A 72,089-nucleotide genomic window follows, 5' to 3' on the forward strand; every position below is an offset into this window, starting at 1 on the left:
TCCATTTGTTCATTGTTTGAGTAGTGTCACTGGGGACACTCATGCAAACATATGTCAAATGATAATCACCATATTGTTGAATGAAGAACCTTCTTTGAAACCAAGGTGAAGACTAGGATCAATTTGCATGGGGGCCTCCAATGATACTACTTGAACAATGAGCAAATAGTAAACAGATGCAAAAAATTTGTCAATCAAATCAAAGATATAGTAGTTAATAATCCACATAGCTCCCTTAAACAAAGAATAGATGAAAGATAGAGACAAAAAATCTATCATTCAAGGATGTAAATGACACACTATACAAGTGACCCTAATGACACTACTCAACCATGCAAGAATAAATTCTTGATTGAGAATATAGGTGTCAAATGTCCAAAACAAGAACAACTATGGAATGAAATAAAAATTCACACAAAGAGGCATGACATATACACAAAAATAGTACATCATTATAGAGAAAAAGAAGGTATGGTACATGTGAAGAGAGCATGACCTTGACATTTCTCTGATGTAGAATTGAGTCCAACCTCTAATGCATTGACTTTTCGATGCAAGCCTCTACTCGTGGGCCTAAGAAGAATCGGTGGCTTCTATTTGAAATAATCATATGATATACAAAAAGAAAAGGTCAAAAACTTCATTCTTTCAAACTTTGATTTGTTGTACATGAAAAATAAAATGTTTCTCTTCCAACTCTCTAAGCTATGATACCATATAATATTTTAGCATAGATCTATCTAGAAATTGAAATCATACTAAAAAATTAGAGTATTGAAATTGCCTGCAATGTCCATGATTTATATAGAATCAATAAATGAATGTTAAAAGATGAAAACCATTTCTTTAATAGTAAATCATGGTGAAAAAATAATCAAACTCAGGCATGAAATGCTTGATCAACCTTGATCTGTGCAATAGCTGCATAAGTCACAGTAAATGATGGGCCAAATAGAAAGTTATGGCATATTTAGGATTAATAGCTCTAATGCTTTAAACCCCCATACATGGACAATGAAAGAAATATTAACATTGGTCCAACAAGTTTTTATAAATATAAATCAAATATCCTACTTTGAGTAGTCCTCTCAACATGATCATGAAGAAAGGATCATCTATATCGAACACAATCTTTGATCTCTCTTTCAATACCTTGCCTCAAAAAATGGTTATTGTTTGCAGGCCTACTCAAATTTTCTTCTATTCTTATTGGCCCTCTCCTCAAATCTGCCTTAACCTTCACACCTTCAAATATGAGAATGAAAAACTTGCATTCCTTATCACTTAGTCTGTGAACAACCTGTGCATAAATGGATTGTTCTTTACATCCCATCACATTCACTTGTCATCATTCCTCATAAATGTGATTTCATTATTCAAAAACCATACTTATAAAAAAGAAACTCCACAAAATACTGCCAACTTGGATCATGCATCAACATTACATGTCATTCTATCAAGGTGTCATGTTAATAGCCAACTAAGATAAAGAACTAGCAAGAGAACAACCTTCTCTCTAAACGTAAGAGATTTTGAAATTCGAAAAGTTCATTCTATTTTTCCTCATAATCATGATGATCTTGTCAATTTTACATACATCTCCTTTTTAAATGGAGTTGTTCCATGTTGATTTATTTTCGCATCTTGATTGTCACTAGGACATGTTGGGCCTTCGCCTTAGTATTAGTATGAAATTACTATCCAACCAACACAAGGACTGTTTACTGTAATTTATCAATCATTCAAAAACTATTAAATAGTTATATTGCAATTTTAATTTAACATTAAATAATAACTATTAGATTTCCACAATCTATAATAATGTTGTATAACTTCTGGATTTGATTCTGTAAGACTTTTTTTACCATCGATGTTTGAGGTGAGATCACACTCTATGATCCGTCGTCAGGATGCAAGAGAGTAGCAGAAGAGAAAGATGATGGATCAATAGTGTGATCTTTCTCTTTTTCTACTCTCTTGCATCGTGATGATGGATCACACAATGTGATCTGAAACCTAGGTGGTAAAAAAATCTTAATAGAAACCAGAAATTATACAATATTAAGTAATAATTAAATGTCTAATCATAACCATTTTGTCCACTAGATAAACGCTTCTTTCTATATGCTATCTACAAGCTTCTTTCATCATACTAATAAAATGTTACATACTATATCTCTAACTACACAACTAACCCCAAATGGTCTTGGATTATCTCTCAAGACTTCATCAAAGTTTATCTAAATCTAGTTTAATCCATTTCATTTCATCCCTCTTGTCATGCCCAAAATATAAGGGCAAAACAAAGACACAATTTTTATTTATTTTTAATAAGAATTAATTAAGATAAAACGATCGACAAGGGTTTAGATGATTAATTATAATGGAACTAATTGATCAAGAAGTTTGAAATTCAAATAACCGAAGGTACTAGAAGATAGAAGCAAGTTCACATTGTTATAGAGAGGTGACAACTCAATTTGAAACACAACATAAAATAGATGTTTTGGATGAACTTAAGGTTTCTTAGTAAATCAATTTATTTAATTTAAATGACAATTCATTTAACTTTTAAGAGACTCTGAAAAACTCTAGGAGGTCAATTAAATTTAACTATTCAACGATGCTAACTACGTTTTAAAAACTTTAATCCAACATCTAGACTAACCTTAGATATACACATACAATAGAGACAACTTTTTTATCGGTTATACTATCTATATTTTAATAGATAATTTCCTCCAACATAATTCTAACAATCTTATTTATCAATTTATCATTTGCAATTAAAATCGAAGGCTAGAATAATTTCGATTAAACCTATAGGTAAATCTAAACTTTATTTAAAACTATTATAAAATTTAGGTCCACATTAATATCGCCAATATAAAAATCAATCTAATAATCTCACAATTATATGAAACTAATTAATAACATAAAATGAAATTCATCTATACAAAAAAAATAACTAAAATAAAACTAACTAATTTATAACTATCTTAAAATAACACTAACCACTTTCTAAAACTATTTCTAACATCTTACTAACACAAAAACATTATGTTTCTTCCTAATATTATCAAACAACTACTAATCTAATTATAGATTCAATGCCACTCTTAATTTAAAACAATAACGAATCTAAAACTAACTAAACAACTAACACATACATTGAGTTACTAACAATTTATTGAAAATGCATATTACTTACTAAATTTACTTAAAACCAACTAAATATGAAATGACAACTCCTAACATCAAATTAACTAAACTAACTTACAAAACTAATTTAACTACAACTAAACTCTAAACAACAAATCTACTAATTTTAAAATATTAATTACATTAACTAAAATTGAGCAAGATTAAACTACTAACAATAAACACTAGAATCACTATAGTAAACTCTAACATTTACTTACTAATTCCTAAACTAACTCCTAACTAAACAATCCCCTAACTAACCTAGACTACCTACTAACCATTACTAACAAACTACACTACACAAGATATAATACTAACCATAGAAGCTAATTAATATCTAACTAAAACCAAACCTTAATATAACTTAGCTATTAAAAGGAAACCCACTAACATACTAACTAAAAACTTAAACTAACTTAATTACTAACCTACACTAACCTCCCACTATCTCCATCCTAATCCTACCTTACCCTATCCTCACATGCTCTCAAACAATCCTACACTATCCCCTAGCCAAGTGGCCTAGCCACCACTTGGCTTCCCCCATCTACTGCTCACACTACCCCATGGCCCCTACGCATTGACCAAGGTGCACAGACCTATCCCCTTTGCCCCCTTGTGTGAGTGGTGCTTAGGCATTGGATCCAGCGCATGGAGAAGGATGGAAAAATATCGGGGTAAGTTTGATTTGATTCTTTTTTTAAAACATTTAAGTTGGTTATTGAAAGGACTCTCTCTCTGCTCCCCAAAATGACATGACGTGCCATAAGTGGCATGATGATAGCAATACTCTTACCCACACCTAGCCCTTAAGGATTAAAAGAAAATGGTATGAGGATTTTTTGGGGGGGGGGGGGGGGGGGAGGGGGGGTGGTTATTGGGTAGCTTAGATTTTTTTTGAGTAGTAATGTAAATAGGTATGATGACCTAGGCTACATGGACTTTAATGCCAAAAGTTTTATTGTTGAGATGAGAGAATAAATAAAACATTAACATATGAGTTTAGGTATATATTTTTTGAATTTATTTGCTTTATAATATTTAAAGGGTCTAACAATGACTTGTTGAAATTCAAAGGGGAATAACTCAGACGATATTCTCTGTGACATGAGAGAATTAATTTTTTTTACTCCATACATTTTCCAGAGAGGTTTTTTGACCTGGAGATGCAAAAAAATTTTGAAGCCAATTTTGACCAACTATTGGCATGTTTTGTTTGCTATATATATATATATATATATATTTATACAAGGAGTGATTTTTATCCTAATGAAACATTGATTCCCCCTTTTAAGCATGCTAATACATGGATGTGAGAAAGGTTATAATTTCTTTTCTCTCCTATAATTTATGTTTTATAAATCATCACATAGCAAAGTATATGTTTCTTTATATTCAGAATTAAAGGTGGAGCCAAAATTCTTGATCAAATTTGATTTTGTCAGTTATGAAACTTAACAAGGAGAGAGATAACTTTGTGATCACAATGTAGGATTTCTATTTCCTCTTAATACTTAAACATCAAATTTGAAACTTCAACATATCAATTTGTTTTTTTTTTTTATTAACATAATTGAAAACTTGAAAATTCATAATTCAAGACATTATTCAATGAGCTATTTTCTCACATACATATGCAAAATCTAGAATCACATAAGAGAAATACAAGGAGATTTTCATAATCTTTTTTTTCCTTTCTCTATTATTCATCTTGGTTCAAGAGTCGATCAGGAAAGAACCAGTAAGTAAACCCAATGACTTTGCCAATACATCAAAATTCAAATACATTTTACATAATATTACAATTCAAAAGAAATCTCTTCAAAATCCTTCACAAGTACTCTCTTCCAATATCGTCAATTCTTCAAGGAAAACAAGGAGAAGACAAGAGCTGACCCGAGGTGAAACATCACAACATCAAGAACAAATCAAGCATGCACCCCAATCCGATTTTACACAATAGGTCCAAGCATAGAACTTGACTAGGGCGGAGGTGAATTTTCTCAATGGGAGACGTCAATCACCATATCATAACATAGCCCTTTTGAGACTAAAACTTCAAGAACTTCTGTTCTTCCACAATGCCCTTTCGAGGCTATTACCACAAAGATTTTCATTCTTTTTCATATCAAGAATTCACAATATCAAACAAGGTATGTGATGACAAGTAGGGGCCTATACACCCTACCCTCTTTCCCTCCTCTCTCCATGAGAGGAGACTCTACACTATTGAGGTCCAACTAAAGCCCTTCTCTCGTACATGGCCACTTCTTCCCTATCCAAGGGTGAGTAATGCCAAAACAATCTCCATGAAATTTCCTCAAAACAAAACATCAAGACAAGCATAAGAAAAACATCAAAAACAAGTTAAAATTCCTCCAAATCAATCCCAACACACAAGCAAACAAAACAAAGAACAACACAATGCCTTATGCATGACTCAAGCATGAACAAAAAGAAGAAACAAAATCAAAGAGTGAAGAACTCCTACCTTCACCAAAAGTTATGGTAAAATGGAAAGTTGAGAAGAGCTTTTTTTTTTTCCTTCAATATTCAAGCTTTTTCCAAAATTAGAGATTGGGCAACCCCCCCAAAACTACTCCAAAAAGCCTCTAAGTATGATCTCTAACTCAACTAGACTTCAAGTAACTCAAGATGGAGTTTGAGTCACCTACTCATGTAAGATACAATCAATTTTTGCAATCAACCAAAAATAAGGTTTTTGAGTGACCCTAAAAGTCAAACAAAGAGGCTAAGGGGGTGGAAAGTACTCCCCACCCATACTCTTATCCCTAGGGCACTTAAATTTAATATTTTTAAGTCTTAAAGACTTAATTGAACCAAACAAAAGCTAGAAATTTTTTAAGACCAATTAACAACCTTCAAAGAAGACAATGCAAAGATAATACAAATTAACAAGGGGTTTTAGTTCCGTCTTTCCATTAGGTTTCCTAGCTACATATCCTGCACACTCATTGCACACATTAGTAGATTCAAGAAATCATATGCATTAGGTAATTTACGTATAAGAAAAAATCATATAAATTAAAACATCCATTTTTTTAATAATCAATTATTTATCTAATTCTACTCATATTTTCGACTGTTAAAATTGCATAATCAAAATGTTAGTTTTGCATTCATTTACTTCATCATCGCACATGTTCATAAAACATTAAATGGTGAAATCGAATATCTGAAAGTAAATCATCACACATCATAAATAACATAATAATGTTCAGTGCATGAAATAATGTTCTGACATATTGAGTCATGAGTATCTAAATCATAATGTATCATTGATGCTAAGATGGGTCAGGGCGAGGCCTCACACCTCTTATCTCTAGAATCAACCTTAGGAGTCCCATTAACAAACATGTGAATGTTGACTTTTTAAACAAATTTTAATAAAAGATAGGTGATTTGTAGGAGAAAAATGTCAAAATATTTTTGAAATATCACATTGCTCACAAGTCAAACTATACAAACAGGAACAAGACTCCCAAATATGATATGAAAAATATCATATTGCTCACAAGTAAAACTATCCATAGTGTTATTAAGTCAAGAAAAATGTATCATGGAAGTCACCAAACAGATACAAGACTCTGAGACCAAGCTCATCTTATGGTATATCCATACTGAAAAGATTTTAAATAGAGGATAAAGTCCAGTTAGCAATGAATTAAAAATCAAAATGCCTAATATGTGTACAGCTAAATGGGATTACCTCAGGATTCTTCTACTCAGAGATAGATAAGCATTTCCAAATGCTTAAATGAAAAGGAAAATGCAATAAACCTCACTGCAAATGGACCTCATATTTCAATCAAATGTTCTTAATAAGCAGCTGCTACAAATGGGATTTCTCATGCCTTCTTTAATTTCCATGTTCTCCAGATGAAGCTTCTTGTTATCCTGCCTGAGGAGTGTTTTCGTGACGCTCGTCCTGAGCCTGAAAAATCCCAAGATTTGCAAAGCCAAGTCATGATTAGATAAATTTTAGGAGCCAAAACATATGAAACCATAAGTTGTTCAATTAATGTTTTACAGCATGACTACAAAAATTCCGCTTATTTTCTTAATCCTAATCCCTCCACATGGTTTCATATGGGTTCTCCATTTCTAGAACCAGAATTTAATCTAATCTGGTGGGGCGCAAGAGCTAGGACCAAATGAGAGAGTTTTTAATGGCTATCTTCGATGGGCTGCCTGAATTAAACTATCTTATTGTTGGGTGATGCGACGCGCTCCCCTGCCCACAGGTGGTTAATTATGTGGTGTTCCATGTTCACTAACAGTCATGGCTTTTGGTGCAACAGTAAGGGTGTTGCACACATTGCATAATATTCTTATATTTTATTATTTTATTTTATTATGTAATGTTGTACCTAGATGGGCGTGCAACATGTAAAGATTCCCATGGAATATTTTTTGATGAGTTGTATTGTAACATTGTAAAATATTTCATGTAATTATTTAATATTGGGGAAAAGAATTAAATGTCCAATATTAAATGTGGGGTCAGTGGGTTAGGTAGCACATGGTTTTAGCACATGGTTTATGTAATACCACTTAGTGGTTTTGTGGGACTTGCTACTATATAAGCAGCCACAAGGGTAGTTGTTGTTGAGAGAGAGAGAGAGGAAAGAAAGAGTGACAAGAAGACAAAAGGCAAGAGTCGAGCGGGACAAGGCTTGACAGGTTAGCCAAGGGAGCATTTGTGAAGGTTGAAAGCATGGCATGGGATGTGTGGATTCATGCTTGTTCACATAGTTTTCTCGGTTGTGGCTATGGCCATGAAGGCTTCCATGGTTGTATGGCAATGGTATTTTTGCTGAATAATACATGATGATGGATGCTTTTGGAGGCTGGGTTTTTCCCTCAATGAGGGTTTCCCAGGGTATATCTTGTGTCACAATTTTGTGGGTATGTTTTCTATTCTCTTGCATGTGGATTTTAATTCCGTGTTTATTTTCAGATCTATTATGGGTTATGTGGAAACGGTTATATTCTTTGTTGCCAAGTTTCCTTTCAAGTGGTATCAGAGCTATGGTTTTATTATTGTAACCCTAGATTGAATCCATGGGAATGCATGAGAGGATAAAAGAAAATGGCAAGATATATGAATGTTTTATTGCAGATCTGAGGGTTTTGGATTTTCTGTTATGATGGGATGGTAAAAGATTTGGGCATGGAAAATTGTTGGACAAATTTATTTTTTCGGATGTTTCATTTAAATGAGGGTTTTGGGGGGTAGCATGTAGAAATGACCTCTTGGGTAAAAACAGACCTCACCATTGGATCCGGGTCGACATTTCTATAAATTTTGATATATAATATGCCCTAGTTTGGCCATGTTCAGAGGAAATGAAAGAGTTTTTTGGTTTCAGCCCATGATGGCCGTCAAATTTAATCCCGTCGGAATTTTCGTCACTGAAAAAATAAAAAATGAAAAAAATCGTACTGAAAATGGTAAAAAGACTGTCTTAGTAAAACGGCCATAACTTTCTCTCAAAATATCGGATTTCAGAGTTCTTACAGGCGTTGGAAAGCTAATTCAGAGCACTACAAGATGGTGTAGGTTTGGTTCTGTGATTTTGAAATTTTGTCAGGTTTTAAGAGCCCTAAAGTCAGATGTTGTTTATTTTGAGCACGGATTAGGGCATAACTTGGGCATACGGAGTCGGATTTTGAACTTCGAGTAGTCAATGGAAAGCTCTTGGAGAGCTCTACACAATGGTTCAGATTTGGTGCAGGTTTGGCATGATTTATTTATTGATATTTTTATCTGAACAGTTTATGGTATATTTTGACTATGGTAACATTGTGAGTTTATGGCATTGGAGATTTAAGTTTTGATGTCATTGTATACTCAAGGTTGGTCTCATGATGATATGATTATCAGTGTTTGGTTTGGATATGCATGATGACTTGTTGGGTCTACAAGTTGTGCAGTGTTGTAAGCGGTCTATACTTACAGGTTGCATTTATAGCTTGGTTATGGGTTGTCTTTGCCCATTGATCTTTCATTATTGATGCATATTCAGATTGGTGGCTTGGATTTGGGTTGTCTATGCCCTAAGTCACATGATTTACTATTTTCTTCATGTAGAAGGGATGAGATGTTGTTACCAGGTACAGTCATGGTGGAGGATTATGGTTGACTATGCTGACAGGTTGAACATATTGAGAGCCAGATGCTCAGTTCATGGATGTGATCATGGTGTCATGGATTTTGGCATGACATGATTGGTTATACAGGTACATCCTTGATGTTCATTAGCTTGGATTTCTGATATAGTTATGGTGGTATATCTTCTTGGTTGAGGATCATAGTTATTTAGTTTTTTTTTGAGGAGCTCATGATGTGCACTTTGAGTTCTTTGATGGTTTGATGCCTTGGTTGATTCTCATGGTTAGAGGATGGATTTGTTCATCATGATGTCATGGATAGCTTGGATACACGGTTTAGTGGGAGCTTGTGACAATGATGGGGTGACAGTGCAGGATTAGTTCCTGGTTTGGTTTATATCTTCTTGGTTTGGAGAGGATGGATTTTATGATGCCATAGGTGACTTGGTACCACGGTTGAGTGGGAGTTATTGGCATTGATATATTTATTGAGTATTTGCAGATGTTGGAGGTTTGTCTTAGATCCTGTTGCTGCAGAAGCGTCTTTGACATTTGCATGGTGCACTTGTTATCTTCATGGTGTATGAAGATGGTTAGATCTTGAGGACTCATGGAGTTCTTGGTTATCTTCATGGTGTGTGGAGATGGTTCTTCCTGGTGTGTGGAGATGGTTTTCTTCATGGTGTGTGGAGATGGTTGCATCTTGAGGACTCATAGGGTTCTTGGCAAAGGTGTGGTTTATGCTTTTATTTGGCATGTTATCCTTGGTATGAGGATGGTTTCATTATTATGTCATGGTATACTCTTGATACGCGTTTAGAGTTGTGACATGTTATGGTATGTTCAGATAGAGCATGTTATCTCTTTGGTTGAGATGGTTAGATCATGTTGTCATGTTTATGTTCCTGAGGCCATGGTTGGAACTTTGACATTGATCTTGGTTTAGTTTCTTGGTATTGAGTACACTGATCATAAGCTAGATACTTCATGATATTGCTATGTTGCATTTGGAGTTGGCATGGATTGATTGGTTACAGGTGCTCATGGATACTTAGAGACGGTGGTGATGCTGATTTCTCTTGGATTAGAGAAGTATTTGTTGGGACAGTTGATGGTTTCAGCAGGAAGTCCGAGGGGCAGTCACCTGATATGGACTTGAGAGGAGATTGTTCTTAGATGAATCTTGGTTGGAGACTTGGGTATCTTGATGAGCATTCTCATTCCCCACTCTTAGTCTACTCGGCGGTTTGGTACTTGAGAGGTATAGCCCATTGTTTCTCTCATTTGCATTATATTTATGCTTGTCTTTCATGGATATGGATCTTGAGCTATGGTACATGAGTTAGTTCTGGAGGGTTCATTTGAGAGATGGTTAAGCATTGGTTATTTCCATGTGCATATGTTGTTATGCTGGTTGAATTTGGGAGATGGTTTTATATTGGGCATATTCCTTGGATTAGGAATGGTTATTCCTTGGTTTAGGAATGGTTTATGAGTTTGATCTTCTTGTGAGAGGCTTACATCCATGATTAGTTATATGGTATGGTTTGGGTGTTGTTGAGGCTTCTTGTTGGGGTTTTATGGAGGAGATCATACTTGCACAGTTTACATCTAGAGGTGTGTGTAGAAGGACATGATACATGTTATGATTTGCATGGTTTCTCTGGTCTTGGTTATCTTCTTGGATGTTCAGTTTTGACTACATTGGATTTGAGATTGGTTGGAGATTGTGATCACTAGTTTGTGCTCATGTATGTCATGTGAGAGATGACATGGTTATTCCTTTATCTCTTTCCTCTGTTGGTTATGGTGAACTTGGGAGAGCATTGGAGAGTTGTTCTTGCAGGATATTGGTTTATGTATTGTGGATGTCCTTGATACTACATGGATTCACTTCTTTGAGATGTGTTGAGTGGATTGGTTATAGATTTGACATTATCTTTTGCAGTGGGAGCTTCTTGGTATATATGTGGTAGGTATTGCTCTTGAGGCTTGTGATTGCAGGTTATAGATTGGATATGTCGGTGATATAAGATTCACTTGTTATACCTTTGAGGTATGGATAGTTGGATGGGTTTGGCACTTTGCTGTGGGTGCTATTTCAGCTATGGATATTTTGACAACTACGGATACATGTGATTACCTTTGGATCAGGTTATTGTGCTTGGAATTTTAGTTGGTACAGGATTTTATGATCTTCTAATGCGACAGGTTGGGTGGTTTTCTCTTTGGATGGCTTCTATGTATGTCCAGTGGGAGTGACATAATAGGAGGTGAGATCATTCATGTTTGAGATGCTGGATACTTTGATTTTGTTGCGGGTACCAGGATGGAGCACTTGGTGCATTTTGATCCATGATGGTGGATGTGCTTGGAGGGATTGTTCCCTTGTTCATTTATGTGGCTACGGATTGACCCTATGCAATGTATACAACAAGTGGGAGATTGTTGAGATAATGGGTGTTGCACACATTATCTCAACACTTATATCCATCCACATGTTCAAATTTTTACATCCAGGGAGTGTAAATATGTACAGTTGTCAATGCACAAAAATCAAAATTGCCCAACTATTATTTTTTATGTTGAAGATAACTATTCTCCAGGAAATTGAAATGGAGTTTTTTTTTCAGGAGGTTGGATTTTTTGAGTTCCTTTCTACGAGGTTACCTAGAACTGTGCTTCTAACAAGACGCAGTCGCCAAATGCAGCCCCAATCATAAATGAACAGAGAAAATGAAGACATAACAACCTACACCTGACATGTCTAGAGCCATTAGATGTTTTTGTTATCTGAAATGAACATAAATATATTAAGTTGTGTGTTCTCTTCTGTGGGAAATTACAATAGATAACTGCATTTTGTGGAACTGTCAGAACGACCAATAAGAGCTTGCTAAATTTCTTTTCAGTTAACATTCAAGCATGTTTGAGTAGTCCTCTTTCAAAATAAAAATATATATGAATAAAATAAATAGAACTTCTTATTGGTTGTAAAAAATAGGTTTAATCACTAGTTAATAAAAAGACCTTGGTAACAGTTCTCTTTCATAGCAGGAACTAACAAATTAAGAGGGGACATAAAATTTCTATAACAAGCATTCAAAAGAACTCTTTCGAAATGGTTTTGTATATTTCATTTAAGATCTCAAATTTGTTGATAAAATTTATTTGTTGAGATTACTCATAGAATCATTGTGAAAATTCTTCAAAGAACTCCTATAAAGTGGAATCTTGGAAATATAAAGTTTACAAAGACTTCATAATGCATGATACCTCCAATTAATCTATCATTAGTGTAATCTTCTAGCACTTAGTCAATTCAAATTTCACTAAGATTACATACTTTTGAACATATCAAAAGTTCAAAATAGATCTAAAATTAATTTTACTTACATAGTAGTCAATCTAAATTGCACTAAGATTACATACTTAAAACATATCTAAGGTTCAAGATAGATCTGAAAGTATTTGTACTTATACATTATAATCCTAAATTACATCTAATTGAAAATTTTCTCTATTAGAAATATTCATCTCCATAATTATTGGGATAGATTGCATACTTAAAACATATTCAAAGTTCAAAACAGATTTGAAATCATTTTTACATATACGTTAGTCAATCTAAATTATACTATGATTAAATACTTTTAAACATATATCCAAAGCTCAAAAAATATTTGAAATCATTTGTACAATTTATACATTACACTCATAAAATACATCTAATTGAAATTATTCTCATCACAAAATATCCATGATCATCTCATTTTCTATTGAATATATTCATATCCATATTTATGGGCAACATTTGGAATCTTGTTTTTTGAGATTATATAAATTAGCCAACATGCAAAATCTTGTGAAATTTTATATTAATAATGTTTATAAAATAATGACATGTGTGTCATCCATAACTCACTTGGAAGTTTTGATGATGAACTTATCAATATCTACAAGTATCCCCCACCAACAATTCAATACACTAGCCAAGTCCACACACTATCTTCACCATCCTTAAAAAATCATGTTATTGACCAAAACCCATCTTAATCAATGACTCCTTATAATATTACTAGTGACAGGGTCATAGTATTACCTATGTTGTTTTAGAATTAGATTATTACCAGTTCACAAACCCCTAATTTTATAAATTGAACAACTTTTTCCTCCAAAACTTATTTGGTTGTTATCTACCTCATGTCATGATAACTTCCTTTTTTATTGGAAATGGCCCAATAATCAATTTTTTCGTGCTTTCCCACTTAAAGCCATCTACACAAAACGTCATTTGAAAATCTAAGGCTGATGCATAGGCTCAACTAGTATCCTGGAAAATTTTGCATGTTAAGCTCACCATTGGTGAACATCTTTCCTTCATATCTCCCTCTTTGGCTTGTCCTTTTTGTGCCAAAAAAGAGACAATAAAACATGTGTTTATGATGTCTCTACAATCATCTTTTCTCCAGCATATTATCTTAAAACAATTGTGAAAATTTTGTTACTTAGTTGTGTTTTCCTACACATTCTATTCCATCCAACTGGAGTGCTCGATGATTTGTGTGAATCTCTCCCCACATCTAACTGTCCTTCAGTCTCATACCCAAAACAAAGTAGAGCTCCAAACCTTCCTAAGAGAGCTACCAATTCAATTCAATGCATTTGACTAAACCATTATTGGCTCTGATTGTAGGATTGCACGATTGTAGGAAAGCATAAAATGACAAATAGATGATATCATTGATGGCTATAATTTGGTTTGAAGGTATTTGTGTATGAAGAAGATGAAGCATTCTAATGTTATACCAACATCCCTGATTGCTAAGAAGATGTAATTTTCTTTTCATATAGTCATTCTATAACAATAACAATTCTTGCTCAACTAATAGTTTTTCCAAAAAAATTGAGATTCAAATGTCTAAATAAGTGAGATTCAAACTGTTGTCCAAATCATTGTATGACTCCTTTTTGTTGTTGTAACTATTTTATGTAATCTCTATTTTCTTTTATCCAATAAAAAAATTAGAGAACAATGGACATTTTTGGACATGCATCTCCTTCTATATAGTCAAGTGCAATTGTGGAATACATGGAAGGGTATCTAACATGGCATTAGGCTTCACAAATGTTGGTAACTATCCCATAGAGACAAAAATTTCTTTGGAAAAGACAAAACTTCGACATAACTAACCTTGACATCTATGTGAGATGGTGCTGCTATAGATGCAAATTTTGAGAACAATATATTGTTACCAAAAGGTTAAAAATAAAAATTACAAAGACATTGTAGCTCATAAATAGGTCAACTATGTCATATCCCTATTTAGAAATTTTAAAGAGCATCCTCAACAGACTTTTTAATAAGGATCTTTGTACAAGGTAGAAAAGCATAATATTTGTGGTTCTAATTTATGTGTTCTTTTAAAAATTCGTGGAATTGAATAAAATAGAAATATTACTATGTATTCCTCTCATAAATGAATTCTCTTGTCAAGGGGTTTAGTGATTAATATATAAACAAATCATTCCATACAAAATTTTCATCCATTTTATGAGTATATTATTAAATATCAAAGTCCCAAATCAAAAAGGAATGATGACCGAAACAATGGTATAATTGATAATAAAACTATATTGATATAAGATGACTTAAAATACGTTCATGTACAAATCCACATATTAACATAGTTTAGTGTTCCATTGTGAATTTGTTACTAAAGATCAAAGTCCCAACTCAAAAGAAAATGGTGGTCAAGAAAATGGTATAAGTGATCATAGAACTAAATTTGTATAAGATTACTTAAAATAACTTAGTGTACAATCCACATATATAACATAGTGCAAACAATGAACTATTAAGTAATGTTTTCCATCTCAAAGAAACAATCCTAGCACAAACCAATATACAACATAAAACATTATTATCCACTCCTTAAAGGATACCCTATAATCTTTTTAAGCCCAAATGCATTCTTCGCAAAAAAATAATCATAAGTGCACAATCTTTCTTCTACTTTTGTTGAGCTAGTCTCCTTTGATTTTTCATTAATGGAAAATGGAAAACAACAAGACAAATTGGGACTAGGGGAGACAACTTAGTACTTGAGCACCCTATTTTCATGCTTATCAAAATCCTAAGTAGATTTTTTTTTAAATTCCAATTTTTAATAGTAGCTTACTTGGCAAGTCATCTTCTTATAACTAAGGTTTCAAGTCCACATCATCAATTATGATGCCACACCAACATGTTTTTTGCCAAGTTATCTAAAACAGTACAAATAAAAAAGTGAGACCAATGGTTGTGCAAAAAGGGTACCCGTACTTGCACAACAAATATGGCATCACATCATTGATTGCCTTTTACACCTAAGAGTACATTTCATTCAATTATGGGTATTCATTATTGCACTAACAACTTGAAGGTCACAATTATTGGTGCAAAATTATTATTAAAAATGGACATTAAAGATACTAAGTATGCATATTATTTATCATTAAGTGTGGGTATCAAATGAACAACTCTTATCATGACCATAAATGTGTTCAAGTATTGGATTCTTTCTTGATGAAGGGTGCTCCCCTTAATATCACAAACACATAACAAAAAAGAAATAGAGACAATTTGCGAGAAAAAAATATGGGCTTCTAATTATCACTACAAATTTACAAATTTTTTAAATATAATATGTAAACCCACATGGGTGCCTTCCTTACAATAATTTGCAACACAGAGCTACAAACTATCACCCAGAGTTTTCCTAGACAATGTACATACATTCCTTATATAGGCATTTTGAAATTGCAATTTCTAGATATCAAATCCTAACCCTTGAGACTAACTAACTCTAAAATTACAGATAGAGATAGCTCAATACACCTTTGACCCTTATTTTGAAAATTTTGGTCGGCCCAACTCGAAAGGTTATAACTTTCAAACTATTGCTCTGATTGGCTATTATAACCACTTTTTGGAATTCACAACATTTGATCTAGAGGGCTCAATTTGCTCAAGCTCAAGTCCACCCCATTTCAGAGCCCATTTGGCCACCTCTAAGGTCTTGAAAATTGAGTTTGAAGTTTTTATACCAAAATTGCACACCAAAAATTTGCAATAACTTCACGAATACTCATGATATGGTACCAAGCCTCAACTGGCAAGCTGATATATCCAAGATGAACATCCACCTCTAAAATTAGGACATTCTGAGCTTGTATGACTGACTTAATAAGTAGAAAGCCTCCAGGAACAAAAAGTTCACACTAAGATAACCCTTATTCAAGGAAAAAAACAAAAGAAATATTTTTGTGTGATGCAAGATTTCTCGTACACCCAAGATGCTTCTGCATCAAACACCTGGGGTAATTTGAGAAGTGACCTCGTCACGTCTCTTGTGTTCAAAGGAAAACCAAGATGGTCAACCTCCTCCCTTACTAGCCATGATTAATCCTCCACGGGTCTCCCTTTCTATTTGACTAGATACTCTTCATATGTTTAGTTCCTTGTGCTCTTGCCAACACAACTATCAAATATCTCCTCAATCTCCTTTGTAGATAAACTATATGTTGGAATACTCCACTATGCTTCTACAACTTCATCTCCATCACCTCCTTCATGATACTCTGTCACATCTAAAATATTAAATATGGGTGAAATATTCATCTCAACAGACAAGTTCACTTCATAGGCATTTTTAGAATTATGCTTTTTCACTATCTTGCACGATCCAAACTTCCTCATTTTCAGCTTATTATATGTACCCGCTGGAAAATGCTCATTTCTCATATGAACCACAACCTCATCTCCAATTTGAAATTCTGTATACCTCCTTTTCACATCTGTCTTGGCCTTGTACTACATATTCATCTTTGTAATGTGCTTCTTCACCTCCTTATGGGTGTTCTTCAAATGTTTAGCAAAACTTTTTGCTTGAGCACTACTAATTTCTCCTTTATCTAACTGCATTAATTCAGATGCATTTATGAGATTGCTCCCATATACAATCTGTAATAGTGATTTACTAGTACTCTTGTTGACAGAATTATTGTATGCAAATTCTTCTTGTCATAAAATCATATCCCATGCCTTTGGTTTATCTCCAACCAAGCATCTCAACAAATTTCCCAAACTCTAGTTCACAACTTTGGTTCGTCCATTAGTCTGTGGATGATGCGATGAACTAAACTTTAAATATGTCTTCAATTTCTTCCACAATGGACACCAGAAATATCCAACAAACTTAGTATCTCAATTAGAAACTATACTCTTTGGCAAACCTTGTAGTCTCACCACTAAAAACTAACTCTGTCACATGAACAATATCACTAGTCTTCTTGCAGGGAATGGAATGTACCATAGCTGAAAATCTATCAACCACCACAAATATGGAATTATGCCCACGTTGAGTCCTTGGTAAACCAAGAACAAAATCCATACTGACATCCTCCCACAATTTCACTGGTATGTGTAATGGCTAATACAACCCAATGTTCTACTCTAGTCCTCTTGCCATTTGAAATACTTGACAACTCTGCACAAACTTCTTCACGTCTTGTTGTAACTATGGCCAATAATAATTCTCAGGAAGTAACAAATGGTCTTATCACTACCAAACTGTCCAAACAACACTCCACTGTGTTTCTCCTTGATGAGATTCTCTCTCATGGAACTTCTGAGAATGCACAATTGACTTCCTTTGAACAACAAACCATCTTGGATTATAAAATCTAACCACTTTGTCCTATCGAGTGTAACATGTTTCTTACAAACCTTCCAAGCTTCACCAAAATCAAGATCCTCTAGATACAAATTATTGAGTTCCTTGAACCCAACCACTCTAATCTGCATCTATGTTTGCAAAAGTTGCATTTTACTAAGAGCATCTACAACTCTGTTAGACTTGCCATTCTTGTGTTTCAAAAAAAATGTATAGCTCTACAAAAATTCAACCCATTTCAAATGCCTTTGGTTCAATTTTCCTTGACTATTCAAATATTGCAAATCTTGATGATTGATATAAAAAACAAAGTCCTTGGGAAGAAGATAGTGTCTCCAATTTTTCAACGTTTGAACTATAGCATAAATTTTTTGATCATAAATAGAATATTTTATTTTGGCATCATCCAACTTCTCACTGAATAAACATGTCTACCTTCTTGTCTTAAACAACTCCTATTGCAGTACCACTAGCATTATAGTCTACTTGAAACACCTTATTAAGATATGGGAGTGCTAAAACAGGTTGCTTTGTATCTTTCTGTTTCAACATATTTAAACTTGTATCTACTCCTACAGTCCACTTAAATATTTTCCTATCCCCTCTCATTGTTTCAATCAAAGGCCCAAAAATACTACTAAAACCTCTACTAAACTTTTTGTAAAAACTAATCAGTCCATGAAAATATCTTATTCCAGTTGCACTCCTTATAGTAAGTCATTCAAGTATAGCTTTCACTCTCTCATGGTCTATTTTTAGACCTTCTATTTATACTATGAATCCCAAGTACATCAACTCCTTCACAAAGCTACACTTTTTCAAATTTATCGTAAAATTATCCTCCCTCAACTTATAAAACACCTTATGAATGTGCATCAAATGCTTCTCCGATGTCTTACTAAAGATCAATATATCATCTAAGTAAACAATGACAAACTTACCCAAAAAATCCCTTAACACCTCATCATGAGGCTTTTGAAAGTGTGCTTGGTGCATTGGTTAGCCCAAAAGGCATGACTAACCACTTGTATAAACCTTCCCTTTTCTTGAAGGCAATCTTCCACTCATCTACTTTGATACGAATTGGATGGTACCCACTCTTCAGATAAATCTTTTTGATATACACAGCTCCACTCAAACAATCCATAATATCATCCATCCTTAGCAATGGAAATTTTTACTTGATTGTGATCTTATTGATAGCTTGAGAATCTTTACACATTCTCTATTCTCCATTCTTCTTTGGTGCTAATATTGTTAGTAAAGCACATGGGCTTAGACTCTCTCAAATCAATCCCGTTTGTAATAACTCATGCTGGTGTCGTTCTTTTCATTGTCTTGTTTAGAAAATTGGCTCCCAGAATCAAGTCTATCAAGTGATTGATCTTCCTCATTGGGGGTAATCCATCAGGTACATTATCTAACACAATATCAAGAAACTCTCCCAATAAATCCATGACTTCTCTAGATACCCACTCCACTTCTTCTCTACCATCTTTTGGGATTAAAGAAAAACACATATGCTCATGCTTCATATCTCTAAGAAAATCCTTTCCATCAAAAAAACATATTCTGGTAGCACTACATATCTTTTATTCTCTCTCCTTCAATGGCTTCAAATTAAGTTTCACTCCATCCTTTGTTAGAGTGTAGGTATTTTCTCACCCATCATGTACAATATGCATGTCAAACTACCACAGCCTACCCAGAAACATGTGACATATGTTCATAGGTATGATATCACAAAGCACCTCATCTTGGTAGCTTTCAATATTGAACTTCACTATGCATTGCTCTTTGACCATTACCTTGTGATCATCCTGCACTCAGGCAATATGGTATGGACGCAGGTGTTTCTACCTCTTGAGATTTAACTTCGTGACAATATTTTCTAACACCAAATTATCAGTGCTTTCTCCATCAATGATCACATCACATCACTTATCTTCACATTTGCACCTTGTATAAAACAAAATCCTCCTTTGATCAGGTTCATTCTCACCACTCAACAAGACTCTCCTATAAACTGGGACTTCTCCTCTTTTAGTATCTTCAAAATGGGATGATTTGGCATCTTCATCAACATGCATAACTCTATCTTGACCTTCTATTCTCCAATTTTTCCTTCCTTGGCACTAGGAACATTCACATGCTCTATGCCCTTTTTCTCTGTAATGAAAATATTTTCCACGGAAACCTCCTCTTCTAGATCCTTTCCCTCTTCCTCTTCCTCTTTGATCTCTATTGCTTTGATAATGGAAACAATTCAAACTATTTCCCCTCTAGTTCTGACTGCTACTGTAGGCCTCATCCTTGTTCTTTGGATAATCATTTTGGCCTCCATAAGACCATTTGCTAGATCTTCCACTGCAACCTCTTCCACTATTCTTGTTATCAAACTTTTTGTTTAGCTTTTCTTCAACTCTTAGGGAAAACTGGTATGCCTCTTCAATACTATTCATTTGAACCAAACTCAGCTCCTCCTAAATGCTTGGTGGTGCAGGAGCACCTAGGTAGGCTAAGGGTAGACCTAGGGATTCTTTGATTTTTTTGGCTTGTAGTGATGCTAACCCACATCACTAGTTCAATAAGGGGACCCACTTGGTCCTAAGGTGAGGTTAAATAAGTTAGAAGAGTCCCACAATGCAATATTGCTCCTAATTGCTCAAAAAGTGCTCATTTGGCTCAATAGAGCATTTTTGGGTTTTCAGGGATAAATAGGGAAAGAAAGTGTTTTAAGATCCTTATTAGAAGGGTAAAGAGCTAGTAGAGAAGGATGTAGTTCTTGAACTTCACCCTATATTGAATGAAGAGCCCTTCTTGAAGGTTATCAAATCCCTAGAAGGGAAAATATTTGAAAGGTGTACCACTTTTCAGTGGAAAGATGGACATAGATGCAATCATCGACTAGATAGATGGCATGGAGAACCATTTTGAGTGTGAGGGGGTATCAGAGGCACAAAAGGTTAAGGTGGCTAAGTCAAGGCTCAAAGGTTCAACATTGACATGATGGGAATACCTGCAAGATGAAAGAATCAACATGGGTAAGACTCCTATAGAAAATTGGAAGGCTATGGTCACTACAGTGAAGGAGAAGTTCCTATCTAAAGACTTTGAAATCCAACTCCACAAGAGAAGGCAAGGACTAAAGCAAAAAGACCTAGATGTGACTTCTTATATTGAAGAATTTCAAAGGTTATGTCTATGATCCAAACATCAAGAAGAAGAGTCAATCAAGGTGGCAAGATATCTATGTGGTTTGAAGTGGAACATCAAAGAAGAGATCAGTTTGTGGGCACCTACCACAATTCAAAGATGACATCAGCTAGCTCTAAAGGTAGAGAAAAATAACAAAGGGAAAGGAGATTCTAACTTCAAGGATAAAGGCAAGGGCATAAATCAAAGAGGACAAAGGGGAGGCTACTAGGGTAGAGGAAGTGAGTAGAAAAATCAAGGAGAGAGCAAGTTCACAAAGAAAACTAGTGACAACTCTTTAAGAGGTGGTTACAATAAAGGGAGAGGCAACCAAGGAGGATTTAATAGGGGGAGAGGATTAGGAAGATCCAATACATACTTTGCAAGTATGAAATGTTATAACTATGGACAGTTGGGTTATCCAACCTATAGATACCCTGAAAAGCCTTCTTCCTCAAACCAAGACAAAAGAATGGCATATGTGCAAGAGGATTGCAGCAAAGAACCTGATGTGGATCACATTGAATCTGAAAAAGGTAAGAATCTCATGTTTAGGAGAATGTTGATCAAACAACCAGCTCCTAATGAACCTAAACATAAAAGAGCATTGTTTAGGATAAAATGCAAAATCCTAGGAAAAGTGTACAAAGTGGTGGTGGATTTAGGTTCTATTGATAATGTAATGTCAAAGGAGGTTGTTACTAAACTAAAATTGCAGAAGATACCTCATGACAATCCTTATAAAGTTACTTGGCTTAACAAGGGATAGAGCATCTTGGTGAATGAGAAAGCTTGGATAGTAGGATACAAAGATAGGTTGTTGTGTGATGTTTTGCCTATGGATGCTTGTCATCTTTTTCTAGGTAGACCTTGGAAATTTGATAGAGAAGTTGTATATGATGGTATAGCCAATGCCATAACTTTTAAGAAGGGAGGTAAGACTTTTGAAATTCAATCTTTATTGGAAGGGGAAGAATCTCAATCCAAAGTGCCCTAGTGTGTTGTTGTGTAGTGGAAAAGAATTTTTCAAAGATCTTAAGGATGAGGAATGTCAAAGTTTTGTAGTAGTGCTAAAGTCTGAAGCAAAGGAAAATGCAGCCAAGGAACCCTTTTATTTTATTTTATTATGTAATCTTCCACCTAGATGGATGTGCAACATGTAAAGATTCCCATGGGATATGCTTGATGAGTTGTATTGTAACATCGTGATAATATTTCATGTAATTATTAAATATTGGAGAAAAGAATTAAAATTAAAATATTAAATGTGGGGTCAATGAGTTAGGTAGAACATGGTTTTAGCACATGCTTTATGTAATATCACTTGGTGGTTTTGTGGGACTTGCTATTATATAAGCAACCACAAGGGTAGTTGTTGGTGTGACAAGGTAGAAGGAAAAAAAGTAAAGAGTCGAGTGGGACAAGGCTTGACAGGTTAGCCCAGGGGACTTTTATGAAGGTTGGAAGCATGGCATAGGATGTGTGGATTCATGCTTATTCACATAGTTTTCTCAGTTGTGGCTATGGCTTTGAAGGCTTCCATCATTGTATTACAATGATATTTTTGTTGAATAATACAAAGTGATGGATGCTTTTAGGGGTTGGGTTTCTCCCTCAATGAGGCTTTCCCAGGGTGTATCTTGTGTCACATTTGTGGGGGTATGTTGTCTATTCTCTTGCATGTGGATTTCAATTGCATGTTTATTTCAGATCTATTATGGGTTATGTGGAAACAATTATATTATTTCTTGCAAGTTTCCTTACAAGTGGTATCAGAGCTATGGTTGTGTTGTTGTAACACTAGATTGAACCAATGAGAATGCATGAGAGGATAAAAGAAAGGGCAAGATATATGAGTTATTTATTGCAGACCTGAGGATTTTGGGTTTGCTGTTATGATGGGATATTGGTAGATTTTGGGCATGTGAAATTGTTGGTCAAAATAATTTTTTGGATGTTTCATTTAAATGAGGGTTTTAGGGGGTAGCTTGAAGAAATAACCTCCTGGGTAAAAATGAACCTCACCATTGGATCCAGGTCGATGTTTCCATAAATTCTGATATATAATATGCCTTAGCTTGGCCATGTTTAAAGGAAATTAAGAGTTTTTTAGTTTCAGCCCATGGTGGTCGTCAAATTTAATCTTATTGATTTTTTTTGTCACAAATCGTAGTAAAAATGGTAAAAAGACTATCTTAGTAAAACAACCATAACTTTCTCTCAGGATATCAAATTTCAAACTTCTTACAAACATTGGAAAGCTAATTCAGAGCACTACAACTTGATGGAGGTTTGGTTCTGGATTTTGATATTTTATTAGGTTTTAAGAGCCTAAAAATCAGATGTTATTTATTTTGAGCATATATTAGGACATAACTTGGGCATAAAGAGTCAGATTTTGGACTTCGAGTAGTCAACAAAAAGCTCTTGGAGAGCTCTACACATTGGTTCAGACTGGGTGCAGGTTTGACATGGTTTATTTGGTGATATATTACTCTAAACAGTTTATAGTATATATTGACTATGATAATATTGTGAGTTCATGGCATTGTATATTTTGGAGATTTAGATTGATGTCATTGTATACCCAGTTCATATTTTAGATTGGTCTCATGATGATATGGTTAATTTGGTTTGGATATGTATGATGATTTGTTGGGTCTATAAGTTGTGTAGTGTTGTAAGCGGTCTATACTTACGTGTTGTATTTATAACTTGGTTATGGGTTGTCTTTGCCCATTGGTCTTTCATTATTGATGCATATTTAGATTGGTGGCTTGAATTTGATTTGTCTATGCCCTAAGTCACATGATTTTCTGATTTTTCTTCATGTAAAAGCAATGAGATGTTGTTACTAGGTATAGTCATGGTGGAGGATTGTGGTTGACTATTTTGTGCTAACAAGTTGGACACATTGAGAGTTAATTGCTTGGTTCATGGATGTGATCATGGTGCTATGGATTTTGGCATGACATGATTAGATATATAGGTACATTCTTGATGTTTATTGGTTGGATTCTTGATTTGGTTATGGTGGTATATCTTCTTGGTTTAGGATAATGGTTATTTGGTTTCCTTTGAGGAGCTCATGATGTGCACTTTGAGTTCTTTAATAGTTTGATGACTCTGTTGATTCTCATGGTTAGAGGATGGTTTTTTCATCATGATGTCATGGATAGCCTGGATACATGGTTTAGTGGGAGGTTGTGATAGTCATGAGGTTATAGTGCAAGGTTATTTCCTAGTTTGATTTGTATCTTCTTGGTTTTGGAAATCTTGTTTTCACTTGGTACTAACATTTTGGTTGTGTGAGTATAGACCTAGAGGATCTGCATGTAGGAGATGGATTTTGTGATGTCATAGGTGACTTGGTACCATAGTTGAGTGAGGGTTGTTGGCATTGATATATTTATTGAGTGTTTTCAGATGTTGGAGGTTTGTCTTAGATCCTATTGTTGCAAAATCATCTTTGACATTTGCATGGTGCACTTGTTATATTCATGGTGTGTGAAGATGGTTAGATCTTAAGGACTCATAGGGTTCTTGGTTATCTTCATAGTGTGTGGAGATGGTTCTTCATAGTATGTGGAGATGGTTTTTCTTCATGGTCTACAGAGGTGGTTGCATCTTGAGGACTCATAGGGTTCTTGGTAAAGGTGTGGTTGATGCTTTCACTTGACATGTTATCTTGGTGTGAGGATGATTTCATTATTATGTCATGGTATACTCTTGATACGTGTTTAGATTTTTTGACATGTTATAGTATGTTCATATGTAGCATGTTATCTCCTTCATTGAGATGGTTAGATCATGTCGTCATGTTTATGTTCTTGAGGCCATTGTTGGAACTTTGACCTTGATCTTGGTTTAGTTTCTTGGTATTGAGTACATTGATCATAAGTTGGATAATTCATGATATTGCTATCTTGCATTTGAAGTTGACATAGATTGATTGGTTACAAGTGCTCATGGATACTTAAAGACAGTGGTGAAGCTGATTTCTCTTGGATTAGAGATGTGTTTGTTGGGATGGTTGATGGTTTCAGTAGGAAGTCCGAGGAGCATTCACGTGATATGGACTTTAGAGGAGATTGTTCTTATATGAGTCTTGGTTGGAGACTTGGATATCCTGATGAGCATTCTCATTCCCCACTCTTGGTCTACTTGAGAGGTATAGCCCATAATTTTTTCTCAAGTGCTTTATATTTATTCTTATCTTTCATGGATATGTATCTTGAGCTATGGTACATGAGTTAGTTCTAGAGGGTTCATTTGAGAGATGGCTTAGTATTGGTTATCTCCATTTACATATGTTGTTATATTGGTTGAGATTGGGAGATGGTTTTATATTGGGGATATTCTTTAATTTAGGAATGGTTTATGAGTTTGATCTTCTTGTGAGAGGCTTACGTCCATTGTTAGTTATATGGTATAGTTTGGATGTTGTTGAGGCTTCTTAGTTGGGGTTTTATGGAGGAGATCATACTTGCATAGTTTACATCTAGAGGTATGTGTAGAAGGACATGATATAGGTTATGATTTGCATGATTTCTCTTTGGTCTTGGTTATCTTCCTGGATGCTTGATTTTTCTTACATTGGATTTGAAATTGGTTAGAGATTGTGATCACTGGTTTGTGCTCATGTATGTCATGTGAGAGATGACATGGTTATTCCTTTATCTCTTTCCTATGTTGGTTGTGGAGAGCTTGGGAAACTGTTAGAGATTTGTTATGAGAGTTATTCTTGCAAGTTATTGGTATGTGTGTTGTGGATGTCCTTGATACCACATGGATTCACTTCTTTGAGATGTTGTGAGTGGACTAGTTATAGATTTGACATTATCTTTTGCAGTGGGAGCTTTATGGTATATATGTGGCAGGTATTGCTCTTGAGGCTTGTGATTGTAGGTTATAGATTGGATATGTTGATGATGTGAGATTTACTTGGTATACCTTTGGAGGTATGGATAGTTGGATGGGTTTGGCACTTGTAGTGGATACTTTAATAACTACGGATACATGTGATTACCTTTGGATTAGGTTTTTGTTCTTGGCATTTAAGTCGGTACAGTTTTTTATGATCTTCTAATGTGACAGGTTGGGTAGCTTTCTCTTTGGATGACTTCTATGTATGTTCAATGGCAATGACATAATAGGAGGTGAGATCATTCATGTTTGAGATGTTAGATACTTTGATTTTGTTGCAGGTACCAAGATGGACTACACAGTGTACTTTGATTCATGATGGTGGATGTGCAGGAAGGGATCGTTCCCTTGTTCATTTATGTGACTACAGATTGACCCTATGCAATGTATACAAGTGGGAGATTTTTGAGATAATGGGTGCTGCACGCATTGCATAATATTATTATATTGTTTAATTTTATTTTATTGTGTAATGTTCCACCTAGATGGACATGCAACATGTAAAAATTCCCATGGGATATACTTGATGAGTTGTATTGTAACATCATGATAATATTTCATGTAATTATTTAATATTAGAGAAAAGAATTAAAATTCCAATATTAAATGTGGGGTTAATGTGTTAGGTAGCACATGGCTTATGTAATACTACTTGGTGGTTTTGTGAGACTTGCTACTATATAAGCAGTCACAAGGGTAGTTGTTGGTGTGACAAGATAGAAGGCAAAAAGGAAAGAGTCAAGTGGGACAAGGCTTGACAGGTTAGCTAAAGGAGCATTTGTGAAGGTTAGAAGCATGGCATGGGATGTGTAGATTCATACTTGTTCACATGGTTTGCTCACTTGTGGCTATGGCTTTGAAGGCTTCCATGGTTGTATTACAATGATAATTTTTCTGAATAATATATAGTGATGGATGCTTTTGGAGGCTGGGTTTTTCCCTCAATGAGGGTTTCCTAGGGTATATCTTATGTCACATTTTTGTGGGTATGTTGTCAATTCTCTTGCATGTTTATTTTAGATCTATTATGGACTATGTGGAAATAGTTATATTCTTTCTTGCAAGTTTCCTTACTCTTCCTTGCCTAATAAAGAAACATACAAGCTTACTCTAGATCAGAACTTAGAAGTGGGAAGATAAGTCCAAGAATTGATGGATCAAGGTTTGATACAAAAAATCATAAGACCATGTGCACTTCCTATTGTTTTGGCAATTACGAAATGGAGGAAATAGAGATTATGTACAGACTCAAGAGCCATAAATAGGATCACAATCAAGTATAGGTTTCCCATATCTAGAATTGAGGATCTCATGGATTTTCTTGGAGGATCTAAATATTTCACTAAGTTGGACTTGAAGAGTGGTTATCACCAAATACGGATAAAGGAGGGAGATGAATGGACAACAACATTTAAGACTACCGATAGTCTTTATGAGTGGTTTGTGATGTCATGTGGTCTTTCCAACGCTCCTAGCACATTCATGAGGCTCGTGAATGAAGTGCTTAAGGACTTCATAGGAATATTTTTAGTTTTATATCTAGATGATATACTTATTTTTAGCAAGACTATAGAGGAGCATGTCAAGCATGTTGAGGTAGTTTTGAAAAGACCTCATGAAGAGAAGCTAGCCATTAACCTTGAGAAGTGTGATTTCTTCAAGCAATAACTTGTGTACCTAGGATTTGTGGTGTCTCAAGGCACATTACAAATGGACAAGGAGAAGGTTGTTGCTATACTAGATTGGCCAACACCTACCACACCTACTAAGGTAAGAAGTTTCCATGGTTTGTCTTAATTCTATAGGAAATTCATTAGGAGTTTTAGTGGTATTTGTGCACCTTTTCTAGATACTATAAAGCATGGAGTCAATTCTAAGTTTAAGTGGACCTTAGAAGTTGAAAAGTTATTTGAAATGTTGAAGAAACAAGTAGCTACTCAACCTATCCTACAATTGCCTAGTTTTGAGAAATTGTTCACCTTAGAATGTGATGCAATTGGCTTAGCAATAGGTGGTGTTTTGAGTCAAGAAGGTAGACTAGTGGCTTTTTATAGTGAGAAGCTTAATGAGGCCAAGAAGAAGTATTCATCCTATAACTTAGAGCTCTATGTCTTAGTCTTGTGTCTTAAGAAGTGGAGACACTATTTGTTGCCCAAAGAATTTGTTGTGCTTACATATAATCAAGATCTTACCTACATCAACACTCAAGAGAAGTTGAGTAACATACACTTGAAGTGGATGGAGTATGTGTAGGCCTTTACCTTTACAATCAAGCACAAGAAGGGGCAATTGAACAAGGTGGCATATGCACTAAGCAGGAGGATTATGACAGTCCAAGAGATTCAACTCCAAAGCATTGAAATAGAGAGTTTTTAGAACCTTTACAAAGAAGATGAGGACTTTGCTGAAGCCTACAAGGTATGCTATGATTTTGAGAATCATTTTCAAATAAAATTTTCAACATATACCTTGCAAAATGGGTTGATATTCAAGGGTAATCAGTTGTGTGTTCCAAGGGATTCCATGAGAGAGAATCTAATATAAGAGAAGCATAATGGCAGCCTAAGTGGTCATTTTGGCATCAACAAAACCATAGAGTTGGTGCAAAGGTTCTATTATTGGCCAAAGTTTGCAAGGGATGTAACCAAGTATGTGGAGCAATGCATGGTATGCATGAAAGCCAAAGGAGGATTGAGCAATGCAAATCTACATCAGCCTTTATCAATTCCAAATAGGCCATGCAATTGTGTAACTATGGGCTTTATTGTTGGTTTGCCAAAAAATATGCAAGGATATGATAGCATCTATGTTGTTGTTGATAGATTCAACAAAATAGGGCATTTCATTCGAAGTAGGACAACTAATATTGTCCATCTATTTTTCAAGGAGGTTGTATGGATTCATGGACTTCCATTGAACATTGTGTCAGATAGGGATGTTAAATTTATGAGCCATTTTTTGAAAACCTTGTGGAAAAAGCCTGGTACAAACATGTCATTTGGTTCAGCTTACCATCCCCAAACTGATGGTCAAATTGAAGTGGTTAATAGGACATTAGGGAACCTTGTAAGGTTCCTAACTAAGGAATATGGTCAAAGTTGGGATGTTATTATTTCACAAGGAGAATATGCCTACAATGATTGCAGGAATAGGACCATTAGAAAAAGTCCTTTTGACAGAGTTTATGGAATGCATCCAAGGGGTGTATGTGAATTGAGATATCTTGGTGCTATGGATCATAGAAGTGGTCAAGCTGAAGACTTTCTTCAAACCATGAAGGAGATTCAAGAACAAGTCAAGAAGACCATCCAATATAGCACTCAAAAGCTCAAGGCCAAAGTGGATGAAAAGAGGAAGGATATTCAGTTTATTGTTGGGGACTATGTAATGGTCCACTTGAATAAAGCAAGGCTTCAAAAATGTGTTCCTATGAAGCTACAAATGAAAAGGGTAGGGCCTTGCAAAATTTTGGCTAAGTATGGAAAAAATGCCTATAAGGTAGATTTACCATCAAATCTAGGCATATCCCCTACTTTTAATGTACAAGACTTGGTGGCTTTCAAGGTCACATTACCTTAGGTCAGTCCAGGTGTTCAAGAGGACCTTAAACCTGCTACAATATCTCATATCAGCATGTTGGAAGTAGAGAAAGTGTTAGACTCAAGGGGGAAGACATCTACAAGGCACAAGGTGTATATGGAGCATCTCATCCAATGGAAATGCAAGCCAATTTTAGAGGCTACTTCAATTGCTGAGATAGAGTTCAAGAAGGTTAGAATACCCTTGGACATGTTGCCCTTAGGTGGGACTTAGTTTTTTTGATGGGGGGGAGTATGGTGCAGGAGCACCTAGGTAGGCTAAGGGTAGACCTAGGGCTTCTTTGATGTTTTTGGCTTGTAGTGATGCTAGCCACATCAGTAGTTCAATAAGGGGACCCACTTGGTCCTAAGGTGAGGTTAAATAGGTTAGAAGAGTTCCATAATGCAATATTGCTCTTAATTGCTCAAAAAGTACTCATTTGGCTCAATAGAGAATTTTTGGGTTTTGAGGGTTAAATAGAGAAAGAAATTGTTTTAAGGTCCTTATTAGGTGTCTTGGATCTATCTTATTCCTTTTGGGAAGTTTGGTAGCAAGGGGAGCAAGTTTGGGTAAAAAATTTACAAAATTGCAAAATTTCTCATTTCTTGCAAAGTTGTCATTGACAACTTTTGCAACTTTTATGCAAAAAGAGCAACTTCTTTGTGGGAGTTTTTTCAACCACTTATAGTTGGAATGATATTTACAAGCCTATTTTAAGTTCAGTCTCAACCTTTCCAAGGGGTTGAAGAAGTAAGTTAATGCATTGTACTGAATGTGAAAATAACAAGTAAATGGCAATTTTGTTTTTTCAGTATTCTTAGCATGAAAGTGGGTTGACTCTACAAATATTTGGGTTGGAATAGCTAGGATGGTTGTTTTAAGATTCTATACTTAGTTGTTTTTCCTTTTTAGCAAGCTCTGTGTTGTTAAGTAAATTTTTTTGTGAATCAACAGTTTGCTATTCTAAATAGAGTAGTATGTGGAAAATGGAGTCTTAGGGCCACTTCCCACTTTATACATGGTACAATCTCTTGGGATTTGGAACTAGATTCCTTTTACATTATTTATAGAGAAGGAGAGCCCATGGGAAGCATAGCAAGAATTTTTAGTGTGATGCCCTAGGTAAGCAAACCATGTTTGGTTAGGGACCATAGATCTGAAAAAGAGCATTTGGAGTGGATTGAGAGTACAGAGACATTAATCCAGGTAAGTGGTGAGTGAGAAGATGGTGAGGGATAACCTTAATCCAAAGGAGGAGTCTTGATAAGGACTTTAAGGAAGTTTTTAACCAAAACAACACCAAAACCCTTGAAAACCTCAAAATAAGCCTAAATTTGTGCTTGTGTTGTACGGACAAGTTGAGGGCTTAAGAATTCCAAAATCTTTAAATACTCTTAAAAAGGTATCCAAAAAGGTGAATTTTTTTAAGTCATTGTTAAGGGATTTTTCAAATATCTCGATTTTAGTGCATTTGGAGGGCTAATTCTTATAGCCTTTTTTTAAGCATCTAAGTACAAATTGACCTGTGGATTGCAACTCGAATAGGGATTTGTACCTTTTTTGGCTTTAGTATGTTGATGAGTAACCGAGGGCATGCCTAGGTATCCATTTCCTCATGTGGGAGATTGAATCAACATTGGGTTTATATTTCTTATTTGTGAAGTTATGAGCAAGTTTGTACTAACTAGTTGAAGAAGTAGGGTTTCTTTGATAGTATCCTCAGGGGCATAGGGTGTGATAGAAACCCTATTTGGTTAGATGCAAGACCTAAGAAGACCCTAGAGAGCTTAGGGTTTGATAGCAAGATTTGTTGTCACATTACTTGGCCTCAACCCATTAAGATACCATGCAACTTTCTCTTTATCACCTTTAGCATGGCTAGTTCTAATGAGAACTCAATAGAACTCCTTAGTATACTCCTTAATAGATCTTCCCGCTTGCTTCAACCCTTACATTTTCTTTAGTTGGTCAAGCTCATAATCCATGAGAATGAATTATTGCTTCAATTTAGCTATCATCTAATCCCATCTGGTGCTTTTGTCCTTCCTCTTTTATTTTGCTCCAATTGAATCTCCTACCACCAAATCTTCGCATGTCCCTTTAGTTTCTCCTTCGCAAACTTGACCCTATCAAGATCCTCAATATCTTATTCCTCTAATGTATTGATCCAATTGATCGACTCCTTCGGGTTAAGATTTCCCAAAAATAAGAGAATCTCAAACTTAGGTCTTTTTCCAATCTAGGAGATGACTTTGAAAAGTGTTTCTTCTTTTGGGTTCAAAACCCCCTCTACTTTAGCATTTTCCTTTTCTTCCTCCTCATCCTCACTTTCATCTCTTACAAAAAAATTTATTCCTCTGGGAATTTGTTCCTCCAATGCTTGCATCTATCTCTATAGGGATCTAAAACCCTTAGTTTTAACACTTATGACCCTTCCACCATGCTCTCTCCATGGAGGCATTTTTTTGCTTCCATTAAAACCCTAGTGCAAAGACTACCTCAAAATCGGTAATCTATTTGCATGCTCAGCCCAAACTATAGTCATGGTGCAACTACCTCATAGTCGATGATCTATTTACACACTCAGGAACTCCTTCTCTGATACCACTTGATGAAGGGTGCTCCTCTTAATACTACAAACACACTACAATAATAAAGAAATGACAACAATTTATGAGAAAAAATTATGGGCTTATTATTGCTGCAAATGCAAAATTTTATAATTTTGAAATACAATATGCAAATCAACATGGGCACCTTCATTACAATAATTTGCAACAAATAGTTGCAAACTATCACCTCAAGTTGTCCTAGAAAATGTATGGGCATTCCTTCTATGGACATTTTTACACCACTCGGGAAGTTTCTAGACATCAAACCCTAACCCTTGAGATTGACTAACTCTAAAATTACATATAGAGTCATTATAATTTTCCTTTGACTCGTATTTTGAAAATTTTGGTTGGCCCAACTTCAGAAGGCCATAACTTTCAAATTGTTGCTCCAATTGGCTATGATAACCACTTTTCAGAATCTACAGCTTCTGATCTATGGGGCTTGATTTGCGCATGCTCCGTTCAACCAATTTTGGAGCCCATTTAGGGCCTCTAAGGTCTTCAAATCTAGGCTAAAATATTTTATACCAAAATTGCACACCAAAAATTGACAATAACTCCACGAATATTCATGATATGGCATTGATTCTTAACTAAGGCAGATATATCCAAGATGAACATATTGTTGTCTAGTGTGGAGTTTGATTAGTCCCCAAGTGGGAGATTGTTAGCTTGTGGTGACTGATCAGGGAAGTACTGTACATACTTCATAAATGTTTTGGGGTTAAATTTTTGGGTCGTGGTTGATGTTGTGGCCGATGTATGGCTGACATATGGCCAACATGTTGCAGCCCTAAAGCAGCATAAAAATACTTGTATAAAAGGGCTTAGGGGTAGGGATTATTTCATTGTGGTGATGCAAAATTAGTTCTTGTGGTAATATTGAGTTGTAAGGGATTACAGATTGTAATCAAGTTGTAATCATTGGATCGTAATAATATCAGACTTACTGTTTGGTGGATGTAGCCCAGGAATTAGGTGAACCACACTAAATCTTGGTGTCTTGTATTCTTTTCTATGTGATCTATTATATTTTGTTATTTGTTATATTTGCATGTAATTGTTATTTTTGTTCATGGTTTAATCTTAACAAGTGGTATTAGAGCGAGATTATTTTTTTAGTTATCCTCTGGAGGAAAGACTCATGGTTGAGTGGGAGTCTCACAGTCGAGTGGGAGTGATGTTAGACAAGGGTAAGTTGAGAGTTGATAGGTTTAATGGGCAAAACTTTCAGTTATGGAAGATGCAAAAGGAAGATTATCTTTATCAAAAGGATTTATGGAAGCTGTTGGAAGGCAAAACCAAGAATCAAGGATCTATGTCAAATGATGACTGGAATCTTTTGGACAGAAAGGCACTTGGAAGCATTTGATTATGCCTGGCACCATCAATGGCATTTAATATTACAAAAGTGAAGATGATGGAAGAGTTGATGCAAACCCTAGCGAAACTGTATGAAAAGCCCTCTGCTTCAAACAAGGTGTTTCTCATGAAGCATTTATTTAATATGAAAATGGCAGAAGTTGGATCTATTGTGGATCATTTAAATGAGTTTAATACTATTACTAGTCAGTTATCTTTTATGGTTGTCAATTTTGATGAAGAAATTAGGGCTCTCTTGATTTTGTGTTCTTTGCCTGAAAGTTGAAATGGCTTGGTAATGGTTGTGAGCAATTTAGTTCCTGGATTTGGTACCCTAAAATATGATGATGTGATCAGTGTTATTTTGAGTGAGGAAACTCATAGGAAAACCTTAGGTGGATCTACATCAAGAAGTGCTTTGAACAAACAAGAATGACTGAGAGAGGAAGTAAGTCTAGAAATCATGGGAAATCAAGAGGAAAGTCAAAGGGGAGGAGTTCTCAATCCCAAGGATCGGACGACTACTGGTACTATGGGAAGCCAGGGCATAAAAAGAAATATTGTTTTACTTGAAATAAAAATGAAGGAGATAAACCAGATGGAGACAAGGAGGCAAATGTGGTAAGTAACAAATCCGAAGAGGATGATTTGTTTCTATCTTTAGAAAGTGTTGATGATTCATGGGTTTTAGATTCTGGTGCTTCATTTTATGCTACACCTCAAAGAGGTTATTTCATTGATTATGTCCAAGGGGGTTTTGGTCTTGTTTATTTGGGGGATAATGAACCTTATTAGATTGTTGGAAAGGGAAAAGTTAAGATTAAGTTGTAGAATGGGAATCGTTGGCTCCTACATGAGGTAAGACATGTTCCACGGTAGAGTAGGAATTTAATTTCAACAGGGCAACTCGGTGATGAGGGTTGTGTAGTTACTTTTAATGATAAAAATTGGAAGGTTTCAAAAGGTTCCCTTGTATTAAAAAAAGGCATGAAAGTAGGTACCTTATATCTTTGTACAAGCCATATTGTTCCTTCTAGTTTAATTGTTTTAGAGAAAAATGAATGTTTAGGAATAGTTATTACAGTTGAGTAGGGAGAACAAATAGCTACTATAAATTTTGATACAGTGTTGTGGCATAATAGACTTTAGCACATGAGTAAGAAAGATATGAAATTACTTCATTCAAAGAATGTTTTACCAGGTCTAAAATGTGTTAATATGAATTTTTGAAAGTTGTGTGTATGAAAAACAAAAGAGAGTGAGTTTTGTGAAGACTAGGAAGGAAAACAAAAAGGAGAAATTAGAGTTTGTGCATACTGATGTATGGGGACCGACTCAGGTATCTTCCCTTGGTGGCTCTCATTATTATGTTACATTTATTTATGATGCAAGTATAAGAGTATGGGTTTATTTCCTTAGATAGAAATCTAATGTATTTCAAACTTTTAAGAAATGGAAATGCTTGGTTGAAAATGAGACTATTAAGAAATTAAAATGTCTCAGATCTGATAATGGTGGTGACCATTGCAGCCATGAATTTGAAGATTATTGCTCCACAAATGGAATTCATAGACATCAAACAATTCGAAGGACTCTGCAGGAAAATGGAGTGGCTGAAAGCATTAACAACACTATAATGGAGCGTGCAAGGAGCATGAGGTTGCATGCTAGGTTGCCCTTACACATGTGGGTGGAGGTTGTCAATACTGGTGTATATTTGATTAATAGAGGTCCCTTTACTCCTTTGGGTTGTGGTATTCTAGAGGAAGCATGGACTGGTAAGAAGGTGAGTTATTCTTTTCTCAAAACCTTCGGTTGTGAAGCATTTGCTCACATAGATTCTGAAAATAGAACCAAGTTGGAAGCTAAGTCAAAGAAATGTGTATTTGTTGGATATGACGTCAATGAATTTGGTTATAGGCTTTTGGATTTTGAAAATCATAAAATTGTAAGAAGCAGGGATGTCATATTCAATGAGAAAGTGTTGTACAAAGATCTGTTGCAGCACCACGAGAAGAAAGAAGATGATTATGTAGTGTTGGATGATACTCCAAAAGATGATGTTCTAGCCATTCTTCATGATGTGCAACAACTGCAACAACAAATACCACACACACCAGTGAATGTTAGATGGTCAAAAAGGAAAATTAGACCTCCAAAAAGATTTTCTCCCTCTTTGTATTCAATTTTATTTACTGATGTTGGTGAAGCTGAATGTTATGATAAAGTAGTGCAGGTGGAAACTAAGATTCAGTGGGAGTCTACAATGAAAGATGAAATGAACTCTTTGCTGAAGAATAAAACATGAGATTTATGCAAGTTACCTGCATGTAAAAGAGCTTTACAAAATAAGTGGGTTTACAAGTTAAAATAAGATGATGGAGGTAAGAAAAGATTTAAAGCTAGGTTAGTTGTAAATTTGCACAGAAAAAGGGCATTGATTTTGATGAGATATTTTCTCTTGTTGTTAAAAATGACTTCTATTCATATTGTTTTAAGTATTGTGGGTACTAAAGATTTGCATTTAGAACAGCTTGATGTTAAAATTGCCTTCCTTCATGATGATTTGGATGAAGAGATATATATGGCTCATCCATGGGAATTTGAGGTCAAAGGTATGGAGAACTTAGTGTACAAATTGAAGAAAATTTTATATGGCTTAAAGCAAGCACCTCTGTAATGGTATTTGAAATTTGATAGTTTATGCATGAGCATGGATACAATAGGTGTCATTCATATCATTATGCTTATTTTAAGAGGTTGGATGATGATACCTACATTATTTTATATTTATATGTTGATGATATGCTTGTAGCTAGGTCTAACATGGATTATATTAGGGAGCTAAAACTCCAGTTAGCACATGCATTTTTTATGAAGAATTTGGGGGCAGAAAAAGAAATCCTTGGTGTGAAGATTTGCAGAGATAGGAAGAACAAAAAATTGATGCTATCTCAGGCTAATTATGTTGAGAAGGTGTTGCAACATTTCTCTATGGAGAGTACTAAAGCTGTCAACACACCTTTACCTGGTCATTTGAAGTTGACTAAGGAGATGTATCCCAAGACACAAGAAGAAGAGGATAAGATGTCCAAGGTACCCTATGCTTTAGTTGTAGGAAGTGTAATGTATGCTATGGTATGTACAAGGCCAGATATTGCACATGCAGTGGGAGTCATTAGCAGGTATATAGTCATCCACAAATTGAGCATTGGAATGCAGTCAAGTGGATTCTCATATATTTGAGAGGAACATCCAATAAGTGTTTACACTTTGGGGGCTCTACTACTGATTTATAGGGCTATGTTGACTCAGATTGGGCACGGGATATTGATACTAGGTGGAGTACTACAGGTTATGTCTTTACTATTGGTGGGGCAACTGTGAGTTGGATTTCTAGGTTACATAAGGTTAATGTTTTATCCACTATAGAGGTAGAGTATGTTGCTGCTATAGAGGCAACCAAGGAGATGATATGGCTTCAATTCTTCTTGGAAGAATTGGGACACCCTTAGAAGGATAATTATTTGTTTACAGATAATTAAAGTGTCATTCATCTTGCGAAGAATTTAGCTCTACATTCAAATACCAAACACATACAGTTGTGGTACCATTTCATTCGGTCAATTTTGGAGGATAGATAGTTAAAGCTGGACAAGATACATACATATGACAATCCAATAGATATGTTTACAAAGGTAGTAACAAGGGAGAAGTTGAACTCCTCTTCAGCTTTGATTGGTCTTCTAGACTGAACATGAATACATGAACAACAAAGTCCAGGGTGGTTTGATCCAGTGGGAGCCCCATGTGGTAGTGGTATTGCTACAGGATCAGTCTCCAAGTGGGATATTGTTGTCCAGTGTGGAGTCTGATCAGTCCCCAAGTGGGAGATTGTTAGTTTGTGGTGATTGATCAGGGAAGTATCTATACATCATAAATTCTTTGGGGTTCTGGGTAGCGCCCCAAAAAAATTTGTTGGGTCATGGCTAACATTGTGGCTGACGTATGGTTGACATATGGCCGACATGTTGTAACCTTAAAGCGGCATAAAAATACTTGTATAAGAAGGCTTAGGGTTAGGGATTGTTTCATTATGGTGATGTGAAATTGGTTCTTGTGGCGGCATTGAGCTATAAGGGATTACGGATTGTAATAAGTTGTAATCACTAGATCATAATAATATCAAACTTGTTATTTGGTGGATGTAGCCCAGGGATTGGGTGAACCATGTTAAATCTCGGTGTCTTGTGTTCTTTTCTATGTGATCTATTATATTCTGTTATTGGTTATATTTGCATGTAATTGTTATTTATATTTCTGGTTTAATCCTAACACATATGCCTCTAAAATTAGGACATTTTGAGCTCATATGCCCGACTTACTTAGTAGAAAGCCTCCATAAACAATAACTCTGCACTGAGACAACTCTTATTCAAGAAAAAAAAAGGAAATATCTTACACCTAGGATGCTCCTGCATCATTTCCCCTAGGAGGGAACCCTCTGGGCTTTGAATAGAAATATTGAGATTGTCCATGATGGTGTGATAGATGTCCACATGAAGGTGTTTTCCATTTATTCTACATGATACCAATTTGACGACATAGAGTTGAAACCACAAGTTAGTGAGGGGTTTGACCATTAACTACCATCTTGAAAAGTTCCAAGTGAGACATGATGGTTGTTTAGTGCAATTCCAACTTATACTATCTTGTCAACTAATAAATGTTTAGTGTATAGATTTATTCATCTTTAGGAAAGGTTATATGTAAAATAGTAATTATTTTTCAATCATGTAAAAATAGATTAGGTGTATAAATATATCTAATGTCTTGTGTATGTGTTGTTTAAATATATGTGTGTTTTAAAAAATATATGCTGGTAATAAATACAATTTGACTGATCATAATAAGTATAAATACTATATATTTCCAATAGAAATATTAGGAAAAATAAATTTGTAATGGACTCTAATAGTCCAAACAATTTGTGAAACAAATTCTCTTACTATTGTATGAATCATTCAAATTTTATAAATGTGATATTTTTTCCCCCAATTTTCAATTTTATATATTAAATGTGTATTAGGTAGTGCAATTTATATTACTAGCATTAGTACTAAAAGGTACAAGGGTTTACACTCATAGGAAATTATATAAAAATTTATCTATTAAATAGAATAGTTTGATACGTGCATAGACGTTACATAATTAATTAAATTTAAAATATTTATGTTGAAGCTAGTGTTTTTTATACAATTTTAAAATAGATAAACATTTATCTTAAAGAATCTATTGACCATGAAATAAAAGGGGTTTTACATATTTGAAAAAAAAAAACATTTGAGGGCCAAATATTTTTTATTCTAATTATTCATGGCAAGACTTGAGATTTCACTAATTGTATACATTTGTCCAATGATTGGAGTCGTTATTAACTTCATGGGAACTTAACATTTCCAACATATATTGTTTGATGTTCACGCATAATTTCTTTTGGTTATAGACCTCTAATGTTAGAATGAGGGGGAACAAATGAAGATTAAAAATTAATGACCTACAAAAGTAGTTCAAACATCAAGGAATATAAGAAAATATAAAATTTATTTGGATCCAATTTTACAAAGGTGTGATAGATTGATTCCCCTTCTTCCTTGGAATTTGGTTAAAATAAAATCTACATGACATATATGTTAAAATCCATTACCACTATAAAATTGTATCTATACAAAAATAATCTTTTTTGGGTTCAAACTGCAAGCAATATAAAAATTTATATAAGTTAAGAGAATTATTGTTTGCTAGAGTGGCTAAAACCATATGGATATAGTTTTGTCGCTCAAGTCAAGAGTAAGAAAGAGCATGTAAGAGCTCAACTAGGACTTTTATTTGTAGATAAGAAGTTTTCTCTTTTACTTACATTACAAACTAGAACAAAAAATAAAAAATTAATCTCTCCATTGGATAAATCAATCTATAAGAGCTAAACTATTGTGCTTAGTAATTTGGATTATAGTCATTGTTTTGTTGTCAAAATGAGTTGGAGTTTTCCATTAGTTTTCCTATATCTGGATTCTTGTTATATGATCATAGACATGACAATTGTTGTTCTATCTGAAAAAAATTGAATTATTCTTTGTTAGAGTTGGTAAAACCATGTTGGGTTTAGATGTTTGTTTAGTTGCAAAGGTTGAGTTAGGGTTAAAGGACAATGGTGAAATATGGTGACCAAATTCTTGTTTTGTCTAATTTTGTGATTTAAATGTGATGTTAGTTTTTCTTTTAAAGTGCTCATTAGAATTGATTAGTTGTTAAAATTGTTTGTGCTTTATAGTGTGGATTTTCATCCTATTGTCAAAATAGGTTAGCATTCATTGTTAGTTTTGCTATGTGATTTTTTGTTATATGATCAAAAGCACTAAAAAATGTTTTTTTTTGGAAGAAAAATTGAATTATATTCTTTGTTAGAGTAGCTCAAACCATATGGGTTTTAGACATTTGTTCAGTTGCAAGGGTTGAGTAAGAGCCAAAGGATAGTATTGAGACATGATGATTACTTTGTTTGTTTTGTCTAATTTTCTAAAAATAGTGATGGAGGAATGCAAGAGCTTGACAAATGCTTTTGTTCATCTGATATAATTTTTACATTACAAGCTATAGCATAAATGCAAAAATTTATCTCTCAATTAGACAAATTAATGGGCAAGAGCTCAACCATAAACATTAGTTTCATGCCTATAGAACCAGCCAATAAAATTTTGAAAAATAAAATAAAAATTCAGTTGAATGAATATATAAAACCTATGTAATTTTAGTCATCCTAACGAAGGCTAATTGACAATGTTCTTCTCATTCTTGCTTGACAACAATGTTAAGTAACAAATAACACAAATTATTAAAAATTATCATTACAATGAAAAATTCCAAACTATTTTAAAGATAAAGCATTGATGAGAAAATCTACAACCAAACAAATGAATTAAATAAAAGGCAATCAAAATGACTTAAATTCTAAACTCTGTATTTCAATTACGAATTTTCTTAATTTTAATATGAAAAATTGAAAGAAAAATAAATTTTAACATAAGTTGAATTCATAATGTGTTTATATAGTAGGGAATGGAAAAGAAAATTCAAAATCTAGATCACTCACCAAAGTCCTAGTGATGGAGCACTCCGCTACACATTGAAATCAAGAAGCCTCTGCCTATAAATCTGAGAAGTATAGCCTAGTGAGTTAGGGTGCAAACTCAAGATCTATGCCTTCAAGGGTTAGTTTTTGTTTAATTCCAAAATAATATATAAATAGGAGATGTCTAAATCTAGAAACAAAATGTGATCTATGAAAGTATATGCGGAAAAAAGGGATAGGAATGTGTGCACCTAGAAATGAGTGAAGGATATGGCACTTTGAGATTGATTTTCCTAACTGTTGGAGTCCCAAATTCCTTTGATTTTAAAATTTGACAATCTAAAACTTGCAACTTTATAGTCTAGACCATTCTATTTTGTAAATGGATGGTCAAAGTGATTTGAACTATTCCTAAGATTGCTAGAAATAGAAACAAAAGGTTGATCTAGAAGGATCTATTATTCAACTTATCAGATCTATACATGTATTGACCTTTCCAAAACCTCCAAATCTAGAAAATGTTTGTGTTTGTGGCCATATAGGGGTTTTCCTTAGGGAAACCCTTATTTTGGTGGTTCTCACCTCCACATATATTTGTTCAGATATGCAAGCTATGATGTGCTTGTGAATCTAATGTCTGGAATGCAAATGAGCTAGAATGTCAAAATAAATGCCTAGATCTAATCCTACATGTGAATAGAGTGAAACGATAACATGTAAGTGCAAATAATATGTACTTGAATTCATGTAAATATGAAGAATTAAAGCATAGATCTAAAAATAACAAAGAAATTATACCAAGTCCCTAAGGGAAAAAGTACAACTAGCCATCCTCACAATCCATTTGAAGCTCCATAAAGCAAAAAATAACATCTTGAGTGCTTGATTTGAAGGTGTAGATGATTGAGTAAAATCTTCAATAGTTAACCCTTGCTCCAATGGATATCATTGAACTAGGGCTTCCACCTTGCATTTTCTTGTTGTACTCAAATTGGGGTGTTCACCTTGCACTTGACTTCATAATCCCAAAATGAAGCAATTAGGTTTCTTTTTCAATAATTTTAGGGGTCAAAATTAAGAAGCCAACCACAAATCTAGAAATCTTTTTAATTTATTGGAATGGTCCTAGGCCCTGAAAGAGGGAACAAACTCCCATGAAATGGGTCAAACTTGACTTATAACTAAAAGGACTTTGCATGATCCTCAAATATGGGCCATGAGAGATCCAACGATCTGAGATTAAAATTCATAGTTGAATTTAATGATTGATTTAAATTTTGGGATAAATTAAGATCTAGGATGAAATGAGTTTTGTGATTGGAGAAAAATAAATAGAGGATGCATAGAGATTAGATCCTACCTCAATTTTTGCACAAGTTAGAGAGAGTAAAGGATACAATATGAATTGGGTCTACATCAAGTGTAATTATAGAGAGTTATAATGTAAATACATAATGAAAATAAAATAAAGAATATCCTAAACAATCATTAAATTGTAGAGCACACAAATTCTTACAATTTAGGACAATGTTTTCAGCCTCCACTTTAGGTGTATATGACACTATGTGCATATGTAAGATAAAATACATAGAAATTTAGTAATTGAAAAGGATATCATAGCCTCTAGTACATAGATCCTGTAAGAAATCATTAGTAACTACAACTTGAAAAACCATGTATCAGTGATAAAATAAATCACTTGGGGTTTACTAAGGAATGTAGTGAATCTTAAGAGTAGATATATGCCCCCCTTGTTTTAGCTTTCTATTTTGGAAGGTGAAACAGGAAATCATGTTTACCATGATATACTATGAATGTAATTTGTTGGACAATGTCTATAAAAACCTTTCAAGGTGAAATAGAAAATCATGTTTACCATGATAAACTATGAATGCAATTTGGTGGAAAATTTCTATAACAACCTTTCAATATTAACTCGAAATGCTCAAAAGAACTTGGATAGAGAGTAATTTGGATCACAATTCTAGTGACTGAAATGGCATGGTAATCATAGCTTCCTAGCTTAAGTTAGTGTATATAGGTATAAAGAGGAAGTATATAAATTAGAGTTAGATGAAAAATAAAAAAAGATAACTAACCCTAAAAGAACATATGAGCTAGCTATTACATTTTTTGAATCTCATTTTTTATTCTTACCTTTCTTGTGCTCTTGTAAAGAAGAAAGCAAAAGGAAGAAGGAGAAGATGTTGAGAAAGATAGCATTGCAGTAGACAAGGCTAGAGGTCTTGAGGAGAGCACTAGAGGATGACATGACCCTAGAGAAGGTATGTCTCAATTTCCATGCTTGTCCTTATTTTCTAACATTTTTTATTTTAATTGTAGATGGAGAAATAGGAGTGCATGCATGTTTTGATGTTATCTTTAGCTGGAAAATAAAAAATTTGACCTAGTCTAGGATTTCAACTTAGTCCTAGGAAGAAAGCCAACTTTTTCTTAGGAAGTCAACCTAGTCCTAGAAAGTTGACCTAGTCCTATGTGCTCTTGTTTTCTACTTTGTTGATGAATTTTTGATTGATTGATATGATGTACTAATGAAATAGTATTGATCTGTGACTATAGGATTTGTTGACTATGCAAGGAAACACCTTCATGAAGACCATGATCTTCTGATGTCATCAATATGCTAGATGTCACCATAGGATGTGCAGTTGTTGAGAGACGTGGGTTTGTGATGAGTGTACCACTTACCACAGACTTGATTATACAGAACCATTCGTATCGTACTAATGGAGAGGTGGAGTGGGGTTACATGTACATTTCACATGCATAAATGTGAGATTATGGTGATCTTGGAGGAGGTGCATCTAATTTTGTAACTGCCCATCTGAAGATGAATAGTGAGATTACTAATAGATAGAGAAGAATTAGATGTTGAGAGTGATTTGGTGTATTTCTTAGGACAAACCCTTGCTTGTGAACATAAAGATCTTATTCCTCTTAAAGAATTAGTGCATGTTTCAAATGAGATTCCCTTAGTTAGGAAGATAATGTTGTGCACTAGTTGCACTATGTTCTCTACACCCTTAACACATGTGATCCAGCATATGGAGAGGAATCATGTAGTATATTTGTGGAGTAGGAATATCTTATCCCACCCATACTAAGAGCTTAGTAGATTTGAGAGACATATGGGACAAAGCTTGGTTGTTTGTATGATCTTACGGGTGTGGAAGTTTGAGCATATCACATGTACTAGACCATTGGGATATCCAATGGAGATAGATGACAATGATCCATGAGTATATGTTTATCCATTAAGTGCACTATGGTAGTTTGGCAATTTATTATATTGAAGGGTCACTATAGATTGATTATGGGTGATCGATATCATATGGATGCTTTATAGACAAAAAACCATTGACAAGTAGTACCTACCAAATGAAGTGCATGTAGAGACACATATTTCTAGAAGGAAGAAACTACTACATAGTGGTATTTTAATAGAGTGTTGTAATAGTTGAGTCTAACACAAATTCCTCTCTTATTGGTGCCCGGGTATTCTCATTTGCTTAGATATATTGAGAGACTTGAGACCATACTGCATATTACTATGAATGATGTAGTGATGATAGATTTAGAGGGAGATTAGGATAATGAGGTAGAAGCCAAAATTAGTGATGCATGTGTAAATAGAGACAACCTTAGATACCTTGGTATGAAGGGGATTAGACCCACCTTTTTAGTAGGCTACCCCATAGAAAACTTGAGGCCATACATTAGAGGAGAGAAGAAAACCTCTAGTGATGAGGAGGAGGGGGTGATAATAGAGAGAATGAGCATCTAGGAGACATGCTAAAGGTATCACCCATGGAAGAGGACTACGGTGTAGTTGAGGAGGATCCCACAAAGGGAGTAGATGCCACCCCTATACTAAGAATACCACCAAGATTGTCATCAAAGATTCATCCCCTAAAGGGTGTTGGTCTCTAAGAGTGTAGATATACTAGTTGGTTTATGCCCCTAGTAGCATCCTAGGGTAAAGCCTTAGTGTTTCTATCTACTAATGAGCCAAACTACCAAAAGGAAGATTTGGGTATGGATGGTTGAAATTATTTAAGTGGAGATGATAATTTAATATGTATGTTTCTAAATGTTATTAATATATGTGTTGTAGTCAGTGTCAAGGGATAGAGAAACTTTGTGAGTGATGTCTTAATGGACATCACCATATCTTTAAGGATACAACCATCCATCCATCCACATATATATATATATATATATATATATATATATATATATATATATATATATATATATATATATATATATATATATGTATGTATGTATGTATGTATGTATGTATGTATGTATGTATGTATGTATATACATACATATATATATATATGTATGTATATATATATACATACATATATATATGTATACATACATATATGTATGTACATATATATATATATGTATACATACATATATGTATGTATATACATACATATATGTATGTATATATATATGTATGTATGTATACATATATATATATATATATGTATGTATACATATATACATATATGTATGTATATGTATATGTATATGTATGTATATGTACATATGTATATGTACATATACATATGTATGTATACATACATATATATATATATATATATATATATATATATATATATATATATATATGTATGTATGTATATGTATGTATACATACATATGTATATGTACATATACATATGTACATATATATATATATATATATATGTATGTATACATCTATATATATATATAGATGTATATATACATATATATATATATATATATACATATGTACATATACATACATATATATATATGTACACATACATACATACATACATACATATATATATGAGGTACTATTAGGAAACTTGAAACCAAAAATATTATTGTTTCCACATAACTCATAATAGATGTAAAATAAATAAGCACTTAAAATTCACATGCAGGAGAATAGATAACATATTCACAAAATATGACACAAGATATACCCTGGAAAACCCTCATTGAGGGAAAAAATCTAGCCTCCAAAAGCAAACATCACCATGTATTATTCAACAAAACATCATTGTAATACAACCATGGGAGCCTTCAAAGCCATAGCTACAACCAAGCAATCCATGTGAACAAGCATGAATCCGTACATCTCATGACATGCTTCCAACCTTCATAATTTCTCCCTTGGCTAACATGTCTTGCTTGTTTTGCTCAACTTTTTTTTTTTTTAGTCTTGCCTCTAGAACTGCCCTTGTAGTTTTTTTTATAGTGGCAAGCTCCTACAAAACCACCAAGTGGTATTACATAAACCATGTGCTACCAAACCGACACTAACCCACATTTAATATTTTTCTCCAATATTAAATAATTACATCAAAATATTATCACAATGTTACAATACAACTCGTCAAGGATATTCCATGGGAATCTTTCCATGTTGCATGTCCATGTAGGTGCTCCTAAGTGCAACACTACATAATAAAATAAAATAATACAATATAAATAATATTATGCATTGTCTGTAACACACACAATCTCAACAATCTCCCACTCATTATATACATTGCACATGGTTAATCTATAGCCACCTAAATGAACAAGCCAATAATCCCTCCTTCCACATCAACCATCATGGATCAAAGTACAATATGTGCTCTATCTAGACACCCACAACAAAATCAAAGTATCCAACATCTAATATATGAATGATTCCACCTCCTTTTATGCTACTTCCATCAAACATAGATACAAGCCATCCAAAGAGAAAGCCACCCAACTTGTCACATAAGAATCATAAAAGCTTGTACCAACTAAAATGTCAAGCACAAACACCTGATCCAAAGGTAATCATATGTATCTATGGCTCTCAAATATCCATAGCTAAAATAACACCCATAGTAAATGCAAACCCATCCAACCATTCATATCTCCAAAGGTATACCAAGTGAAACTCACATCATCAACATATCCAATCTATAACCTACAATCACAAGCCTTAAGAGCAATACCTACCACCTATACACCAAGAAGCTCTCACTACAAAAGATAATGTCAAATATGTAGCCAATCCACTCACAACATCTCAGATAATTGAATCCATGTAGTCTCAAGGACATCCACAACACATAAACCAATAAACTTCAAGAATGACTCTAATAACATGTCTCCAAGACTCTCCCAAGTTCTTCATAACCAAAAAAGGAAAGAGATAAATGAATAACCATGCCATCTCTCACATGGCATACATGAACACAAACTAGTGATCACAATCTCCAACCAATACTAAATCTAATGTAAGTGAAATCAAGCATCTAGGAAGATAACCAAGACTAAAGAGAAACCATGCAATTTATAACCTATATTATATCCTTCTACACACACCTCTTGATGAAGGGTGCCCCCCCTTTAAAACCATAAACTCATAACAAAAACAAAGAAACAACAACAAATGTGAGAACAAAATATGGACTTCTTATTTGCACCACAAATGTGAAATTAAAAAATTCACAATTACAATATGTTAACCCACATGGGTGCCTTCATTATAGTAATCTGCAAGACTAAGCTGTGAACTACCACCCAGAGTTGTCCTAGACAATATTCAAGCCTTTCTTAAATAGGTAATTTGATGCCGCCCAGGAATGTTCTAGACAATGAAACTTAATACTTAGGGCCGATACACCCTAACAATACATATAGAGTCGGCCAAATACATCTTTGACAATTATTTTAAATATTTTAGGTAGCACAACTTCAAAAGGCCATAACTCTTGAATTGTTGCTCTAATTGGCTATTATAACAACTTTTCAAAAGCACCATCTTAGATCTATAGGCTTGAAACTACGCTAGTGCCCTTTTGTCAAGTTTTTCAGACCTCATCCGAGTACTCTAAGGCCTCCAACAATGAGTCTAGAGATTTTTCTATAAATATTTCCACCAAAAATTCACAATAACTTCTTTGATACTTATGCTTGAGCAATGAGATTTTTACGGTAGGCTTACAACTCCAAAATGAATTTTCCTATAGAAAATTAGAACATTTCAAACTCATATGACAAACTTACTAAAAATAGCAAGATCCCATAAATAGTAACCACCCTGTCTACTAGTCCTTGTTAAAATAGAAAAGACTAAAAATGAAATACTTTTGGGTGATGCAAGATTGCTCTTACACCTAGGATGCTCTTGCATCAGGCACCCAAGGTAATTTGAGAAGTGACTCCATCACGTCTCAGGTGTTTAGAGGAAAACCAATACAGTTAACCTCCTCTCGTAATAGCCATGATGAATCCTCTAGTGGTCTCCCTTGCCATTTGACTAGGTATTCCTCATAAGTTTTGTTCTTGGTACTTTTACTAACATGACTGTCCAATATCTCCTCAATCTCTTTTGTAGCCAAACTAGTTGTTGGAATACTCTATTGCACTTCTGCAACTTCATCTTCATCACCTTCTTCCTAATAATCTATCAAATCTGAAATGTTAAATACATGTGAAATATTCAATTCAATAGGAAACTCCACTTCATATGCATTTCCACAATCATGCATTTTCACTATCTTGCATAGTCCAAACTTTTTCATCTTCATTTTATTATATGTACCCATTGGAAAATGCTCCTTTCTCAAATGAACCATGACTTCATCTCCAATTTGAAATTCTTTATACCTCATTTTCACATCAGCCTTAACCTTATACTATGTATTCATCTTTATAATGTGCTTCTTCACCTCCTCATGGGTGTTCTTCAAATGTTTAGCAAAATCTTATGCTTTAGCACTACTTATCTCTCCTTTATCCAACTACCTTAATTCAGAAGCATTTCTAGGACTACTCCCATATACAATTTGGAATTGTGATTTACCAGTACTCCTATTGAAAAAATTATTATATGAAAATTTTGTCTTTGGTAAGATCATATCCCATCCTTTTGGCTTGTCTCCAACCAAACATCTTAGCAAGTTTCTCAAAATGTGATTCACAACTTCTATTTGTCCATCAGTCTATGGATGATGTGATGAACTGAACTTCAAATCTATCTTCAACTTCTTCCATAATTTATGCCAGAAATACCCAACAAATTTGGTAGCTCGATCTAAAACTATACTTTTTCGCAAACTATGTAGTCTCACTAGTTTTTTGAAAAACAATTCTTCCACATGAACAACATAACTAGTCTTCGTGCAAGGACTAAAATGTGCCATCTTTGAAAACCTGTCAACCACCACAAAAATAGAATCACACACACATTGTGCCCTCGATAATCCAAGAACACAATCCATGCTGACATTCTCCCATGACTTCTTTGGTATAGGTAATGGCTAATAAAACCCTGCATCCTACTTCACTCCTTTCACCATCTAACATACTCTACAACTATGTACAAACTTTTTCACATCTTGCTGCAACTGTGGCCAGTAATAATTCTCAGCAACCAAAGCTATGGTTTTAGCTCGGCCAAAATGTCTAGCCAATTCTCCCCTATGCTTCTCCTTGATGAGATTCTCTCTCATTGAACTTCTAGGAATGCACAACTGGCTTCCTTTGAACAACATACTATTATGGATCATGAAATCCAACCACTTTGTCCTCTCAAGTGTAACAGGTTATGTTCAAACCTTCCACACTTCACCAAAATCAGAATCATCTAGATACAAAGTATTGAGTTCCTTGAACCCAACCTCCTCTATCTATATTTATGTCAGCAAAAATTGTCTTCTACTAAGAGCATCTACAACTTTGTTAGACTTCCCACTCTTGTGTTTCAAAACAAATGTATAACTCTGCAAAAACTCAACCCACTTTAAATGCCTTTGGTTTAATTTTCCTTGACTATTGAGATATTGCAAAGCTTGATGATTAGTGTACAAAAAAAACTCCATAGGAAGAAGATAGTGTCCCCACTTCTTCAATGCTTGAACTATAGCATAAAATTTCTGATCATAAACATAATATTTTCTTTTTGCATCATTCAACTTCTCACTGAAATAAGCAACAAGCCAACCTTCTTGGCTCATAACAACTCCTATTGTAGTACCACTAGCATCATAGTATACTTGAAACACCTTGTTAAAATTAGGGAGTGTTAAAATAGGTTGCTTAGTAACTTTATGTTTCAATAGATTAAAACTCTTATTTCCTCCTACAATCCACTTAAATTCCTTCCTATCCCCTCTCATTGTTTCAGTCAAGGGTCCACAAATATTGCTAAAACCTCTTATGAACTTTCTGTTGAAACTAGTTAGTCCATGAAAAGATCTTACCTCTGTCGCACCCCTTGGAGTAGGCCATTCAAGGATAGCTTTCACATTCTCTGGGTCCATTTTCAGACCTTTTGTTGAGACTACAAATCCAAGGTACACCAACTCCTTTACAAAATTGCACTTCTTCAAGTTTATCAACAACTTTTGTTCCCTCAACTTATCAAACAGCTTGCAAATATGAATAATGCTCCTCCAATGTCTTACTAAAGATAAAAATATCATCTAGGTAAATAATGACAAACTTACCCAAAAATTCCTTTAGTACCTTATTCATGAGCTTCATGAAAATGCTCGATGTATTGGTTAGCCCAAAAGGCATGACTAACCACTCGTACAGTCCTTCTTTGGTCTTGAAAGCAGTCTTCTACTCATCACCATCACTGATATGAATTTGATGATACCAACTTTTCAGATATGTCTTTGGAAAATACTCAGCCCCACTCAAACATTCCATAATATCATCCATTTTTGGCAATGGAAATTTGTACTTGATTGTAATCTTGTTGATAGCATGAGAATCTATGCACATCCTCTATTCTCCATTCTTCTTTGGTGATAATACTATGAGTACAACACATGGAATCAGACTCTCTTGAATCAACCCCTTCTTCAATAACTCATGAACTTGTCTGCTCAACTCTTCACTTTCTATTGGTGTCATTCTGTGCGTTGCTTTGTTTGTCAAACTAACTCCTGGAACCAAATTCATCTGGTGATTGATTTTCCTCATTGGGGGCAATCCATCAAGTACATTATTTGATACAATATCAAAAAATTCTCCCAACATATCTGCAACTTCTGTAGGTATCTCATCTACTTCTTCTTTACTATCTTTTTGAATTATAGCAAAACACATATGCTCACACTTCATACCTTTGAGAAACTCTTTTCCATCAACAAAACATATTCTGGCAGCACTATATACCTTTTATTCTTTCTCCTTCAATGGCTTCAACTTATGTTTCACTCTATCCTTGGTCAAAGTGTAGGTATTTGCTCGCCCATCGTGTATAGCATGCCTATCAAACTACCATGGCCTACCCAACAACATATGACATATGTCCATAGGTATGATATCACTGTAATACCTCATCCTAGTAGCTTCCAATCTTGAACTTCACTGAGCACTGCTCATTGACCATGACCTTGTGGTCATCTTGCACCCAAGCAATATAGTATGGATGTGGGTGTTTCTATCTCTTCAACTTCAACTTTGTGACCATCGCTTTTGACACCAAATTGTCAGTCCTTCCACCATCAATGATCACATCACAACAATTCTCTTTACATTTGCACCTTATGTGAAACAAGCTCCTTCTATGATCAAGCTCATTCTCACAACTCAGTAGGAATCTTTTGTTAACTAAGACTTCTCCTCTTTCAACATCTTTAGAATGTAAGGATTTGGCATCTTCATCAACATGTGCAACTTTAGCTTTTCCTTCTATTCTTCGATCTATCCTTCCTTGGTGTTGGGAACATTCAAATGCTCTATGCCCTTCTTCTTTGTAGTGAAAACATTTCCTGCAGAAGCCTCCTCTTCCAAATCTTTGTCCTCTGCCTCTTCCTCTTTGATCTCTATTGTTTTGTTCATGGAAACGATTGGAATTATTTCTTGTTTGATTTTGATTGCTACTTCTAGCCCCATCCTTGTTCTTCTAATCATCATTACAGTTGCCAGATCTTCTACTGTGACCTCTTCCATTGTTCTTGTTGTCAAACTTCTTTCTTAGTTTCTCCTCAACTTTTAGGGCAAACTGGTATGCTATCTCAATATTGTTCATTCGAATGAGACTCAGCTTGTCCTGAATGCTTGGCCTTAACCCATAAAGATAACAAGCCACTTTCTCCTTATTAGCTTCTAGCATGGTTGGTTCTAATGAGAACTCCGTAGAACTCTTTGGTATACTCTTGAATAGATTTTCCCACTTGCTTCAACCCTTGCATTTTCTTCAACAGATCAAGCTCATAATCCATGGGAATGAATTTTCACTTCAGTTTAGCTACCATTCATTCCCATCTGGTGCTTTTGTCCTTTTCATTTCTATTTCTCTCTAATTGAACCTCTTGCCACCAGATCTTCGCATATCCCTCCAAATTTTCCTTCGCAAACTTGACCCTATCAGGTTCCTCAATATCTTCATACTCAAAGTACTCTTCTAGTTCATTGATCTACAATTAGCTCCTCTGGGTTAAGATTTCCTGAAAATGTGGGAACTTCAAACTTAAGTCTTTTTCCAATCTTGGAGATGGCCCTAAAAAGTGTCTCTTCTTCTGGATTTAGAATTGTCTCTACTTCAACATTTTCTTCTACTTCATCCTCATCCTAGCTTTCATCTCTTATAGGAAGATTTATTCCTCTATGCATTTGTTCTCTCAATGCTTGCATTTGTCTTTGGAGGGCTCTAAAACCCTTAGGTGTAACACCTACAACTCTTCTACTACGCTCTCTTTGTGGAGGCATTTTCACACTTCTGTTTAAAGCCTAATGCAAACTATATCTCAATTGGCAATCTAGCTACACACTCAACCCAAACCATGGTCCTGGTGTGAACTGCCTCATAGTCGACAATCTGTCCACACACTCAAGAACTCTAGCTTTGATACCACTTGATGAAGGGTGCCCCCATTTAAAACCATAAACTCATAACAAAAACAAAGAAACAATAGCAAATGTGAGAACAAAATATGGACTTCGTATTTACACCACAAATGCAGAATTATAGAATTCACAAGTACAATATGCTAACCCACATGGGCACCTTCATTACAATAATCTGCAAGACTAACCTGGGAACTACCACCCAAAGCTATTCTAGACAATTTTTGGGCCTTTCTTAAATAGGCAATTTTATGTTGTCTGGGAAGGTTCTAGACATTGAAACTTAATAGAGTTAGCCAAATACATCTTTGACAATTATTTTTGATATTTCAAGTAGCCCAACTTCAGAAGGCCATAAGTCTCGAACTGTTGCTCTGATTGGCTATTATAACCACTTTTCAGAAATACCAGCTCTTGATCTATAGACTTGGAATAGCTCTTAGTGCCCTTCCGTCAAGTTTTTAGACCTCATCTGGGAACTCTAAGGCCTCCAATAGTGAGTCTGAAAATTTTTCTGCAAATATTTCTACCGAAAATCCACAATAACTTCTCTAATACTTATGCTTGAGCAATAAGATTTGTATGGTAGGCTTGCAACTCTAAAATGAACATTCTTGTAGAAAATCAGAACACTTTGAGCTCATATGAAAAACTTACTAAAAATAGCAAGTTCCCATAAATAGTAACCACCATGTCCACTAGTCCTTATTAAAATAGAAAAGACTAAAAATGAAATATTTTTGGGTGATGCAAGATTGCTCTTACACTCAAGATGCCTACATCACCTCTAGATGGAAATTGTGTCAAGTAAGATCTCCTCCATAAAAAACCATAACTAAGAAGCCACAACAACACACAAACCATACCATATAACTAATCATGGATGAAAGCCTCTCACAAGAAGATAAAACTCATAAACCATTCGTAAATCAATGAATAACCATTCATAATTTGAGGAATGTGCCCAATATAAACCATGTCCCAAATGATGAGGGTTAAAATTGCTTTAGTTTGTGATTACATCTTCATTTTTCATGACCACTCGATTCCTAAGTCGCCAATTAGTCAATAGAAATAAATACAGTATGCCTATTTGATTATTAGTTGGAAAGAATGAGCTTTTTGTTGTCTTGGTGCTTATGTAACACATGTTTGAATGTTGAAGGTGAACAACCCTAAGGATGCTATAGGAAAAGACTAGTAAGAAAATAGAAGATATGGATTTTGATGAATCCACATTTTGAGCGTTGCCCTTATGTAGTTAGTTTATATTCTCTGGATAGTATTTAGTTTGTTTATGGCTTTTGGCATATGGTTGAAGCCATAATCTTAGTTTGTTAAGACTATTAATCGATTAGAACCGATTCTCCATTTTGATCTAAATTTTATGGGCATGGAACATTCGATGTACTTTTATATATATATGTACAAACCTTTAGATAGAAGGATATAATATGAAAAAAGTGTGATAAAGTCCTACAAATATATATATATATATATATATATATATATATATATATATATATATATATATATTTGACATATTCATTCTATGGTTATACAATGAGATAGTTTCTACTGATTTAAGCTAAATTCTCACTACAAGAACCAGAGGAAGGGCCCCCTCTTAGAACCCAAGTGAAATTATTTCAAATGCTTTCTATTTCTATTTTACGAGTTCTAATATGTGATTGATTGATGCTTCATGAAAGGATTTGATTTAGTTTGTTTAATATGCGGTGTGATTCTGGTGTTTATTTCGAATTCGCTATATACAAATATATATATATATTTGACATATTCATTCTATGGTTATACAATGAGATAGTTTCTACTGATTTAAGCTAAATTCTCACTACAAGAACTAGAGGAAGGGCCCCCTCTTAGAACCCAAGTGAAATTATTTCAAATGCTTTCTATTTCTATTTTACGAGTTCTAATATGTGATTGATTGATGCTTCATGAAAGGATTTGATTTAGTTTGTTTAATATGTGGTGTGATTCTGGTGTTTATTTTGAATTCGCTCATTCCATAGCTCTATGGTAATTTACTTTAAGGATTGGAATTTATTCTATGATTGTAAACATTGTGCTCACCAATCTAGTAGTAAACCATAGTAGTCTCAAAGTTCTCATTATTCTATATTGATTTGTCTACATTCGTTCCAACCATATTGAGTTGCCTATTTTTATCATCGTTATGTTCATCTCTCAACACAACATCCCATTGCAACTTACAGGCCTTGTGTTGCTCCTTGTTATCTACTTTAGTAACTATCATTCATAGGTCTCCTATCGCATTTAAGCCTCCTTTCACAAATTGAATCCAACCCAAAATATCATTTTTATTTTAGAGAAGTTTGATTTGATTGTGAATATTTTGATGATGTACTAGTTAGTGTATTTGGATTTCATAATTATAATGATGTTGTACTAGTTAATGTATTTGGCTTTCATAATTATAATGATGTTGTGTGTGTTAATATATTTGGCTCTCATAATTATAATGATGTTGTATTAATTAATGTTAGTTAATTGGATCTGAATAGATTTATATCTGCAAGTGGATGATTTCTTTGAACTTAAAACACAATTCAACTTGAACTCACACTTATGCATGAAATAAACTGCATTCATAATCACTTAGCTTGTTATCTTCATCCCTTCAGCAAATAGTTGCTATATCTCTCACTAGTTTGCGAACCTTAGATTGACACTCTTAGGGTATTTTGATTCAATTATGTCCAGAAATAATCCACCAAGTTAGACTCCAACATTACCCAACACCAAACTCAACCAACATATATAACAACATATGCACAAGGAGATAACCAATGCTATACCATCTCTCAAATGAACCCTCCTAAAATAACTCACATACCATAGCTTAAGATTCATATCAATGAAAGACAAGTATGAACATAATGCAACTGAAAGAAATAGTGGGCTATACATCTCAAGCAATAAGTCACCAAGTCGACCAAGAGTGGGGAATGAGAATGCTCATCAAGATATCCAAGTCTCCAACTAAGAATAATATTCTCTCAAGTTCATATTAGGTGAATGCCCCTTAGACTTCCTATTGAAACTATCAACAATTCCAATAAATACTTCTTTAATTCAAGAGAAATCAACATCACCACCATCTCTAAGTATCCATAAGCACATGTTACCAATCAATGCATGCCAACTCCAAATGCAATGTAGGAATATCATGAAGTGTCCAACAAATGATCTATGTACTCAATATCAAGAAACTAAACCAAGATCAATATCAAAATTCCAACCATGGCCTCAGGAATATAAACATTACAACACGATCTAACCATCTGAACCAAAGAGAAAGCATGCTCCATATGAACATATCATAATATGTCAAAGCTCTAAATGTGTATCAAGAGTATACCATGACATAATAATGAATCATCCTAATACTAAGGATAACATGTCAAATGAAAGAAATTACCACACCTCTACCAAGATCCCCATGAGTCCTCAAGATGCAACCATCTCCACACACCATGAAGATAACCACCACTAGCAACTACACTATGCAAATATCAAAGAAGCTTCTACAACAATAGGATCTAAGACATCCTCCAACATCTACAAACACTCAATAACTATATCAATACCAACAACTCCCACTCAATTCTGGTACCAAGTCACCCATGGTGTCATAACATCCATCTCCTTTATAAAGATCATCTAGGTCTACACACACAACCAAAGTGTCAATACCAAGTGAAACCAAGATCTCCAAGTCAAGAAGGTACAAATCAAATCAGGAACCAATCTTGCACTATCACCTCATCACTGTCACAAGCTCCCACTAAACCATGTATCTAAGCTATCTATGTCATCATGATAAAAATCATCATCTAACCATAAGAATCAACCAAAGCATCAAACCATAAAAGAACCCAAAGTGCATATCATGAGCTCCTCAAAAGAAACTAGATAACCATGATCCTCAACCAAGAATAAATACCACCATAACCAAATTAGGAATCCAAACCAATGAGCACCAATTAATTACCTATATATCTAATACGGTCATGCCAAAATCCATGACACCATAATCATATCTATGAATCGAGCATCTAACTCTCAAAGTGTCCAATCTGTCAATATAAAATAGTCAACCACAATCCTCCACCATGATTGTATTTGGTAACTCTGCATCCTTTCTATATGAAGACAAATCAGCAAATCATATGAAAAAGGGCATAGATAACCCGAATCCAAGTCAAAAACATGGATATGCATCAATAATGAAAAATCAATGGGCAAAGACAACCCATATCATTGTCATAAATGCAACATGTAATTATAAACCACTTACAATACCACACAACTTGTAGACCCAACAAGTCATCATACATATCCAAATCAATCATTAATAATTGTGTCATCACGAGACCAATCTAAAATATAAGTTGAGTATATAATGACATCAAAACTCAAATCTCCAAAACATACAATATCATAAACTCATAATGTTACCATAATCAATATATATCATAAACCATTCAGATCAATATATCAACTAATAAACCATGTCAAACCTGTATCAACTCTGAACCAATGTGTAGAGCTCTCCAAGATCGTTCGTTGACTATTGGAAATCCAAAATCTGACTTTGTATGCCCAAGTTATCTCCAAATTTTTACTAAAAATAAATAAGATCTAACTTCTGAGCTGATAAAATATGACAAAGTGTCAAAATCACATAATCAAAACTACACCAAGTTTTAGTGCTCTGAATTAGCTTTCCAATAATTGTAAGAAGTCCTAAATCTAATATTCTAATTCTTACATCCAATATCCTAAGTGAAAGTTATGGTTGTTTTACCAACACAACCATTTTACCACTTTTAAAGCAATTTTTTGTAACAAAAAATCTAGTATTAAAATTGACAGTCGTCATGACCTATAACTAAAAAACTCTTGATTTTTTCTCGACATGGGCAAACTAGGACATATTATGTATCAGAATCTATGGAAAAGTTAACCCCGATCTAATGATGACATCTCTTTTTGCCGATGAAGTCATTTATGCAAGCTCTCCAATAAAACGACCTTCATTTAAATGAAACATCCAAAAAAAACTTTTGACCAACAATTACACATGCTCAAAATCTACCAACAACCCATCACAACAGTAAATCCAAAACCCCTAGATGTGCAATAAATAAGCTATGAAACCCATATATTTCCCTTTCTTTCATTCTTTCATGCATTCTCACGAGTTCAATCTAGGGTTACAACAACAAAACCATAGCTTTGATACCACTTGTAAGAAAACTTGCAACCAACAATATTATCATTTCCACATAACCCATAAGAGATCTAAAATAAATAAGCACTTAAAATCCACATGCAAGAGAATGGACAACATATCCACAAAGTATGACACAAGATATATCTTGGAAAGCACTCATTAAGGGAAAAACCTTAGCCTCCAAAAGCATCCATCACCATGTATTATTAAACAAAACACCATTGCAATACAACCATGGAAGCCTTCAAAGTCATAGTCATAGCCAAGCAATCCATGTAAACAAACATAAATCCAATCATCACATGTCATGCTTCCAACCTTCATAAATGCTTCATTGGCTAACCCGTCTAACTTGTCTTGGTCAACTTTCCTTTTTTGCCTTGTCTCTATAACTACCCTTGTGGTCATTTTTATAGTAGCAAGCTCCCACAAAACCACCAAGTGGTATTTATCTAAACCATGTGCTACCAAACACCCATTGACTCACATTTAATATTAGACATTTAATATTTTTCCTTAATATTAAATAATTACATCGAAATATTATCATAATGTTACAATACAATTGATCAAGGATATTCTAAGGGAATCTCTCCATGTTGCATGTCCATCTAGTTGCTCCTAGGTACAATACTACACAATAAAATAAAATAATACAATATAAATAATATTAAGCAATGTGTGCAACACACATCATCTCATCAAGCACAACAAGATCCTAGATAGAACTACATCTATTGAAAGATGATAGAGAGGGACTCTAGAAACAATTGAATGAGAATGAGTGTAATTCTCTAGAGATGTAAGGAAGACTATAGGGGAGTTCATAAAGGAGCTCACCTAGGATCCATTATTGGTTTGTGACTTGTCATAGGCCATTTAGTACACCATGGTCATCTACTTATCATATACCTAAGAGATTAGAGAGTCAACATCATATGGAGGAGAATCTATTTGATTTTATGCATGATGTATGCTTAGAGATTTATAGGGCACATTTTGAATAGTGTCAAAAATATACCAAACATTTTGGTATATATTGATTGGTGTTTCTATGGTTGCATGTCTATATCTACTTGTAATGTCTCTACGATTGATTGTGTAACCAATGGAATAAAGATTAAAGTGATATGCATGCGATGCAATTGTGATGATGTTAAATTCTTATGTACATAGATGAACATGTAGTATATCCTTAAGGAATAACTAGACACTAATATATTCATACATAATATTGATAAGAAATGTACAAGTATTTTCAAAGGAATATCCTAACCATAAATGATTAACATATTATACATAGTATTCAAGGCCAAAAAATTTACATTTTTTTCAAGAATGAAACAAGACATGAAATAACACATAGTTCTCTAAATATAAAAATTCAAGCACATAAAGATTAAGATAAATGATATGAAGAGGAAAAGAAAGGAAGAGAGAGTAAAGAGAAAAGTTAAGTGTAAAACCAACACAAATGCATAGTGTTTATAGGGTTCGTAAGCGATATATCATCCATATTAACTAACTTATAAGTGTCAAAATTATAGGCTTCATTGATGATGTATGGACCAAGACAATTAGGACTAACTTACCTCTTTCTCTAGATAGAGTGTTGACATTACATTGATTCTCATAAAGAACCAAACCTCCAACTGTAAAAGAATGCTTAATCACTTTTTGGTTGTGTTTCTTTTTAAGATTTTTGTGATATACTTGGATATGTTTAATGGCATCAATTCACGTTCATCTAACACTTCAAGTTGTTGAAGACATTGCTCTCTCAAAGTGGCATTGTCAATTATGACACTAAAGAGAACTTCCAATGAGGGAACTTCTAACTCAAGGTAAAATTGCTTCAACACCATAAGCCAAATTATAAGGAGCCGTTCCTCTCGTAGTGTGGACACTTATTTTATAAGACAATAAAACATAAATGTGTATGGAAATCCAATGCATGTTTTTAATTGTATTCCTACAAAAAATCTCAATGACCTTGTTAGATGTTTCATCTTGAATAGTAGATTGAGGATAATATGGAGTGGAAAAGTGTTGTTGGATACAATTTATTTTGAGGAACCTTATTACTTCTTTGGTTTTAAAAGGAGCATAATTATCAAATGTTATCATGATGAAATATCAAATTGAGAAATGATATGTTGAAGAGTAAAATTATAAATGATATAAATTGTAATGGAGTGACCACCTCTACTCATTTAGTGATGTAATTGGCAGCAATGAGAATACAAGTATGTCCTTGAGAAGGATGCGATATTTTTCCAATGAGATCCAAGCCCCATGGGTTAAAAGGTCATGAATCTATTTGAAATTGAAGTCTTTGTTGGCACTTGGACAAGTATTTGAAATGTTGTATTAATGACTAGTTTTGTCATTGATGACAACATAGATTTGTATGTTCATGACAAACACATATTTTGTATATTGCGGGTTGTTTATCAGGTCAGGAAGATTAGTTGGTGACAATATTATGTATATGAGCCTACATGTGTACAAAAGAATGAGTATAGATATCACATCTATGTCTAATATGCTTTATGTTGTGTTATGGATGGGTTACAACTTATTTTGTGAAAACCAATAACAAACCAATAAATAGGGACTAATGATAGAAATGGTAGCATTTTTGCTATATCATATTGGCAAGCAGGAATTAATGTCAATGAGCTTGGGATATAATAGAAGGCTTGTTCATGTGTGTATGTTTGAGAGTGAGAAGCATTTGGATAGGTTGCTACTATGTAACATGAGCTATGTTTAACCAGCAGTTGATTGTGTTGACAAAGCATGTATTTTATCATTGGAAAAAATGTGATAGTGATGTTGTAACATGTGCGAACCTTATTGCAATAATTGTAATAAAGTTTATAAAAGTGTGTATGCCTTGGCATGGACCTATGTAATTAAAAATACATTGGGGAAGCTCTAACATGCCAAATTAATTAATTATTTGTAAGGGGTATAAAGGAAATGTGTTTTCCTTGGTTGCATATGTATCAATAAAATTGTGTTAAGCTAATCTAAGCTATGGACACTTCTGTAACACATTACTTTCAAAGATTAAACTAAACCAATCTCTAAAATTTGACCTACAACTCCTTGTCCACAACATGCAATAATCTATGCTTATAATGGCACTCTCAGATCAAGCAATGATGCTTTTGCAAGGTGGATTGCAAAATGGAAGTTTCAAAGATGAAGCATGCAATAGATTTGCAAGGTCCCCAAGAACTCCATAAATGTATGCATGAAAAAATGTTAATTGTTAAGCTAAAATGAAAGCTAAGGTAGAGGAAAAAGATTGATTAAAGTCATCATAGTTTATACTAGATTAATTAATCTAACGTGCAATAAAAAATAAACAAGATTGATAAATGAAAACTAGAATGCTAAAAGTTCAAAACTCAAAGCAACAACATAACAATAGAAAAAATTAGGATCCTTTGAACTGAGGTAGAGGCCTCATTTTATAGATTTGGGAATCACATGGACAGACAAGATGCAAAGATGAGCAATATTGGAAGCTTAGAAAGTGGTTTTAGTTGCATGTAAACTATTATCAAAGTTGCTTAACTCAAATGCAGTTAATTTTTCAACCAATGAATCCAAAGTAACATTATTAGGGGTAATAGACCTCAACTCTTGAATAGAAAATACTCTAATATCTAGATAAAATAGTTCTTAAAACTCTGCTTACAACTTCATCTTCTAAGATTTTTCCTCCAGCTCCTTCAATTGTAGCAATGACTTCCTTCAACCTTGAACTGTATTGAGCAATGATTTCACCTTCCTACATTTTCATCTCATCATACTTGCCTCTAAGACTATCAACTTTAGCCTTATGCACATGAATGTCACCTCCATAGAATTTCATCAGTGTGTCCCACATGTCCTTTGCATTACCCATGTCTTTGATATCAACATACTTTGCATCAGACAAAGCACTTACAATCTCTATCAACATTGAGTTATGAATCAAAATTTCTCTTATATCATTTGCATCTAGTGTTCTAGTAGGTAGTGTCTACTTTGTAGTAAGGAAGCTCATTGTTGTGTCTCCAAGACCTGACAAATGTAATCTCATTTTTCTTACATATGTGTTGAAATTAACCTTTGTGAACTTCGGTGCCTCCTTATACATCTTTGGATCTTTTCCCTTAGTTGTTAAGCTATCTCAATCATGGAAACTAAGCTCTAATACCAATTGTTAAGACATGCCTAATTACTGAGAGGGGGGTGAATCAACAATCACCAATTCAAACTTAAATCGCACTCAATCCAACTAATCAAACCTATTAACACTTTAACCTCTTAAACATTCAATCAACACAATAGATAAAATGAACTCTAAGTAACATGAAAACACATGAAAATCATCCACACAAATTTGACACCGGATATATCTCATGGAAACCCCATATGGGTGAAAACCACAGTGTGAGAATGATGCTCACAAATTGTGTACTCTTCTGGAATACACCTGGTTAGGAGCTTGCTTTGTTAAGGGTTACAAAAGACTATTAAATACTACCATGTTAAAAGATTTAACTATAGACCTGTCAAATTCTTTACCTTGCTAATAAGAGTAACTTGGTTAAAGGATTTTCAACATTCTTTAGACTACCACCTAGTTAGAGGATTTTACAAAAGGCACCTATTAGGACCCACTCAATTAAGGGATTTTGTTGTTACAATTATTAGAGTGTAATAAACAGAAAATGATCTATAATTTGCAATGCATCTACATGATCATATCCAAGTATGCACTATAACTCAACAACATACCCAACACTATACTCTAGTTTAATCCCACTTGATTCCAACACTTGCTCTATGATCACAACCTCTCCAACTTTGCATTCCACTTGCAATAAGTAATTAAGCTATTCTATGTTTTACCCTTAAGTAGAAATTCATTCCATCGCCTTTACAAAATCTAAATTCGACAATCCAAATTAATTCAAGCATCATGAAATACATCTAACCATTCATTCTTTATTTCCTCTTGACCAAGTTGGATCATACGTAATATGTACCTTGGAAATTGTTCCAACTACGTAAGTTGTTTTGACTAAATATAAACTTCTTGAACAATCCTCCTCAAATGTATTATCTTGATCAATGTGTAATCAATTATTTCCACAAATCACACACATATCTTCTAATTCTAGAAAATCATCATTGATCTCAATAACAATTTGAATCTTGTCATTGCTCCTCAAATCTATACAAATCATTCCTCATCAATTGTTCAACATTTACTTGTTCACATGTTTATCTAGTTCACCTATTTACCTATTTGTGTTGTTTGCCTTGTTGTCTCATTCACCTATTTGTCCATGTTTACCTATTTGTCTCTATTTACCTATTCATGTCAACATCACTTCTTGATCATCAAACTACCTTTACATGTGCACATTATAAGGTGTTATCTTAACCACATCATAACCAATCTTATCTTAAGATCGATCCAACTAATTCATTACTGATTTAAAGTAACATTCAAATTACTTAATTGTTTGCCACTAGTTGTTGTAGAAGTTATCGGGTTTGATTCCATCACACATAACTTGCTCAATTCTTCACATAAATAGGTGTTATCATAGACATAGCCTCATTACTGATATCTTAAGCTTCATGTAGGACGAAGACACTTAATTCACTCTGCAACTTATCCTTTGCTCCAATGAATATGTGGTCGCATGCTAATACACTTAGCCAAAGAATTGACATCAATGGCAACCAAATAATTGATTTACCTCTCATAAAATCTTGTTAAAATCTGCATCAACTCATCATACATCACTTAACCAACAGACTCATCAACAAACTCACCCAACAATCTCCTCGTTGTATTTCTTCTTCAACTATGCCAATAATGTCCTCTTAAGGGTGCATACAACTCCCTCTTTTTCATCCTTCTAGTGACTGGGACATCACACTACTAGTTTTATCCCTCTTATCTGTTATGTTTTATTCTTCTTTGATATAACATTGCTTCATGGTGCTACATCAAAAAGGGGCAAAATGTAGAGACCAAACTTTTTCCTAACTTAAATATAATTACCCTTATCTCATCCTAGCCAATTAAATAAATATTTATTATTTACATAAAGTCTTTTTCCTTTACCTCACCCCTCTAATTAAATAAATTCACATTTATTTAATTTTATCCTATCCCATTTCCCAAGAGTTTAATTGATCCTAAATTAATTCAACTAACCTAGTTATTTACCCTTGCCCACCTGCATAATCCTGCAAAACTCACTTGCATCTTAACTCTTCATTTAATTAAGTAAATGAATTTGTTTACTTAATTAATTCATTTCCTCCCACTTGGAATTAATGCATTTAATTCCATTGGAGCACATGGAATCTAACTTTAACCTTCACCTAGCTTCACTTCCATAACCTAACCCATCCTTCAAGCTCAAACCAATCCATTAGCTAACTAATTAATCATAATCTCCCACCTAATCACTCCCTAATCATCTGCACAATCATTATCAAATGGATTAGCAAACTCAAGTCAACTCTTGTTGCTCACAGGTCACTCCCCAAACTCAAGCCACTTATCAATCTTATACTTATTACACACTTGTCCTTGTATCTCTTTGGGAAATACCCTTCACATGTGAACCTCGCCTTGGGCCTTTGTCTTCTTACACCTTTGTACCCTCTTTCTTCTTTAAAAATTGCTTGCACATGAATGAGAAACCCTTACACCTTGGTCTCTCCTTTGTTAGTGACCTATCACTTTCATGATTTTCTCACATGTGAGAAACTCACCTTTTGAATGGTCAAATGTTTATCCACTTGACCTCCACTTAGCATCTACATCATTGATCCCATGTCATATTGACTCTTCATCCAATTTTGAATCTCAATCATCAATTTCTCTCAAAATCCTTTAAATTGAGAGCCCTTTCCTCTTCCCACATACTATCTCTTTATGCATTGTCATGTTGCTAGTTTGTGAGGTAGAGATGATTCATGTCACTCTTAGTAACTTGCTTATCTTGGAACTCCTTTGGCAATGAATCAATTTGTATTTCTTGACCATTATACTTAGCCATGTTACCATGATGTGAGTGATTTCCATCTTCATCCTTTGGTTCCTAACTCAAGTGGAGATTGCCTTCTTCCTTTGATATCCAACAAGGAGGCTAAAGGAATATGTTCCACCCCCAGCTAACATTTCCTCATACCAACCCGTTCGAAATTTATTAAGTCAATGGTGTCTTAACAAGATGGGCAAGTATATTTTGAATGTGAAAGGCTATGCACATTGCACCTCATATTACTTGTATATCCACTTCTGGGTTCCCTATTAATTTCTTTATTGAACTCAAGGAACTTTGTATTTGAATTGACAAGTACCATAGGATCATACAATTTTAGAAAATAAATTATTCAATATAATGCCAACTCCACTCTCAAGAGAAAGATCAAACAATGCATTTCCTCATGCTCTATGGTACTGTGTATTCTACATTGCCCTAATGTTGTAGGCCAGCACAATCTACATGGATACAGTTGTTTGTTCAAATCAAACCAAACTGGGAAAAGATCAACTCGCATATCCATTAAGAAAATAATTTCCATCTTTTTTTTTTTTTTTACTTTTCAATTTTTTATTCTTCTAACCTTTTCACTTTTAAAGAGATCTCCTATCTCAAATGTAACTTTAAAGCTCGCTTGATATTACCAAAAATGAACTTTGTTTAGCCCTCTTAGAGTCGAATTATGTTGATGTGAGTTTTGTTCCACTACAACATGCAAAATCAAACGCTTGATGTTTTGAGGTGAAACACCAAATATCCAATCCTCTCTTAATATAAGATCATCTCTCACACTAAGCTAGGATAGTAAGATCATTAAATGACTTCAAGGTTCCTTCTATTGTGGATGCTTGCCTAGTGAAATAATGTGATTTCCTAGTAATCACTTAGGGGACTTACGTTATTTATTTCAACTCAAAATTTACTTTTTGTTGCTACTTCTACTTCTAACAACAAATGTAAGGAATCATGGACGACTTGGACTCTACTAGATGTAGCTTAATCAACAACTCCACCCACGTAATGCAAGCATCTAACACTCAAATGGTGTTCAAATCAATATTCCTCTTCAATCTCATAAAATAGAAGCAAACTAAAGATTGAATATCAATTGAAGTTAAGTTTCTCCAATCATCGACTAACCACACAAGGCACTCTTACCATTAGCAAGAGGTTAGCAATCTAACTTTGTTCAAGCCAAGTAAGTAAGCATCCACAATTACTTTCATCCAACTAAACTACATCTAAACAACATGAAATGAAACCTACTTCCAAGTGAGAGATTGAGGAAACCATGCAACATTTCAAAGCAATATTAAGTAATCCACCATGAAGAACCATTAATGAATTATCTATTACTTCAAATGCATCATAGCAACAATTTGATCAAGTATTTCCCTTAAATGCCTATTTTAATTCTATTGGTAGCTTTCTAGTTGCTAACCCCGCTATTTTTTTTCTTTTTTTTGCATTCCACCATAAAAAGGAAGACCAAGGCAAGGCAGGGATTTGCAAGTTTGGAGAATTTGAGGGTGAAATTCCTCTAATAAGAGAACTTTTGCCACATTGAGAATCATTTCCTTTTCATTACAACTCTAAAACATTCTTTTGACATAAAGTTTTTCTTAAATCATGTCTTGCAACCCTCAGTCATTGTTTGGGATCAAATTTGGATCAGTATAAAGGGACAAGAGTTTTGAAATAAGAGGATTTTATGGGTAAGATTCCTCTAATCAAAGGAATTCCATCAGTTGTCTAGCAATTAGTTTTCTCAAAAAGACAAATTCCTACCTGCCTTATCTAATCACTTGACCAAAGTTTTACTCAACTCACTACCTTCCTTGAAACCATGAAATCTAGTTTACACCAAATCATTTCTTAGAGGTGAAATTCCAAATTTTAGAGAACTAAAGGTTACTGGCAAAATTTTGACCAATACTGATATTTCTCAAATTTGCCTAACAAAAAGGTTCTAGCTTTACCATTTCTTCATTTTGATGCTCAAAGATTACTCCTCTTCCAAGCACTTCACTTTTCATAAAGGGGTGAAGATCCAAACCAAGGTAGAGATTCCCCTGAAAAAAGGAATTATGCCAAAAACTTCCATCACTCAAAACCCAAACCTCCAAGTCATCCAAACCCTTACTTTAAACTTGATTTCCTTGACATCCAAGAACTTATGCTAAGGCCACAAGACTTGAAAAAGATTGTTATCCAAGACCTAAAGACCACTAGGACCTACATGCAAAACAAAAAGAGGTTCCCATTTGTAAAGAGGGGATGGTGCGAAAACGTTACAACAAAACACTAAATTCATATTTGTAAATACTAAAACTTTTGATGAGGTAGCTACACTCAAGGTAAGATACAATGTTTCAAAAAGATTGAGATGGCATTTTCAAGCACCAATATATCTTTAAAAAAAAGCATGTTAGCCCTAAAGAGGTGTCGTTATCCCTACATACTTCAAAAGTACCCATACAAAATATGTTGTCAATTGGGCTCATCACAAAATTTTTAAAGGGTCTAATGCACAAAAGTGCACTACCATTTGCTAGGGCAAGTAAGCCAATAAAAAAAGATATATTTATTGATGCAACACAAGGTAGGGGTATCCCCAAAAAGATATCCTTGCCCCTAGCTATATAACCACACAACAAAAACACAACAGCAAGAAGCAATAGCACAAGATCTGATACCAAATCACAACTCTTTATTCATAAAATAATTGTTACATGCAATGTGTCGGGCTGTAAGGCCTTCCTAGTTACGGCCAAATCCAAAGCAATTACAATAACAGTTCTGCAATATCCCTCAAGATCCAACCCATACACTAGCTAGTCCAGATGCACACTCTGGTAGAAACCTCCAAGATCTCAACTTGTGCTCGCAGGCCACCAAGCAACTACCTTGTTTCTAACTGCAGCCACTAGCTCTTCTCCAACTTTACCCAAGATCCAAGTGTAAACTGCCTCACATTCGGCACTCTGTCCACACACTCACAACTCCACCACAATCTTGCTATAAATTGCCTCACATTTGGTGCTCTATCCACAAACTCAGGAAAACTCACCCTTTAGCTTCCTCCTTCTCTCCAAGCTTCTCCTAAGAAGAGATCACACCTTCCAACTTTCACACCTCGAAGCTTTTCCTTCCAAAGATTGATTAGAAATGCTCATATGCCTTGCTTAAATAGGCACTTACCACCCAATGCATGATTTATCCACAACCTTATAGAATTCTACCTACACAATATCCACAACCTTCTAGGATTCCACCTACACAATATCCACAACCTTCTAGGATTACAATATCCACAACCTTCTAGAATTCAACCTATACACCTCGATAAATGGAATGACAACCATTTTTATTTTATTTTTCTATTACACCACCTATGCACCTCAAAAATAGAAATTCCTTTCTTCTTCTTTTCTCCTTTTTCCATTATTTTATTATTATTATTTTTCTTTCTATTTTCGTCACTTTCTCTCTCCTCCACAATTTTCTTTTTTGGTTTAAATTTAAATTTTAAATTTTACCATGCAAGATGTTCCTACATCAGACTCCCTCGATAGATAGAAAAATGTGTCCCACACTTTGACGCCAAAAAGAAAGATCTACAACCATCTTCATCTTCACCAAAGGTTTCCACCTAAACAAGGACAAGAAAACCAACATGCAAATCTTCCACATCTGCATCCATATGTCAAACACCAGAATCTCAACTATTCAATCAGCATGCTCACTCCTAGGAACAAACTGAACATAATGCTTCAATAGAAAACTCTCATCCACATCAGCAACTAGTGAATCCACACTAGCAACAACAAACTCCACATCATCAGCAACATGTAAATCTCCATCAACACATTCCAAACTCACAACACTAGCAGTCTCATTGCTCACAACAAGATGCTCTACAACATACAAGCCACCACCAACAACAACTGGATCATCCACGACCGAGTGCTCTACAATCTCCATGTCAAACTCAACTAACTGATCAAGAAAACCAATCTCCATCCCAACATCAACAAGGTTAGGAATATCTTCAGCAACAACTTGCAACAACTCTGCAAGTTCTATATCAGACTCCACAATCTAATCAACAAAACCAACTTCTTCCACCTCAACCTTGCGATGCCATCTTCTCTCTCGAACAAGTCTCTTAATCAGCCAAACAACTCTTTTATGGATCGGTAGACTCTAGCTCCACAAACATTCATGGAATTCCTTCCTCACGCCATCCCTAACTCAATCAACCAAGCTAGCTTCGAGCTGAGTAGTCATCTCAAAAAACCTCCTCTCCACCACATCGCAGAGATTCACAATCATCTCAAGGTCCAATCCTCTCAAGGCCATCTCCCAAGATCTTCGCAAACCCTCTGCAACAAATCCTTCCCACGCTCCTTGTGACAACCTCAAATTGTTTGTAAGTCAGATCGCAACTTGCCACCTCGCATGAACAATCAAGAACCACATCACAAGTCTAGGACCACGGATCTGCAATCCACAACTCTCTACGATCATGCCTCAACAAGATCAGTCTTCCATCTTTGCATCCATCGATCCATCTGCAATTGCAAGTCAGAACCACGATCTGCCACTTCGCAACCAAAAGATCTAGGACTCTAGAAAGAAAATCCACCACTAGATCAAGATCAGATCTACTTCTCCACCCAAGTCCTGGTGCAAACTACCTCAACTTCGGCAAGCTGTCTACACGCTCAAGAACAACTATGCTCTAATACCATCTAACACAATGCAAGGTAGAAGTATCCCCAAAGGAGATGTCCTAGCCCCCAACTATATAACCACGCAGCAAAAACACAACAACAAGAAGCAATAACACAAGATCTGATACCAAATCACAACTCTTTATTTATAAAATAACTATTACATGCAATGTGTCAGGCTGTAAGGCCTTCTTGGTTATGGCCAAATCCAAAGCAATTACAATAACAGTTTTGCAAGATCCCTCAAAATCCAACCCATACACTAGCTAGTCCAGATCCACACTCTGGTAGAGACCTCCAAGATCTCAACTTGTGCTCGCAAGCCACAAAAAAACCTCCTTGTTTCTAACTACAGCCACTAGCTCTTCTCCAACTTTACCCAAAATCCAAGTGTAAACTGCCTCACATTCGACGCTTTGTCCACACACTCACAACTCCACCACAATCCTATTGTAAACTGCCTCACATTCGGCACTCTATCCATAGACTCAAGAAAACTCACCCTTTAGCCTCCTCCTCCCCAAGCTTCTCCTAAGAAAAGATCACACCTTGAAGCTTTTCCTTCCAAAGCTTGATTAGAAATGCTCATATGCCTTGCTTAAATAGGCACTTACCACCCAATGCATGATTTATCCACAACCTTCTAGAATTCCACCTACACAATATCCACAACCTTCGAGGATTCCACTTGCACAATATCCACAACCTTCTAAAATTCCACCTACACACCTTGATAAATGGAATGACAACCATTTTTATTTTATTTTTCTATTATGCCACCTATGCACCTCGAAAATAGAAATTTTTTTTCTTTTCTTTTCTCCTTTTTCCCTTATTTTATTTTTTTATTATTTTTCCTTCTATTTTCGTCACTTTCTCTCTCCTCCACAATTTTTTTTTTTTTCCTTTCTTTCTTTCTTTCTTTCTTTTTAAAATTTTTTTTTTACCATGCAAGATGCTCCTGCATCATTTATGGAGTATACTCATCTTGAACTTCGACAAGTCATTATATTGATACAAAATGTCAACTTACATGTGTATATCACAACATTAGAGTGCCCTTCCATTCACTAGAGCTTGTAAACCAAATAAACATATTTATGGAAAATGCCCTTCAAACAAAAAGAATACATTTATGGAACATACCCTTCATTAACTTTGCCAAGACACTATACTTATGTAAAAGGTCAACCTACATAAATCAGTCTCCTTGATCCCATGCATGCTTGTGTCAAGTTACAACAATAACTCCTCATGCCAAAAAAGTTGATTTACTCCCACAACCCATTCCTAGACACCTAATCAATCTATTGTTGTTCTTTGAGATGTTAGGCTCCAATTCACATTGCAAATTCAAAATATTAATGTCCTTTGGACTCAATGTACCCAACCCTTGCAGCAACACACTTCAAAGATAACACTACCTGCCTGCACATGTAAATAGCATCTTCCCCTTTGCATACCTAAGGGCAATTCCTCTAGGTAACACACTTCAAAGACATCACTACTTGCCTCTACATGTAAGTAGCATGTTCCCCTTTGCATGCCTAAGGGAAAATCCTTCACAAGTCGATCAACAACATAATGTCCATAAGATCATGTCAATAAACCCCCTGACTAAAACCAATAGCCAACCAACTACATGCTATGTTGAATGCAAACATTATCAAATCCCAACCCTTACCAACAAATCTGAATGTTGAATGGAATGCTAATACATGCACTTTGCCACCCACATCTAGAGCCACAAGCATTATTAACCTTAATGATGACTTTTGTCTCATAATAGCATCATACATCTTTATTTCTAGTTTTTTGTAATATATGTTACAGCCTTTGGTGAGAGAAATAATATACATAAAGTGAGATCTTTGTTATGTGTTGTTCACGTTACACAAACTCTATCATGCTCCTCACTCAACACTTAATACATTTTGTCTGTGTTGAAGGAATCTACAAACCTGTCGTTCTCCATATCAACATGATTTGATGCCTCACAGTTTGACTGGACGTAATGATCATTGTGAATTTCAGGTTTGCATGACAATGCTCTCTATTTCAACTAGGCATGCATACCATTATGCAATTAACTAGGATATTGCATGACTGCTCAATTGAATTTATTAGGTCATCCCAAAAATATGCATGTATGCCTGTAATCAATACAGAAGAGTTAGAGTGCATCACTATTTATACACAAATACACACACCCACACATATAGCATGCGAACTTGAAGTTCAC

General features: G+C 34.6%; 1 long non-coding RNA gene across 1 annotated transcript; it reads right to left on the bottom strand.

Moving 5' to 3' along the window:
• Positions 1 to 6,641: 6,641 nt before the first annotated feature.
• On the bottom strand, positions 6,642 to 40,950 carry LOC149556017 (uncharacterized). Its single transcript, XR_016364615.1, has 2 exons — positions 40,887 to 40,950; positions 6,642 to 7,159 (listed from the first exon to the last, which is right to left on the bottom strand). It is a non-coding gene; the product is annotated as an uncharacterized LOC149556017 (long non-coding RNA).
• Between the last annotated feature and the right edge of the window lie 31,139 nt (positions 40,951 to 72,089).

The sequence above is a fragment of the Cupressus sempervirens genome, chromosome 5 (genome assembly GCF_028749045.1).
Source record: "Cupressus sempervirens isolate cs-2001-9-10 chromosome 5, ASM2874904v1, whole genome shotgun sequence".
NCBI classification, from domain to species: Eukaryota; Viridiplantae; Streptophyta; class Pinopsida; order Cupressales; family Cupressaceae; genus Cupressus; species Cupressus sempervirens.